This window comes from Ursus arctos, unplaced genomic scaffold (genome assembly GCF_023065955.2).
Source record: "Ursus arctos isolate Adak ecotype North America unplaced genomic scaffold, UrsArc2.0 scaffold_19, whole genome shotgun sequence".
Taxonomy (NCBI): domain Eukaryota; kingdom Metazoa; phylum Chordata; class Mammalia; order Carnivora; family Ursidae; genus Ursus; species Ursus arctos.
Genome location: NW_026622863.1, coordinates 41,055,340 through 41,123,598, shown reverse-complemented (window position 1 = coordinate 41,123,598; position 68,259 = coordinate 41,055,340). Strand labels below are relative to the sequence as shown.

At 48.1% G+C, this 68,259-nt stretch overlaps 4 protein-coding genes across 11 annotated transcripts; all 4 read right to left on the bottom strand.

Moving 5' to 3' along the window:
* Positions 1-7,589: 7,589 nt before the first annotated feature.
* On the bottom strand, positions 7,590-15,831 carry LOC113244843 (cytochrome c oxidase subunit 6B1). Of its 4 annotated transcripts, none has more exons than XR_008960142.1 (5): positions 15,724-15,831; positions 14,085-14,200; positions 12,608-12,708; positions 8,541-9,153; positions 7,590-8,393 (listed from the first exon to the last, which is right to left on the bottom strand). XR_008960142.1 is itself a non-coding variant. In XM_026484528.4 (4 exons), exons 2-4 carry the CDS (start codon positions 14,188-14,190, stop codon positions 9,100-9,102), a joined length of 261 nt encoding a protein of 86 aa, XP_026340313.1. In that variant the 5' UTR covers positions 14,191-14,200; positions 15,724-15,831; the 3' UTR covers positions 7,590-9,099. The 4 variants fall into 4 exon arrangements, 2 of the variants coding, with proteins under 2 accessions (XP_026340313.1, XP_057170353.1); XR_008960143.1 differs by having other exon boundaries at positions 14,085-14,198; positions 15,647-15,742; XM_026484528.4 differs by having other exon boundaries at positions 7,590-9,153.
* Positions 15,832-18,062: 2,231 nt separating this feature from the next.
* On the bottom strand, positions 18,063-20,464 carry ETV2 (ETS variant transcription factor 2). 3 transcript variants are annotated; one of them, XM_026484540.3, is made up of 6 exons: positions 20,395-20,464; positions 20,186-20,299; positions 19,861-19,920; positions 19,137-19,616; positions 18,512-18,624; positions 18,063-18,269 (listed from the first exon to the last, which is right to left on the bottom strand). In XM_026484540.3, the coding sequence occupies exons 1-6, from the start codon at positions 20,462-20,464 to the stop codon at positions 18,069-18,071; spliced, it is 1,038 nt and encodes a 345-aa protein (XP_026340325.1). In that variant the 3' UTR covers positions 18,063-18,068. The 3 variants fall into 3 exon arrangements, with proteins under 3 accessions (XP_026340325.1, XP_044234855.1, XP_044234856.1); XM_044378920.2 differs by having other exon boundaries at positions 19,861-19,931; positions 20,212-20,299; XM_044378921.2 differs by lacking the exons at positions 19,137-19,616; positions 19,861-19,920 and having other exon boundaries at positions 20,222-20,299.
* Positions 20,465-24,502: 4,038 nt separating this feature from the next.
* RBM42 (RNA binding motif protein 42) lies at positions 24,503-32,244 on the bottom strand. Of its 3 annotated transcripts, none has more exons than XM_026484439.4 (10): positions 32,018-32,242; positions 31,648-31,792; positions 30,265-30,349; positions 30,082-30,156; positions 28,449-28,514; positions 28,195-28,370; positions 27,450-27,782; positions 27,004-27,121; positions 24,841-25,035; positions 24,503-24,748 (listed from the first exon to the last, which is right to left on the bottom strand). In XM_026484439.4, the coding sequence occupies exons 1-10, from the start codon at positions 32,143-32,145 to the stop codon at positions 24,636-24,638; spliced, it is 1,434 nt and encodes a 477-aa protein (XP_026340224.1). In that variant the 5' UTR covers positions 32,146-32,242; the 3' UTR covers positions 24,503-24,635. The 3 variants fall into 3 exon arrangements, with proteins under 3 accessions (XP_026340224.1, XP_026340222.1, XP_026340223.1); XM_026484437.4 differs by having other exon boundaries at positions 28,195-28,349; positions 32,018-32,241; XM_026484438.4 differs by lacking the exon at positions 28,449-28,514 and having other exon boundaries at positions 28,195-28,349; positions 32,018-32,244.
* A 4,248-nt stretch (positions 32,245-36,492) lies between these two features.
* Positions 36,493-46,529, bottom strand: HAUS5 (HAUS augmin like complex subunit 5). The gene is made up of 19 exons (XM_026484371.3): positions 46,380-46,529; positions 45,582-45,644; positions 45,457-45,489; positions 45,301-45,325; positions 44,580-44,685; positions 44,343-44,502; positions 43,164-43,239; positions 42,992-43,074; positions 42,407-42,464; positions 42,142-42,266; positions 41,879-41,942; positions 41,637-41,767; positions 41,250-41,412; positions 40,955-41,035; positions 40,708-40,853; positions 40,338-40,449; positions 40,133-40,265; positions 37,887-38,019; positions 36,493-37,723 (listed from the first exon to the last, which is right to left on the bottom strand). Exons 1-19 carry the CDS (start codon positions 46,475-46,477, stop codon positions 37,606-37,608), a joined length of 1,908 nt encoding a protein of 635 aa, XP_026340156.2. The 5' UTR covers positions 46,478-46,529; the 3' UTR covers positions 36,493-37,605.
* Between the last annotated feature and the right edge of the window lie 21,730 nt (positions 46,530-68,259).

Here is a 68,259-nt window from a genome sequence, read left to right as displayed (position 1 = left end):
AAAAATTATTATTTCTAAGTAATTATTAGTCAATTGTATGCCTTACTTGGAAACGGTTTAATAAATTTTTAAAAAATTAACATGCCATTCCTTACCTTGCTTTTTTAGCCCACAGTGTCTCGGACATCTTTCCATGCTGATAAAAATAAGTTTACCTTTTTTTGTTTGTTTAACATACTTTAATAAACTATTTTTAAAAAAAGATTTATTTATTTATTCTTGTGGGGGAGCGGAGAGGGAGAGAATCTCAAGCAGAAGTGGGGCTTGATCTCACGACCCTGAGATCAGGACCTGAGAGGAAACCAAGAGTGGAACGGTTAACCGGTTAACCGACTGCGCCACCCAGGCACCCCACATGCGTATTTGATGATTTACATAGCCGTGATTGTGTTCATTCTTTTCTTGCTTGGCACAGATTTTAGGATCCACCCATGCTAATCTGGACACACTGAGTCTGCAGCTTCTCATGGTTGCTCGGAGTACCCTTGGTATGCCCCCTTCACAGTTTACTGTCTCCTCCCCAGTGAGGACACTCAGTCTCCTTCCGACCCCTTCCCTCACCACTACTACTGTAAATAGTGCTGTTGGGAGAGTATCCCGCATGCACGACCCTCAGGCACTTATAGGTCTCTTTCCAGGCAGAATTGCTGGGTCATGAATATGCCAGGTTGCATTCCACAATGCTTGTTCCATGACCAAGAGTTCATGAGGGTTCCTGTACGCTTCCATTACCCCTCGCACTGGGCATTATCCAGCTTCTAGACTAGTCAGAGTAATTCTGTGTAAAGTGATGCCTACCATTACTTCAATTCTCACTTACTACTAATGATTTTGAGCATCTTTTCAAATGTGTGTGAGCCTTTTGGGTTCCACTCTCATGCACGCTTTCATATTTTTAATATAATACGCATATATTCATCAATATATAGAATAGCTCGATTTTCAGGTAAATTCTATATAAAGTGTATCTTATATATCCTCGTGCAATTTACTTTTTTCACCTCAACACTATGCTTTTGAAATTTATTCATCACCTATATGGCTCTAGCTCATCTGTTTTTTGCAAGAATACTTCATAGGTTAAGTTTCCTTTCCAAATTCTTTTTTGGCAAAGACCCTGGGGAACAATGGCAGCACAGAGTACGCAGACCTAGCGACAGTCTGAAGCCCCAAGTTTGGGCATTAAGGTAATGAGCAAATTTAAATCTCAGGTGCTCCTTGGCTCAGCTGAGGAGTGGAGGGCCTGAAAAGCATGGGTGGGCATGGGAGAGCTTCCAAGAAAGGGCGACTTTATTTATTTATTTATTTATTTATTTATTTATTTATTTATTTATTTATTTTTAAAGATTTAATTTATTTATTTGACAGAGAGAGACAGCCAGCGAAAGAGGGAACACAGGCAGGGGGAGTGGGAGGGGAAGAAGCAGGCTCCCAGAGGAGGAGCCTGATGTGGGGCTTGATCCCAGAACTCCAGGATCACGCCCTGAGCCGAAGGCAGACGCTTAACGACTGAGCCACCCAGGCGCCCCAGAAAGGGCGACTTTAGAGCTGGGTGGGGCCAGCGTGAAGTGTGGGATGAGGAGGAGAGAGGACAGACAGAAGGCATGGGGACACTAGGACGCATTGTGAGGTGGTGAAGCAAGGAGGAAGGCGCTAAAGTGGAGTAGTCAAAAGGGCTTCCTCGTTTTTTCTCAAATTCATTGAGCACCAAATACGTGATGGGGCCGAAACTAGGCCTCAAAGCCACAGTGCACATGATGAGTTTCTCAGGCCCAGCCCTGCGTGGGGCCATGCTGGAAAAACAGCGGTGATCAGGACAGCTCAGTTCCTGCCCTCACAGGCTCACAGGAGAACGGGAAGACAGACATTCAGTAGAGAAAGACAGCCCAGCATGGTCAGGGAGATGCCGAAGGGACCTGGGCACTGAGAGAGGAAGCCGCAGGCCAGAGTTCAGGGCCACAGCGGGGAAAACAAAGGGACATGTGTGAGCCCCAAGGAGGCATCTGACCCAGCCTGGGGTGTAGAGGAAGGCTTCCTGAAGGAAGGGGTGTTGGATAAAGGAGACTGAGGCCAGCTGGTAAAAGGCAGGAAAGAACATTCTTGACAGAAGGAGCACGGTATATACATACAATGGAATATAATTCAGCCTTAGAAAAGGAGATCCTGTGATATATGACAACATGGAGAAAACTTGAAGACTTGATGCTAAGTGAAAATAAGCCAGTCTCAGAAGGATAAATAGGTCACAATTCCACATTTATGGGGTATCTACAATAGTCAAACCCATTAGAGCCGAGAGCAGAATGGTGGCTGCCTGTGCTGGGGGGAAGAGGAAATGGGGAGTACAAAGTTTCAGTTATGCAGGACGCAGAAGTTCTAGAGATCTGCCGTACATGTGTCTGTAGTGAACAATACTGTACGATGGGCTAAAAGTCTGTTAAGAGAGTAGATCTCCTGTTAGGTGCTCCTATCACAATAATAAAAAAAGATATTTAGAAGGAATACTTTCTCATTATGTCCACACTCTAGAAAGGACACCAATGTGCTGATAGCAGCTAGTATTTAGAGAGCATTTCCAACACACCAGGCACTGTTCTGAGTACCCCGCATGTCTCCTAGTCTACGCACCTAACATGCAGCATCTCATTCAATCTGTACAACTGTCCTATGAAGGCGTCATTAACTTCATTTTATAGCTGAGAAAACTGAGACACGGAGAGGTCAAGTGACTTGCTCAGAGTCTCACAGCTGGAGGTAGAGTCTGAACTTGAACCCAGGCAGTCTGGCTGCAGTGCCTGGCCCTTTAACCACTACACCGTACTGCTTCTCTGTGTGTATATTGCCTTTGCTGGATTATTTTCCTTTTTTTGGTTTTTAATCAGAAGAATATATTCATGTATTAATTGTACAATTTGGAAAGCTTCAGAATACCAAATTGACAAGGCACAATCTTTAAGTACTATTACTAATGGAGAAAAGCAAGGCTCGGAAGATCAGGAACAGCAGGCTACGATGGTGGAGAGCCAGGTCTCCTTGCAAATGTATAAACTATCTTCAGAAGACGTAAGAAACCAGTAATGGCAGTCCCTTCTCATGGCTGGAAGAGCTGAGGAAGAAATATATTTTTCCTGCATAGTTTTTGCACCTTTGAAAAGGCTGAAAGTGATGTATCCAATGGTGAAATAGTTCTTCTATCCTCTTTTCCCCAACGAACATTGATTTGGAAAACAACCCATGACAAGAGCACCTCTGTGGGAATCTGGGAGTCCAGCAGAGAAGTTTCCTCACACCACTGGCGCAAAACCCCCAAGACTGAATGCATTGAAGAGAAATTCTACACAACTAGGAGTCAGGAAGCAGCTGGAAGAATGGCAGCTAGGGTCTCAGAAAGCACCAAAGGCACTTGGATCCTAATTGCATTGCGGACATCGGGGAGAGTGCCCATTGCCTTGCCTGTGGATCCCCTCAACTGATCCATGGGCATCCCAGTGCCCTGCACGCCTCACCCACACACCCAGGCCCATTTTGTGGCTAGCTCCCTTTGGATACCTCTGAGGGCTGTGAGAGTGAGTTTTTGAAGGTGGCTAGTAAGCATGCGCAGAAAGTCAGCTGACTCAGTGGGCCTGGAAGAAGGCACGCAAACTCGAGCAAGCAGCACAACCCAAGGGAAAGCAAATGGGAGGCAGTCAGCACTTGGTCTGGCTTTGCAGGATCAAGAGGAGGCATATCATCTTAAAAAACATCTCCCCCCACAAGGGAACAAGAAGTGTGGAGCAGGTGTATCCACAGAAAAGGTCTGAGAAAGCCTCAGAACCCCTAACAAAGCTGATGGAAGGTATTTCTCACCTGAAGGCAGTCAGTAAGCCTGGGTAAGGTGACTGCTTCTACAAATGAGAACACAATGCGGACTTCAAGGAATGTGAAAAATCAAGGGAACAGAATACTACCGAAGGCACACAATAATTTCCAGTAACTGACCCCAAAGAAAGGATATCTGTGATTTGCTTGATAAAGAATTCAAGGGCCCCTGGGTGGCTCAGTTGGTTAAGCATCTGCCTTTAGAAGCTCAGGTCATGATCTCAGGGTCCTGGGACTGAGCCGCACGTTGGGCTCCCTGCTCAGCGGGGAGTCTGCTTCTCCCTCTCCCTCTGCTCCTCCCTGCCTCGCTCATTCTCTCTCTCTCTCTCAAACAAAACAGTTGCTTAAAGGAAGCTCAGTGAGCTACAAGAAAACACAGAAGGACAATTCAATAAATCAGGGAAAAATATACACAAACAAAACCAGAAATTTAACAGAGAGGTCATTAAAAAGTACCAAAAAAAATTTTTGGAGCTGAAGAATACAAAGAATGAAATGAAAAAATGCAACACAGATCATCAACAGACTGGATCAAGTGGAATAAAGAATGAAAAAGAGTGGGGCGCCTGGGTGGCACAGCGGTTAAGCGTCTGCCTTTGGCTCAGGGCGTGATCCCAGCGTTTCGGGATCAAGCCCCACATCAGGCTCCTCTGCTAGGAGCCTGCTTCTTCCTCTCCCACTCCCCCTGCTTGTGTTCCCTCTCTCGCTGGCTCTCTCTATCTCTGTCAAATAAATAAATAAAATCTTAAAAAAAAAAAAAGAATGAAAAAGAGTGAAAAAAGCCTGAGTGAATGATGGGATACCATAAAGATAAACTACGCATTAGTAGAGTCCCTGAGAAGGGAGAGAGGGAGAAAGGGGGATAAGCTATATTTACATTAGACAAAATAGCCTTTAGGTAAAAAACTAATGAGATGAAGAAGGTCATTATATAACGATAAAGGGGCCAATTCACCAATAAAATATAAAATTTGTAAATATACATGCACCCAATATTGCAGCACCTAAATATATTAAGCATGTACTAACAGATCTGAAAGGAGAAATGGACAATACAATAATAGTAGGGGACTTCAGTACCCCACCTTCAACAATGGATAGACTGTCCCGATAGAAAATCAATAAGGAAGCACTGGACATGAACTATATACTTTAGACCAAACGGAACTAGAAGACATATACAGAACATACCATCCAATAGCAGCAGAATACATATTCTTCTCAGGTGCACAAAGAACATTCTCCAGGATAGATTCTTTGTTAGACCACAAAACAAGTCTCAGAAAATTTAAGACTGAAATCATAACAAGCATCTTTTCTGATCACAATGGTATAAAAGTAGAAATTGATTACCAAAAAAAACCCTGGAAAATTACCAAAAAAACCCTGGAAAATCACAAATATGTGGATATTAAACAACATGTTCCTGAACAACCAATGGGTCAAAGAAGAAATCACAAGAAAAATTAAAAAAATAACTTTAGACAAAAGAAAATGGAAACACAACATACCAAAACTTATGGGAGGCAGCAGAAACATCTAAGAGGGAATTTTATAGAGATAAATGCCTACATTAAGAAAAAAGAGGGGCGCCTGGGTGGCTCAGTCGTTAAGTGTCAGCCTTCGGCTCAGGGCGTGATCCCGGTGTTATGGGATCGAGCCCCACATCAGGCTCCTCCGCTGGAAGCCTGCTTCTTCCTCTCCCACTCCCCCTGACTGTGTTCCCTCTCTCACTGGCTGTCTCTATCAAATAAATAAATAAAATCTTTTTAAAAAAAGAAAAAAGAAAAATCTTGGGGCATCTGCGTGGCTCAGTTGGTTAAGCATCTGCCTTTGGCTCAGGTCATGATCCCAGGATCCTGGGATTAAGTTCCGCATTGGGCTCCTTGCTCAGTGGGGAGCCTGCTTCTTCCTCTGCCTGCCTGCTACTCCCCCTGCTTGTGTGCTTGTTCTTGCTCTCTCAAATAAATTTAAAAAATCTTAAAAAAACCCCAGAACTACAGAGGATGGCAGAAGCAGCTGACACCATGAGAAAGCAATCAGGCAGATCCGGAATAGGGGACACTCTACAAGACAACTGGCCTGGCCTCTTAAAAAATCCCATCTTATAAAAACAGGTAGGGTGGAGTAGGACTACTGTAGAATTAAAAAAAAAACTAGCAACCTAAAAAACCGATGCGGGGGCGCCTGGGTGGCTCAGTTGTTAAACATCTGCCTTCGGCTCAGGGCGTGATCCCAGGGTCCTGGGATCAAGCCCCCCATTTGGCTCCCTGCTCCCCTGGGAGCCTGCTTCTTCCTCTCCCATTCCCCCTGCTTGTGTTCCCTCTCTTACTGGCTGTCTCTCTGTCAAATAAATAAATAAAATCTTTAAAAAATAAATAAATAAAAATTAAAATAAAATAAAAAACCAAAGCAAAACTTGAACCTTGATTGGATCCTGGTACAAAACGTGGCCAACAGTACAGAAGACTTTTTGGGTACAATTTGGGAAATCTGAATATCAGAGATTAGGAAATTAATGTTAGTTTTTCTTAGAAGTGGTAGTGGTATGAAGGGACATGTTCTTTTTCAGAGATACGGACTTCAGTATGTAGAAGTGTAATGTCAAGATATTTGGAGACTACAGTTGACTCTCGAACAAGACATGTTTGAATTCCACAGGTCCACTTACCCACAGATGTTTTCCAGTACACACATGTGCAGTATACTGTAAACGTATTTTCTCTTATGATTTTCTTAATAACATTTTTTCTCTAGCTTATTATAAGAATAGTATATAATACATATAACATAGAAAATAATCAAGTGTTCATCAACTGTTTGTGTTCTCAGTAAGGCTTCCACTCAGCAGTAAGCTACTAGCAGTTAAGTTTGTGGGGAGCCAAGTTACATGCAGATTTTTAAAAATATGTGGATGGCTGGTGCCCCTAACCCTTGCCTTGCTCGAGGGCCAACTGTACTTTTAAATGGTTTAGTAAAAAAAACCCGTGTACACGCAAAGTAAATATGACACAATATTAACAATTGTTAAACCGAGGGATGCCTGGGTGGCTCAGTCGTTAAGCGTCTGCCTTCGGCTCAGGGCGGGATCCCAGGGTCCTGGGTTCGAGCCCCGCATTGGGCTCCCTGCTCTGCTGGGAGCCTGCTTCTTTCTCTCCCACTCCCCCTGCTTGTATTCCCTCTCTCATTGGCTGTCTCTCTCTCTCTCTCTCTGTCAAATAAATAAATAGAATCTTAAAACAAAAACAAAAAACAATTGTTAAACTGAGGTAGTGGGTGTTAACAGCAATTATACTTTTTCTGTGTGCTTGCAATTTTCCGTAATAAAATGTTGAAAGAGGGAATGTGTTATTTTTAAAAATCCCTGCCCTCATAGAAATTACCTTCTGGTGTGTGTTGGGGCAATGATCAAGGACAAATTAAGTAAAATACAGGGAATATTAGTGGTTAAGTGTGAAGGGCTGCAAATGTGTGTATGGGAGCTGAGATGCTAGGTCGAGTGATCAGGGAAGGTCTCAGTTGTACTTGAGGGAGACCTACAGAGACAGCCACGTGGGTGTCTGGTGGAAAGGCATTCCAAGCAGGGTGAACAGCAAATGCAAAGCCCTCAAGGTTGGAGCCGGCCTGGTGTATGTTGACGCTTCATTTGCTCACATAGTTCCTGTCGCCCTGAAAGGCCAGCATGGCAGGAACTGTGGGAGCAAACAAGAAGTGGTAGATCAGACAGGAAACAGAGTCCTATCAAATCTTTACCAAATCAAATACATAGAAAGTACGTATTTGTAAATACTTGTAGATATCCAGGCAGTCTCTGCGGGGGAATGCATGGGGAAGTGCTGATGATGGCAGCCTCTGGGCAGAACTGGGCATCTGGGATCAGAATAAGTCCCACATCTTTTCACTGGACTCCGTGGTGTATTTGAAATTTTCACCACATTGAAGTTCTTTCTTCTATCCAACACATGACATAAGCTTCTACAGTTCCTCAAAGCCCCTGGGCATGCATGAGGTCCTCTGCTTAGAGCCCCTCGTCCTCGTAGGCAGATGTTTCACAAGATCCCTCCCTAAGGCCATGTTCATTCAGTACAAGAACCATCTCTCTGCTCACCCCAATGTGCTTTGGATAAGTCTGTCTCTCAACCGTTTGAGTGGTCTTGAGGAAACACCAATCCAGCCGTAACCTGGTGCTCTAGCTAGCTATGCTGGGCAGTCTGGTGGATGGTATTCTGGACCACCATAGTGTGGCGATTTCTCTTCGGGCAGCAAGGATGAATGTTCTTAATTTGGCCTGCTTAAATGACTTCCAATCATCACCACGAGAAGAGGAGGCCCAGAACAGAGGGAGAAATTACACACTGTGCAGAAAACTGCTTATTAGGGGCGCCTGGGTGGTTCACTTGGTTAAGCGTCTGCCTTCGGCTCAGGTCATGATCCCAGGGTCCTGGGATGGAGCCCCATGTTGGGCTCTCTGAGGAGCCTGCTTCTCCTTCTCCTCCTGCCTGCTGCTCCATCTACTTGTGCTCTGTCAAATAAATCTTTAAAAAAAAAAAAAAAGATACTTAAAAAAACTCCTGCTCATTAGACGATATTAAAAATTTATCATTAATTTCTTAAGACGTAATAATGGTAGTATAATTATGTGTAAAATAAACCTGCAACTCTAAGAGAATACATATACTTACTTATTTCTGGATAACATATGATCCCCAGATTGGCTTTAAAATCACCTAGACGGGGAGGGGAATAATTAGAGATGAAAGTGATTGGTCATTTGTTGGTAACTGTTCAAGCTAGGCGATGGGTACACAGGAGTTTTTATTAGGCTATTTTCACGTGGTTCAAAAATTATGTAAGAAAAGTTTTTTTCAAACTGTATGGATAATAAAGGGGAATATACAGATAAATTTTAGCACACCCAGGGGCTTGAGGCTATTTTGTATAATCACTCACTCTATTGTCTGGTATAGAGAAGGTGGTCAGTTTAATAACATAAAACAAAACAGAAAAAAACAATCACCCTGAAGGCCCTCTTACTGGTCAAGGTATTAATTCCCACCACAGCTTCTTGCCCGACTGTCTGGCTCTTTTACACAGACGCAGTCTTAACACTTTTCCAATGAATATTTATTATTAGTTAAGCCATGATTCAGAATCCCAGGGTAGGGATCCCCATGCACCCAGGTTCCCCTTCACCACCCTGGGAGAAGGATGGAGGACAGAGGAGAGGTGGGCGGAGCCAGTTCAGATCTTCCCAGGAAATGTGCCTTCTGCCCGGCGGTCGTCCCAGGCTGATACCTGTGGAAAGACAGCCAGCGTTACTCCCTTCCTCCGTGGGGAAGCCAGATGGGTGAACGCTTGTCTTCCTCATTCTGCCCACCTGTTCGGTCAGTCAACAAGGAAGCCCCGTACTGCCACTGTTCCAGGAGTGGGAGAATCAGCAGTGACCCAGAAAGACAAAAATCACCGTCCAAAATGAACTGAGCTACTGAGGGGGTAGGGGATTGGCGGGGGTGGGTGGATGAGAAACATCCCACATTTGCTGCGGGGCTGTCCTTGGGGAGATGCAGGACTGTACAGAGATTCAAGAGTGTGGCTGTCCCTGTTTCAGGAACCCCAGAGTCAACACTCAATGATGTTTGGCAGAATAGAGGAAAGAAGACATACTAGGCAGCAGTGAGGGGGGAATAAAAAAAAAAGAGGCTGATCTATGCTCTGGCACGAATGGATCTCCAAGATACATACTCAAGTGCAACAAGATGCAAAACTGCATGGAGAGTATGACGATCCTACCGTTGACCACAGAGGTATGCACGCATATGAGCAACGACAGAAAGGCCCACATCCAACCGTTAACACTCCCCAAAGTAAAAACTAACATTCTGCAACTTGCGGTAGACCTTCCTACAGGCAGCCAGAAGCATATCCATTTAGACACAGAGACTCACATTTATATGCCATACATTAGAGGCAGTGGACAAAAGCATGGATACAGAAGAATGACTCTGAACCCCTGCCCCATCACTTCCTAGCTGTGTGACCTCAGGCAAATTCCTCAACCCTTCAGGGCCTGAGTTTTTAATGATGTAAAATGAGGATAGTGACAACAGTCTCCATCTCATACCGTTTTTTAGCATGTTTGCCCTCACAGAATATAAAGTGCTTACAAAGCAGCTGGCCCACGGTTAAGTGCCTATTTATACACACACACACATACACACCCCCTGTATCACGAATTCTACTTTGAAAAACATACATACAAACTGGGCGATACCATGTAGATTGTCCTACAACTTACCTTTTCCACAACTCTTAGAGCTCTTTCTTTTTTTTTTTTTTTTTTTAAAGATTTTATTTATTTATTCGACAGAGAGACAGCCAGCGAGAAAGGGAACACAAGTAGGGGGAGTAGGAGAGGAAGAAGCAGGCTCCCAGCAGAGGAGCCTGATGTGGGGCTCGATCCCAGAACGCCAGGATCACGCCCTGAGCCGAAGGCAGACGCTTAACAACTGCGCTACCCAGGCGCCCCTCTTAGAGCTCTTTCTGTATTCTGTCACATAAATCAAGATAAACGTACCATCGTTTATCTAACTCGGGCTGTTTCTGAATGCTCCTCATTACAAACAGCTCTGCGGTGGACATCCTTGTAGACGAGCATCTTTGTAGGATGTCTACATGTAAAACTGCCACATCTGGAGAGGTTTTTCCCCATTTTGTAAGCTTCTGCCAAAATGACCTCATTTATAGAACCACGAACATTTAGCACTGTCAACCTGTATAATTCTCGCACCAGACCGCAAGGTAAAAATGAGCATCTCTCTGTTGTTTTAAGCGGTGTTGTCCTGACTGAGTGGGGATAGACACTTTTTCATGTCTGGATTCCCCTGGATTCCCTTGCACTGGACTTGTACTGTCTATAGTCCACCGTTTTCTATGTGTGAATTTCTCATTCACTGGGTTTACCTCTCTGTCTCTCTTTTAAAGAATCAGGCTGGTCTGATCCAAATTTCTCTTTGCCCAATGATCCTACTTCATGGAATGGAAACTCAGGAAACCATTAAATAGAGGGGAAAACATTTCTTGCCACGGAATCGTACACTGAAGTGCCATTTTATAAAGTGAAAAAAGAGGCGCCTGCGTGGCTAAGTTGGTTAAGCATCCAACTCTTTTTTTTTTTTTTAAGATTTTATTTATTAGGGGCGCCTGGGTGGCACAGTGGTTAAGCGTCTGCCTTTGGCTCAGGGCGTGATCCCGGCGTTATGGGATCGAGCCCCACATCAGGCTCCTCTGCTATGAGCCTGCTTCTTCCTATCCCACTCCCCCTGCTTGTGTTCCCTCTCTCGCTGGCTGTCTCTCGCTCTGTCAAATAAATAAATAAAATCTTTTAAAAAAAAATTAAAAAAAAAAAAAAGATTTTATTTATTTATTTGACAGAGAGAAAAACAGCCAGCGAGAGAGGGAACACAGTCAGGGGGAGTGGGAGAGGAAGAAGCAGGCCCCAGTGGAGGAGCCTGATGTGGGGCTCGATCCCAGAACACCGGGATCACGCCCTGAGCCGAAGGCAGACGCTTAACGACTGAGCCACCCAGGCACCCCAAGCGTCCAACTCTTGGTTTTGGCTCAGGTCATGATCCCAGGGTCCTGGGGTCAAGCCCCACATCAGGCTCCCATTCTGGGAGCTCAGCAGGGAGTCTGCTTCTCCCTCAGCCCCTCCCCCTGCTCATGATCCCTCTCAAATAAGTAAATAAGTAAGTAAATAAATAAAATCTTAAAAAAAAAAAAAAAACCCAAAAACAAAAAACAGAAACAACCATTTATTCTTACTTCACCAAGTTTTTGAAATAAAGAAACCAGGGTAGCCGTATAAAGGGGGCTTTGCAGAATACATTTATAAGCCCTAACAAAGGGGACACTGCCAGCACCTGAGGGTAGGAACCACACAATCTGATGCTCTCAAGGCGAGGGCAGGCCCAGGTCCCGAGAATGGGGTGTAGGGCACCACCGGGCCTAGAAGCATGCTTCCTGGCACCCTGTCCAGCATGCACCCGATGCAGGCTCTGAGGGTGGAGGTGGGATGCTACATACTTGTAACATCAGGTTACTCAATCCCCCAGGGACAAGGGGAAATCCTGGAAGGGCACGGGGCACTCGAGGACACTTGACAATGTGGCCGGAGAGGGGGAAGGAAAACCAGGCAAGCTGAAGCAGACTGCATTAAGGCAATTTGTTCTCAAGAAATAAGCCCCAAAGGCATACATCAAGGATGCTTCAAATATACTGAAAAAATGAGAACATCACCTCCATCAAAAGGGAATCAGTTAAATAAAAGCATATGTAAGTTGCTAAAACAAGTAAGGCAGACCTATATGCATTATTATAAGAAAGGCTCCAAGACACACTGTAAATCAAATGTGCATAATAAAAAGGCACAGAACTGCACAAGATGGTGAGCCCCACAGGGACGGGGAGCCAGCACTGTGTATGTATTTGTGGAGTCCATGGGCGAGATGGATGTAGCAAGGACGAGGAGAGGGCCCTGGTCGCTCTGGCCAAGAGCCCTGACTGTTTGAGAGTACTGGCGAAAAGAGGGAAGGGAGACAATTCCAGAAAGAAGACAAGGCTCAGTCCCATGGACGGCGCAATGCCCTGTCCTCCCTCTGCTTCTCCCAGATGAGCCGCCACTGAGCTACCATACTTCTCTCTGCTAAGACCCCACCCCAGCGTTCCAAGGGCCCCAGGAGGTGGCACGTACCCAGGATATGGGGCAGAGGGACTTGTACACACGCCGGTACCATTCACACACGGAGACATCACCCCCTTTAGCAGTCATTGCCTTCTCACAACGGTGGAAGTCTGTGGAGAGAGCAGTTCAGGGTCAGCCCAGGCAAGGACTGGAACACATTATTCATCAAAACTGTCAGAAATCATCTTTACTTCACAACAGTTATATATACATACACCCACAAAACAAGTGTCACAAGGAATGTCTATTCCTACAGAAGTACTGATAAGGGCTAGATAGGGCTCGCTAAGTTGATTTTACTAGACAAGTACTGTTTGACTTGAAAATTCTGGGGTCTGGAATGAGGGGGCAACGTGAGGGGCACATGTGGGGATTATGGAAGTCCAAAACCAGGGCAAGGGAAGGGGAAGATGATCTTGGGGCTAAGATGCTGGCATCCTACAGAGGAAGACAGGAGGGAGATAATTTGGTTTTTTAAAGTAGGCAATTACTTAAAAGAAAAAAAAGAAAATTACTCCAGGTATTCCACACCTGGGCACATTCCCTACATAGCAGCATTCACACGGATGTCAAATTACATTTAAGAGGGGCGCCTGGGTGGCTCAGTCGTTAATTGTCTGCCTTCGGCTCAGGGCGTGATCCCAGCGTTCTGGGATCGAGCCCCGCCATCAGGCTCCTCCCCTGGGAGCCTGCTTCTCCCTCTCCCACTTCCCCTGCCTGTGTTCCCTCTCACTGTCTCTCTCTCTCTGTGTCAAATAAATAAATAAAATCTTTTTTAAAAAATTACATTTAAGAGAACGTTTATAGCACCGTCATTCGTAAAAGCCTGAAACTGGACAGCACGCAAGTGTCTGGAAATAAATTATGGAAAACTGTACGCAATCAAAATGAGCAAACTACATGCCACGGCAAGGAAGAATCTTCAAAACTGCTGGATGAAGAAGCCCAAACAAAAGAGAATATCTCCAATATTTGTCAAGTTCATCAAGAGGCAAACCTAAGAGCAGTGATAAAACCAAAATGTGACTGCCTTAAGTTGGCAGTGCAGCAGCTCTAGTTGAGGGAGTAGGATGCTGTGTGTAAGACAGGGCGTGCAGTAGGCAAGCAAGCTCAGACTGCTGACAGGATCTCATTTTCTCTCCAGGTTATAGTTACACGGGGGATTCACTTAACTATTATTCATTTAACTGTACATTATGTTTTATGTATTTCCTATATGTATGTTAATATCCGTCTCATACACACACAAATAAATCTTTAAAAAAAAAAATCATTGTAGGAACCAAAGTTTGTGACCCTGGCCCAGATCTTGGATTTAAACAGAGCTGTGATGAGGGGCATGGGCCCTGCAAGGTAGGATGTCCAGGCAAAAAAGAGGCCTGGGATGTATAGATCCCTGAGGAGCAGGCAACAGGTAAGCAAGCACCTTGAAGTGTGGGACCAGGAAAAGGTTCTGCATCCCTTCCCATCCCCGTGCCCTGCTTACCCAGGTAGTTCTGCCAGCAGTTCCTAGTCTGGTTCTGGTTGGGGAAGCGGCTGTCAAAAGGGGCGGTCTGGTAGTTCTTGATTTTGGTCTTGATTTCTTCTGCCATGGTGCTGACTCTTGGAGACAAAGAGAGTGGATGTTGGCAAAAGTTCTAGGGGGTGTAGGCAGGGGGATGTCGCCCACCCAGGCACGGGAGAATGGAATAGGTGAACAAGCCACCACTTTCTCCCTCTCAACATATACACACAGAGGTGAAGGGTGGGGCAAATCCATACATCTAAGTGTGGCAGTTACAGCAGGGCTTGGTGGAGGGCGGTAACTACTTAGCAAAATCAGGCCTTATTCATCCCAAAATAACACTAACTAACATTCACGGAGTGCTTAGTTTAGGCCAAGCACTGTTCTACACTTTACTTCTGCAGCCACCCTAAAAGGTAGGAACTATTACTATCACTGTTTCACAGACAAGGCACAGGGTGTCTAAGTGACTTCCCAAGGTCATACAAGTGCAGGAGCTGCACCCAATCATTGACAGAACCTACCCTCCAGAGGTTCTTCATCTCTTTGGTGCCATGAACTCAAGGGTCTAATGACCCTCTCTCAGAGTATTTTTAAATGCATTAAAAAACTGCAGAGCATCACAAAGAACACCAGTTGTATGTAGCTGAAGTAATCGTAAGTGGAAATGTATTCTGTGACATCTGCAACCATAATTTGATATAAGATGACCTGTGATTTTGATTGTGGACAAAGTCATGTATGATGCAAATATTACTAAAGCTGTTGCCTCCATTCCTAACTGAAGGAAATGCTACATTTCAATTACAGATTAGGAAAAATACAGATGTAATTTTTCCCCCATTCAAGTCCTAGCACACCTTGCATTCTACCGATTTTGCAGACCCAGAGTTAAAAACCCGTTATAAAGTCTTTTAAGAGGTGACACGCAGTTTTTGCCAGGTAATGTGAAACTGCCTCTATCCCAGAGAATTCGAAGAGTAATGGGGTTACAAAGAAGTGAGCAGGCCAGTGTTAAAGTCAAGGGACCCAAGGTAGTGGTGCGGAGTCTCGGGGAAAAGGGTAGAGGGGCGTGGGGAGGAGGACGTAGAATACCAGCGCTGGGACCTGTTCAGAGCAGTTGTTTTGGGGGCCGGGCGGGGGGGCTGGGAGGAAGGGAGGTTCAGGGATGACTCTGAGGCCTCTCCAACGTCCAAGCGGGAGGGAGGACCTGAAACCAGGGAGCCAGGCTGCGGCCCGGGAAAGCCAGGGGGGCCACGCCTGCGGCCTGAGATTGAGGACACTACAGTCCAAACTACGGGATCCAAACCCTGGACACTGGCTAAGTAGCTTAATATCGCTGAGTTTCAGTTGCTCCACTGTCAAAAAGGGATCATTACAGGCCCTACCTCATAGCGCTGGAGGGAAGACGAAATGAATTAATAAAGTCACTTGAAACGTTACCTGGCATTAAAGAAGAGCTACATACTCGTTAGCTAGAGGACTACTAACAGAACAGAACCCCAGGGACCAGGGAAGCCGGACGCCGCTGCCCAGAAACTCACTTCGTTCTCGGAGAAACTAGGTCCGGTTCCTCAGATCCCCAGGATAGGTCCCAGCTTCCCAAGCCCTCGACACTCACCTAAACACACCACAGCAGCAACTCGCAGCTCAATGTGACCCTCAGCAAAGACGCCAGAATCGGACCGGAAGCGGAATTAAGACCGGCCGGAAGTGGGGGAGGTGGAGTAAATGGGAGTCTTCCGCATGGCTAGAGCGCCCTCGGGGAGGCCGTCAGCGAAAACCACTAAGGCCTCGCCCATCCGGGAGAACTCCTAACTCCTATTGGGCTGAATACCTGTTCATCATCTCTTGGTACTCTTGGTCCAATCGTGAGCTTGCGTGGCACTTCGAAGGTCCGAGCTGGGGCTTGACACTTCTGGTTACAGGTTCTCATCACCTTACTGTTTTTACCGACGGAAAGGAGTTTTGGTTCCTTGGGGCTAGCTGTGGAGTCGGCCTGAGAGAAATATCCCAGCAGAAGTATCCTTATTCATGCAAGAATTTCTTATTGAACGCTTACCCTGTGCCAGGTACTTCTGTAAGCCTTGGGGAAGCATCACTGAACAAAACACAAGAATCCTTACTCTCTTTGTGATTATTACTGGATCAGTTGTTAGGGGTTTGAAATCAAACCAGTCTTTCTCCCAGGGTCATTATCACATTATGAGGAATACCCAGACTCCACCTCCTGTTCATTACCTTCTTCTTCTTCTTCTTCTTGCTCATTACTTTCTTTCCCCAAGCCTCAGAAGGCACAAATTAACACAGATTTGAGTTCCTGAAGACTCAAACCAAAGTCTTGCATCACAGAGAGGAGGGGTTAAGAATAAAAGCTTGGGTCTGGGAGAAATCTGTCCATCTTGGAAAGTGACACATCTGTGCTTCTAGTCAGAGAGGTATCCCTGACTCTTTCATACCCCACAGCTGATCTATCAAGAAATCCTCTTGGCTCTGCCTTAGCAATATATTCAGAATTTTCTCCCACATCTGGTTCTAGCCATGGGCACCTCCAGCCTCGGCTATTGCAGTAGCCCACTCCCTGGCCTCCTGGCTTCCCTACTGCCCTCCACAATCATCCACTCAGCCAGAGGGACCCTGTTAACACCTCAGTCAGATCATTTCCCTTTGGCCCAGAACCCTCCCCTTGGGTCTTGTCCGACTCTCTCAGTCAAAAGCCAAAGTCCTTACAAATGACCTACACAGTTTGGTCCCTCTTATACCCCCATTTCTGTCCTTCTTCTCTTTACTCCCACTGTTCTAGCCACACTGGTCTCCTCCTGCTTAAACATGTGGGCTGACATCCCTTTAAGGGCCTTTGCACTTGCTGTCCCCTGGGTCTGCAGTGCTCTTCCTGAAGCTGTTTCCTTCCCTCACCTCCTTCAGGTTACCTTCTTGGTTAGTCCTCCCCAGACAAGATATTTAAAATGGGCATCTTGGGGCACCTGGGTGGCTTAGTCGTTAAGTGTCTTTCTTCGGCTCAGGTCCTGGGATCGAGACCTGCATCTGGCTCCCCGCTCAGCAGGAAGCCTGCTTCTTCTTCTTCTTTTTTTTTTATTATTATAATATTTTAAAATTATGTTAGTCACCATACAGTACATCCCTGGTTTTTTATGTAAAGTTCCATGATTCATTAGTTGCCTATAACACCCAGTGCACCATGCAATACGTGCCCTCCTTACTACCCATCACCAGCCTATCCCATTCCCCCACCCCCCTCCCCTCTGAAGCCCTCAGTTTGTTTCTCAGAGTCCATAAGGATGCCTGCTTCTCCCTCTCCCACTTCCCCTGCTGTGTTCCCTCTCTCGCTGTGTCTTTCTCTGTCCAATAAATAAATAAAATCTTTAAAATAAAATAAAATAAAATAAAATAAAATAAAATAAAATAGGCATCTTGTCAGTCCATGGAAGGACCATTCGTTAGGGGCTCAGTGGTTCCCAGAATGGGGTAGGCTCTCCTTGGGGTCTAGATAGGAGTTCTATCACCCTCAGCTTGGAGTGGGAAGACAGTAGGTGATTTGGGGGATCAAACCCTAGCCCCAATTCCTTAATGGTCCCAGGCACTGAAAGGACACACATAAACTGTTTTTTTTTTTTTTTTTTTTTTTGACTCTTGAGTCCTCTCTTCAGGAGGGATACAGTAGGTAAACTCGAAAGTTAATGATTGGGTCTGATTCCTTTACAAGTCCCAGCACAGGCAGGCACAATGTAGGCCCTATAGGTAGTGAGATGATTCCTTTGAAAGTTACATCACACAGTGAGCACACAAGTAGGTCCCCTAAGACTCTGGGTGTAACTTGGGATCACGCGGGCGGGGAGGGGGGTGGAAGGTGAGTGTGGTGGTGCACACTTAGGGTCCCTAGCGGGTTTAGTCAGTATCCGTGGGAAGGATGCAGGCGGCACTCACGACTAGTTTGATGGGATATTTTTATTGGGTCGCTCCTCCCGGTCCACCCCCCGCGCAGTCCGGATAGGCCAGGCCAGGCACGCGGCCCCCGAAACGGTACGTGTACTTGCGCCCACCGCTCTTGCGCACGATGTCGCGGCGGTAGTAGTATCGTAGGCCTCGGCTCAGTTTCTCGTAGTTCATGCCGGGTTTCCTCTTGCGCTCACCCCACAGCCGCGCCACCTAGGACAGAGGCCGGGCTTAGTCTGAAAGCAGGAGGGAGCGGGGCTTGGCAACGGACGGGCGGGGCGGGGGGCGCGGTTTCAGGTACTTTCTGGACGCGAGTTAGTCCGGGTAACTTCTGGCGGGGTGGAGAGAAGTACGAGCTGGGGGCGGGGCCAAGTAAGGGGCAAACAGAGTGGCCCGGCCAAACTGAACGGGAGGAGGCCCGGGCGGGATGTGGCGCGTCTGGGAGGCTCCCCCACCTCTCTGGGGTCACACAGCTGGAACTCGCGGCTGTTGCCAGTCCAGCGGATGCAGTTGCTACGCTCCCCGTCTCGGAGCAGCTCCAGGAGGAACTGCCACAGCTGAATGGGACCTGTGGAGTGCAGGCAGATGAACACACTCGGCTTCCTAGACCCAGACCATGTCCCTTCGACGACCCAGCTGTCCGGGCTCCCTCGCTTCGAAGGTGCAAGGGTCCGGGTGTTCCCAACTCGGGACCCAGAAGTCCAGATCCCTCCACCTTGGGGCCCAAAGAGTCCAGATCCCTCCATATAAGGAACCCAAGAATCGTCCACAGGGACCCAGGCAGCCGGGGCCCCCGTCTCGGAAACTTAGAGCTCTGAGTTTGGATACCACACCTTGGTGACCCAGGCATCCGGACCCTCACCTTTTTCCTCTCAGTTAATCCAGGAGCCTAGGTTCTGGTCTCTTGCTCCCTATTAGACTACCACCGTTTTAGTTCTCTCCTCCCCTACGACCCACCGTCACCGCCTCTCTCTGGCTCTCAGGTGACTAAGCCTCGCACCTTCGCTGCCAGTTTCCCGGGTCCCGCCCCTACGCGCCTAGGCCCCGCCTCACTAGATTCTGGTCCTGCTGACCTCTCACCTCGGTGGTTATTTTTGGGGTAACAAGCCAAGGTTACGCCGTCCGACGGCTGGCTCGGTTCGGAGGACGTGGTGAGATCTGAAGTCTGGTACCCCTTTGAAGAGGTGGTGCAGTCCGTATGCAGCCCCGAGACCCAGGAGGTGGTACAGTCTGAGCCCGCAGGCCCACCCCACGAAATGGTAGAGTCCGCGCTCTGCTCCCCTCCGAGGCCCTGGCCCCAGTAGGCGGGGCCGTCGAGGCCCATAGAACAGTCCCAGTTAGTGGAGCTGGCGGCGGCCTGGGAGCAAGACCACGGGTTGGTCTCTCCCCCCGAGATGATACAGTTCTGGCCCGCTGCCCCCGCAGCACCAACGAAGGGGGCGGGACCCAGGCCGGGAGGGGCGGGGCCTAGGGCCTGGGAGACGCCGCTCCAAGGGTCCGAGCCGGTGCACTCCAAGTCTGTCCAGTCTCCCGACCACGGAAGAGCCTGAGGGGCGGGCTCTGTGAGGAGTAACAGACCCCAAGTGAGGGGAGCCCAGGTGTCCGGGTCCCCGGCCCCCTCAGGGGTTCTTGGAATCTAAGCTCTCAGCCCTGACGCCCTGCGCTCCCGGATCTAGGCCGTGCCATCTGGAGGACCCAGGCGTTCCCGTGCTAGCCCCGTTCCCCTCAAAGATCAAGTTTAAACCTCTAGCTACGGTGGAGGACCCCAGTCCCCTCATTACCCCGCCTCTGCGCACACACTCACCCGGCCCCCATGGAGCTTCTGGGTGCGGTAACGCGGAGTCCCAGTCCGGCTGTGGGAGCCCTGCGAGGGGTAAGAACAAGCAGAGTTTCGGGAAGGGTGTGAGCAATGACTAGAGACGCCCCCTCGACCACCCACCCAGCAGTCTTTATTTGTCCGGGCCTGAGTTATTACCCCCAGCCCCTACTCACTCACACCTAGAACTCAGGACCCTTGCCTCGTCCTCTTTCAACCTCAGCACTTCCAGCCCGAAGCCCTCTCCCCATTCAGCCTTAGGCGTCCAGGCACGCCCCCTTTCTCCCTCAGACCCCGGAGCCCAGCCTCTCACCTTCCTCAGCTCCCAGGAGTGCCAGCCCACAGCCACCTTTCCAGCGTGGCTCCCCTGTCCGCGTGTCCCCTGGGAGCGCCAGTTCGGGGAAATAGAAGCCGAGTTCAGCTCCTTCTGCAGGCAGTGAGGCGGTTAGGGCCCGGTCGGGGTCAGCGGCGGCCCCCACCTGTGCACCCTCCCCAGACGTGGACTCAGTCCCCGCAGCCTACCCAGCCCTGACAGCCTGTTCCCTGGAGGCACTTCCTGTGGAGACGCTTCATCCCAGTTCCAGAAGTCCATGGATGCGCCTTGTCAATGTTCTGGGCAGGGAGAAAAAAGGGGGCAAGGGGTGAGCTGGTGACACTTAGGGACCCTGGAGTCTGGGCCCCAGCCCTTGCTTCTCTCAGACCCAGGAGTCCAGGCCTTTTGCTCCCTCCTTCCCCAGGACCCTGGAATCTTGGCCTCCAGTGTCCCTTTTCTCAGACTAGGAGTAAGGGACTTCAGCCCTCTCCTCCCTCAACCCAGAAGTCCAGGCCCCCAGACATCCAGTTCATGGCTCACCTCTGGCGGGTTTCTCTGTCCCCGGCCAGGGGTCTCAGCCCCATTTCATACTATGTACCCCCTCCCCTGGGGGCCTGGGCAGGGGGAATTTTCCAAGACGTCAGAGCCGGGGGTCGCAGCAGGGTCGAGTTGCAGGGCCCGGGGCGGGGCCAAGCGCCCCCCGCCCCCGCCCCCCCCCCCCCCCAGGGATGGCCGTCTGCCTCCTGATAGCTACAGCTGTCCTGCTGCAGGGGTGGCTTGGACTTGGACAGGAGCTTGGGGAACGGTCGTCTCTGAGAGACCCAGGGTGCGGAGGCATGTTTACGGGGTGATGGGGGTGGAGCAGCGGGTTTGGTGGACAGGTTTTCCATCTTGGGTACTTGATCCTGCGACATGGGGGGTAGGGGGGAGGGTCTGGGGTCAGCTGGGCCGCGCCTGGCTTATCTGCAACAGGAAGGGGGATTTCCGGCCAGACCCCAGGTCCGCCAACGTCACAATCTGTAGGGGGACTGCGGGGCGGGGTGGGGGAGGCCGACCCAGGATCCCCAACCAGGCCGAGTTCTCCCCTTCGAAGGCTTTGAGGACGTTCTGGGGCTGCTCTTGAGTAGTGTCAATCATGATAACATCAACAATGTGACCAATAACCACAGTAATTCTAATAGCTAACATTTATTGAGGGCTCATTGCATGCCACCAACTGGGCCTTGGGCCTTCATTTAATCCTTTTATGAGGTAAGTACTAGTCTTCATTTTATGAAAGGGGAAATTGAAGCCGACTTCCCTTCACTTCTCTTCATCTCCAGAATCCTATGCTATAATAGTTTGAGACAAATGGAGGAAATTTGAGTATGAACCGAATATGAGATATAGAATTATTCATTTCCTTAGATGTGATTATGGTATTATGGTATAAAAGGTCTCTATAAGGAAATGAACACAGATATTTAGGGGTGAAGTATTACTTGCTTCAAATGATTCAGAAAAGAAACAAACGAACCACCTGTATACATGTAACATATATATATACATGCAATAGTTGGGACATAATTATAAATATAAAAAATAAATTTGCTGTTTATCTGAAACTTCAAATTTAACTAGGTGTCCTATATTTTTTTAAAGATTTATTTATTTATTTGACAGAGAGAGAGAGAATGCAAGCAGGGGGAGGGGCAGAGGAAGAGGGAGAGTGAGAGAAGCAGAATCCCCGCTGAGTGCAGAGCCCAACTGGGGGCTCGATCTCACAACCCTGAGACCATGACCTGAGCTGAAATCAAGAGTCGGATACTTAACTGACTGAACCACCCAGGCGCCCCTGTCCTGTATTTTTATTTCCTAAATCTGGTGACCCTAAACCCAGGTAGCTTGGCTTCAGAGCCCGTGGTTGTACCCATCCTGCTGTATGTATTAATAAGTATTTACCATTAAAAAGAACATCTTTGATATGGGCATTTTCCAGTATTCACCCTGCTTGACCATTAACCACTTGCCATTTTGGGGGTGGGAGGACGGGAGCGTGGGTATTGCTCTTCTGTTCATGTTACATTAGGAAATTGGGCCTTCGGAGGGTGAGCCACTTAACGGGTCACAGAATGGGCAGGTGGGGGGTGCTGGGATTGGCCTCAGCATTGGGGGAAGAAAGAGCCCCCAGGTATCTAACCCAGGGGCCTGCAGGGAGGGTATCCTAACCTGCTGATCTCCACTAGGCCCCAGGCCTCCTCTCCCTGAAGCTGGCCTTTCTCCTGCGTGTGTCCGACTGTCCATGGCTCTCCGCCCTAGTTAGTGTCCCTGGCTCTGGGTCTCTGTTGCACCAGGCCTGACTCCAGTGAGGCCTTGTCACCATCTCTCCTGCTAAGTTTCAGTCCCTCCCCATCTCTCTCCCTACCTCCTTATCTCTCTGTCTCCATCTTTCTCTCTGGGTTTTCTCATGTCCCTTCCCATTGTACTGCCTTCACCTGCAGGTCTCACCTCTCCATCTTTGTCTCCCTCCCCATCTCTCCATCTCCGCTTGCTACATCCTTTCATCTCATCCATCTGCCTCTCAACCCCACCGTCGGGCTTTCTCTCCCTTTCCTCAGGAGGACTTAAACGCACTCATTTAAAAGCTTCCTTTCGGAGACAAACCATAAGAGACTCTTAATCATAGGAAACAAACTGAAGGGTTGCTGGAGGGGAGGAAGCAGGGAGGACAGGGTAACTGGGTGATGGACATTAAGGAGGGCACGTGATGTAATGAGAACTGGGTATTTTATAAGACTGATGAATCACTGACCTCCACCTCTGATACCAGTAATAGATTACATGTTAATTAATTGAATTTAAATAGTGAAAAATAAAAGCTTCCTTTCTGCAATCATTCCTTCTTCCTATCTCCTCCCTTGTTCCTTGTTCCGTGACTGAAGTGAGCAGAAGGGGGTCAGGAGCAGGAAGGGCTAGTGATGTGGGGGTAGGGATTGAGGGTCCTGGGGCTGGCTTGTCTAGCCCAGGTGGCAGGGGGCTGAAGGGCACTTCCTGTGAGGGAGGGAGGCCCTCACCCTTCTAACCAGACTGGAAAATGTGACGTCAGAGAGGGAGCAGTAAGGGAGGAAGGCCAGAACAGAGGAAATTTGACACCTCCCCTGGGGGGGGGGGGGCGACCAGCTTCCCAGAGAGGTCTTGGCATTGTTTCCTTCCTCCTCCCATGCCCCCTCTCAACCCAGGGTTCTGCTGGCTCTGCCCCTGGGAGACCCTCATCCCCTCCCCACGCTTGAACCACGCAGTCTCCCTCCTTCACTTGGTCCCTGCCCCTGCCTCCTTCAGACCTCCAGTCCACAGCATGGCCATGTCAGGGCTCTTTCTAAACTGCAAATCTGATGCCAATCCATTTGAACTTGGTTCCAGCTTCTCAGGGCCTGCTGCTGCCTTCAGGGCGAAGTCTAAGCTCTTAGTCTAGTGTTCAAGATCCTCCTTGGACACTTCCTCAGACAGGCAGTGTCAAGCTTGGGTCTGGGAAGAGAGAGGCAGAAGAGACCCACAGATGCAGAGAGAGAATAGAGACTCAGAGATAGATGCTCAGAGACAAGAAACAGAGGGGCACTCACAGAGACACTCACAGGGAAACAGACACAGAGAAGCTGTGTACTCGAGGGGGTCCACACAGACATAAGGCAAGAGGAGTCGGCTGGGATTTGGCAGAGTGAAGAAGCCGGAAAACAGTCTCAGAGATGCAGAGGGTGAGAACTGCAGAGACTGGGAGAGAATGACAGCAAGAGCATGAGACAGACTCAGATGTGGCCAGTTCCTTCAGGAAGCCCTCCCCAACTCCCAGGTCAGCACCCTGGGCTCCGCCATCCCAACCCTAACCACTCCATGTGGCAACGGGCCAATCTGCCGCCACTGGACCCTGAGCTCTGAGGGAACAGAGTCCAGGACTATTTCAGTCACTGTCCCCAGAACTGGCTAGGCCTTTGGTGAGTTTGCTCAATGGACGAAAGCCTGGAAGGCTGTGACCTCCAGAAGGGCAGGGCCCAGAAGAACCCCTACCTTGTACTGAGAACACAGGCTGGAGTCAGAAGACAACCGGGCTGAGTCTCGGCTTGCTCGCTATAAGCCGCTGCTTTCTCCTCTGTGGAATGGGCTGCACTCAGCATACACTTGCAAGAGGCTTAAGGAAGATGTGATGGGTGCACAGTAGGGACGGAAAAATGCCCATCTGCATGTTTGTCTAGGTAAACTTTTAAAGCTCCCCACGATTCACTATTCCCAGATCCGGGGATGCCAAGCCCTACTCCCCAAAGAGTGCTTCCAAGCTCAGCCAGGGACGGAAATAACGTAAATTTATTGAAACTGGTTTGGGGGAGGGTGGGTGGGTGGATAGTGGGGGATCTTCCAAAGAGAACTGGGAGAAGAGCCAGCGCCCGGCCAGGAGGGAGCGGGTGCCCAGCCACAGACCCTATCTCAGGCCCAGTTTCTTCTTCTCCTTCTGCTTCTTGCGCACCACATCCAGGTTCCGGTCCTTCCACATACTCTTGCGCAGCTTGATGGGGCGTGAGCCCACATACTTCCCTGTGGGAATGGAGGGTTCAAGGTCAGGCTTGGGGTCAGGCTCAGGCCAGATGCTGGTCATACCCACAGTCCCTGAGAGAGGCCTCACCCACCATTCATCTCACGCATGGCGCGCACGTAGTCGCTGGGGTCCTTAAAGCTGACGAAGCCATAGCCCTTGGTCTTGCCTGTGCGCTTGTCTCGGATCACCTTAGCCTTAAGGAAGGATGGGAAGCGGCTGAAGGCGCGTGCCAAGATGTCATCATTCACTTCATTGCCCAAATCCCCACAGAAGATCCGGAAGTCATCTGGGGTTGGGAAAGAAGAGGTCAGAAGATGCAGATGCCTGGCCCTATGTCTGCCTTATTTAAACAGCCCCCCCTTCTCTGGAGGCATCCCCCAAACCCTCTTCCTTCTGTATCCCCAGCAGTCTTGGCCTGGGGCCCTCTCCATAATAACAGCCAACATCTGTATGGTATGTACCCTGCATTAGACTCTCTGCTAAGTACTCGAGAAGTTTTAACACATCTGGAACTCCCAACGGCCCTTTTACACCAAGGCACAGAGAAGTCATGTTACCTACCCAAAGTTACTCAACCAGGTAGTGGCAGAGCTAGGACAGGAACTTAGGCACCTGGCTCCAGGGACCCCACTTTTAACTACCTGCACTGCCTTTCCCCACCCTAGGACCATCTCATCTGTTCCCATGATGAAGGCTCCAACTCTGTCCTCACCCTGGCCTCTCCTCTGAGCCCCCAGCATCCCTTGGTCTCCTGGACATCTCCCCATGGATATCCCCTAGGCCCTGACACCCATTTGCTTCCTCTGCAAAGCCCGCTCTAATTCTCTAAAACACGAACACACTGTTTGATCCTTCTCCAAGGCTGACCTCCACTGCCATTCCCGAGCATATCCCCTGGGCTGGGCCTGAGCCAGACCGAACATACTCAAGCCCAAAGCATCCCTTCCCTGACAAGGCACATACTATTATTATTATTCCCTTGTTGGAGTGAGGAAAGAAGAATAGAAAGGTTAAGTGACTTGCCCAAGGTCACAGAACTGGGGTCTACAGCCTGCACTGACCACATCTAGGCTGACACTGCCATGCCCTGGCCTGGGGCAGGTAGATGAGTCCCAAAAGAAGAGGCAGAAGTCAAGGACTCAGAATCGCTTCCTCAGCTAGCACTGTGGCTGCCCCACAGCTTCTCTGGTGATTAAGGATACTCTCTGGGAACAAGTTAGGCCGCCCTAAGAGGAAATAGTCTGATAAACTCAGAGAGAGGGGTCTTCTACAAAACAACTGGGCTGGACACTTCAAAAAACTGTTATACGCAAGACAAAATGGTAGGAGGGAGACCATTCTCATGAGAAGATAATCTAGAGACTGAAAACTGCATGCATCCTGATTCACGGGAAAAGATGGCTGTAACAGATGGTTTAGGGACAACTGGGGACATTTAAACATAAAGGGAATATGAGATACTATAGAATGACCATTCATTTTTTTAGGAACGTTAATGATATTATGATATAAAAGAGACTGTCACTTTTCTTAGGTGATGAATGCGGAGGTATTTAGGAGTGAAGTGATAACTTCATTTATAACTCGCTCCAAATGACTGAGCAAAATCCAGAAAGACATACATACACATAGAAGGATAAAGTGAATATAGCAAAATGTCAATTGCTGAATCTAGGGGGTGGATATACATGACTGTTCACTGTGCAATTCAGTGTTAAAAATTTTTTTTAAAGATATTTATCTATTTGACAGAGAGAGAGAGAGAGAGAGAGGGAACACAAGCAGGGGGAGCCGCAGGCAGAGGGAGAGGGAGAAGCAGGCTCCTAACTGAGCAGAGAGCCCGATGTGGGGCTTGATCCCAGGACTGTGGGATCATGACCTGAGCCAAAAGCAGACACTTAACTGACTGAGCCACCCAGGCACTCCCAGTGTTTAAAATTTTTCATAAGAAGTTGGCAGGAAAAAAAAATGCTCTTTTACCTTTAGCAAGCCAGGCCTCTCATGAATAAAACAGAGTTCAGAAAGTCCTAGGTACCAATTGCCTCTACCAAATTCTGTTCAGTGGCTAGGTGAGGCCTGCCCCTCAGAGCCACGGTCTAGGCCTCCCTGAGGTAAGCACGCAGCAGGGCCTGCCCTACAGAGAGGCGGCAGTTGTGGAGTGACCTGGTTTACCTTCCCTGTGTCTGCCCCAAGGAGGAGACCTCGGTGTGTCCTTGAATGAGCAATGCCTGGCCCTGCCCTTGGGCCCCCTTACCTGCATCCCACTCCAGCAGGCTGGGGTCCTCCCAGCTGCTCCCAGCTGCTGTGCGAATGCAGCGTTTCAATTTCTCTGGCTTTCCTTTCTTCTTGTCCTCACCCAAGGGCTCTGGGACCTGTACAGGAAAGGGGATGGGGTGCAAAGGGCTTGGTGTTGGGAGTCTTCTGGACCCATGCATCCCCTTCAGGCTCCCCCACCTGCCTTTGCCCCTCACTCTCCTGCTTCCATAATTAAAGAACTGGATGTACTTCTGAATGTGAGGTACTTGTGTCTGCCTCCTCCTTCCCCATGTCCTCCCAGCCCCTCCAATTTTCTGGGTCCCCCTACCTCCATCAGTAGAGGACTACATGTGGTTTCTGGGTGTGGAAGGCCATGGGATCCTGTCTGTACTCCCCGCCCTTTCTACCTGCCTCCCATCCCCAACTGCTATGCTCCCTGCTTACCTCAAGAGCCATGAGGCCAGGGGGTGGCTCAGGCCGTGGGGGCCGGGGTCGTGGACGCAGGGACAGGAGCTCAGGAATGCGTAGTGGGGGAAGTAGGCCTCGTACAACTTCCAGCGGGAGGGGCAGGGGCTCAGGCTCAGGCAAAGGCATGGCCAGGGCCAATGGCAGGCTGGGCCCGATGACCGCAGGGCCGGTGGGGGCACCTCCTGCCCCAACAGCCACTGCTGCGCTAGCCTCCTCCAGCCCGGCTGCCGCGGCCACCACTGCCTCTTCCTTCTCTTTCAGGCCCAAGCCCAGGCCCAGCCCCAGCTCTCGAGGTGTCGCTGGCTCCTCCTGTGGGCAAGGCGAGACAATGAAGAGCGCCCTTTCAGAGGCTCAGATCTTACTCCCATCCTGTACAACAAAGGAAGGGCCTGAGCCGGAGAGCAGACAAGAGACACCTAGACAGAGAAAGGAGGCTCTAGTCAGAGACAGACACAGGGACAAAGACACCAGGGCAGAAAAACAGACGGGGAAAATCAAAAGAAAAATAGAGATATAGGGACAGAAACAACCCACAGCATGTGTTTCTCTACTTTCCTCACAAAAAGAAAGAAAAACAGATTTAGCCACGAAAAGCAATAGTGAGAGACTGAGACAGAGTCAGAGAGTGAGAAGGCAGACTTAAGACATGGCCCATCAAGCCAGGATTGAGCATCTCCCCAACCTTCACACCTCTGACCATGAGCTCCCTGTCCACACTTACCAGGGGAGGTCTCAGAGCAGCCATGGAGCTCAGAGGGGGCCCTGGGGCCCGAGCCATTGGTGGGAGCATCATAGGTGGTCCGGGGGGGCCAGGCAGAGGGGGGCCCACAAGAGCCTGGTGAGGGGGCCGCAGGGCCATAGGGCGGGGACCACCTGCTGCAGAAGAAAGAGCAGAATCTGTCAGGGTGTTAGTGGGGGAGTTGGAGGGCTGGGGGGGAAGTTATGTGGCAGGGATGATGACCCTGGCCCCCTCACCTGCTCTCTGTAGCACGTGGGGGACGAAGGCCGGACGCAGGATAGGGGCCCTCTGGGGGGCCACAGCTGTGGGAGAGAGAGATGGGGGTGTGTGTCATGGGGGACCGGGGCACTTGAGGTGAGGTGTGTGTGTGTAGGTACTCTCAGCATCCAAGAAATCCTGGAGAAGAGTCTGGGGAACCTTCTGGGAGATGCAGGAGTCTTTCCATTTGTTCATTCACAAAAATTTACCACTGGGCATCTCCTCTGGGCCTGTCCCTGTTCTGGACAATACTAGGGACACACCGAAAGACCAAAGGCTCTCAGGGAGCTCCTGGTCCAAAGCAGAAGGGAATAGACCCATCACCAGAGAGTGACATCCCAGAGTGATCAGGGCCAGGATGGGGTAAAGCCCAGGCAGGGTGAGTGGAACTAGGAGGAGGAAGCCTGGGGAGTGGTGGGAGCCCAGAGGAGCCCTTTGACCTAGCCAGCGTGGCTAGAGGCTTCCTGGAGAAAGGGACCTGTGAGCTGAAACCTAAAGGATAATAAAGACCCAACTGCCTTTGGTCAGGCAAAGGGTGACTGTAAAGACTACTGGCAAGGAGAACATTTACAAATACAATTTTTTCCCTTTTCAGTTTAGTATAATTGTAATAGCAGAAGTTGAAATTTGGAAAGCATCATAAGAGACTGGTCAAAAAGTCAGTAGGCGTCCAAGCATAGCCTTGTTGGCTGGACCATAGATGTCCTCCTGAGGGCAGCAGGGAGCCACAGCAGGGTTGGAAGCTGGGCAGGGTGACTAGGTCAGATGAGCATTTTGATCGAAACCATACTGGAGAATAAGAAATGTTGAGATTTCTCAGATATCAGATAAAAAAAGTATAACAGGAATTAAGTAACACAATCAATAAGTTTGATCTAATGGAGATCGTACCAGAACTTTATGGAACATGTATTCTTTTCATACATATAAGGAAGTAGTGTCACAAAAACTGACTGTGTATATAAAGGTCACCTTGACAACAAAAGTAAGAATGACCTGTGGAGAGGACAGATTCTAGTTAACTTGATTCTAATTTAGTTAATAGGCTTTAGAAGGTTATATTTGGGTGACAGTGAGCAGGGGAGAGAAGGGAGATCAACAAGAACGTTGTGGGCATTCTAGCAATGCTTCGGGCTCCTAGGGAGCATATGGGGATCTCTCTGTAAGGGGCTAGGTGATGTCGGGTCTTGACTGCCAGGTGAAGAGCTTGGCGCTTATTTATCCCATCAACAGATAGCACATAATGCTTACAATGTGACAGGCACCGAGACTTTTGTCCCTCATGGAGCTTGTATTTTAGAGGAAACAAAAGGTGATAACCATAATGAGTAAATCGTATAGCTTGTTACAAGGTATTAAGTGCTATGGAGAAACACAGCAAAGAGTAGGGATTAGGAGAAATGGCAAGGGGGTTGCTTTGCAATGATCAAGTGAAGCCTTACGAAGGCCAAACTGACAAGTATAGGATCAGGTTTGTGCTTTAGAAAGATGGTAATGTCAGAGCAGGGATGAAATGAAGAGGGTGAGTTAGCATAATGATGTCGGCAAGATGCTGCAGTAGTCAAAACAAGAGTGCTTGGTTAAATGTGGGGTTCTTGGCCCCAGACCTACCTGCTCGACGCAGGAACATAGCTTCTCGAGCCTCTGGACTGTCCAGGTGACTCCGATCACCAGGGCCAAAGCCAACTGTTGGAATGGAAAGAAACAAGGATGGTGGGAGGAGTGTCCCAGGCATCCCTTTTTATTACCGTACCTGATCCCTTGGCTCCCTCTCCTCCACCACTCCTTACTTACCTGGACCCACAAAAGGAGGGCCACCCACCATGGGAGGAACCACTGTGGCTGCAGCAGCTGCCCGGGCCTCCAGAGTCTGTTGGACCTGTTGGGGAGGAAATTGGGGTGAGGGGCCTGATTCAGTGCCCCCAAGCTGCCCTGGCTGGCTTACCCTTAGAGGCCAAGGGTTTCATTCTTTGCATTCCTGTGTGGTGCTGACGATCTGTCAACCTTAAGTCTAAGTTAAAATGTCACTTTTCGCTAAGGCTTTTGGGATCACACTTGTGAAAGCTGTCCTTAGCCCCTCCCAGTAGCAACTTTTCTTCTTATCCTGTTTCATCTTCCTCAATGCATTTGGCACTATTTGAAATTATGTCCAGCCTCTCCTGCTCATCTCCCATGCCACCACCCTGGTCCAAGCCATCATTGTCTCTTACCTAGATGATTATGGTAGCCTCTTCTTCAGTCTCCTTAACTCTGCCCTAGCCCTCTATAGTCTGTTCTCCAAACACAGCCATAGTTAGTTAATATCTAAGTTAGACCATAATACCCATCTGCTCAAAATCCTTCAACAGCATGCCATCTCAGAATAAAAACCAAGGTCTTTATGGTGGCCCACAAGGCACTACCAGGTCCGGTGTCTATCACCTCTCTGTCCTCATCCCCTCTCACTCTCCCCCTTGCTCACTCTGCTCTAGCCACGCTGTTCTCTCTGCTGTTCCTTGTACATGTCAGGTATGCACCTCTGTTATGGCCCTTGCAATGGCAGTTCTCTCTGCTGGGAATGCTCTTCCCCTACGTATCCCCATGGTTCCCTCTATCATGTCCTTTATATCTTTGACTCTCACTTCCTCAGAAAGGCTTTCCCTGACCACGCTGATAAACCTCTGCCTTTCTTACTCTACTTTGACCTGTCTTTCCCCAGTAAAATATAAACCCCAAAAAGGTAGCAATTGTTTTTCTGTCTTGTTTTCTGCTACATGCTTAATGCCTGGAATAGTGCCTGATGCAGAGAAGGCACCCAATAATCACTGACAGAATGAACAAGTTTCAGTTACTTGTTTTCTTTTTAGTAATCTCTATCCACTAGTCATATATAGCTTGCTACTGAGCAGGTGAACATGACTAATGAGACTGAGGAACTATTTAACTTAAACGTAAATTTTAAATAGATACAGAATATTTTTGTCATCACAGAAAGTTCTACTGGACAACATGCTCTAGAATATAAGCTCCCAAAGGGCAGAGATATTGTTTACTTAGTTGTTACTGTGTTCTCAGTGCCTGGCACATAAAACATTTGTCATGCTAATCAATAAATCGACATGTCAATAGCTCTCTGTATACAAACACTGTGTTCAAGGCACTGTGCTCTCTGATTTGTATGCCTTAGCTCAGCCGTACCTGCTGGTAAGTGTTGGTTGCGATAATTGGGCGGATCACTGGAGCTGCTGGGACCTGCATCGCTTCCACCGTGGGGACCGTGGGCACCGTAGGCACAGCAGTTGGGATGCCGGTTACCGGAGCCCCCAGAACTTCCTGCTCAAACCTGAGGAGGCAAAACCGACACCACAGCTCAGGACTTCGCATTAATTCTAAAACGTTGGGTATACCGCGATAGCGCCTTCACCCCTGCCAACCTCTTCTTACTCCCGCCCCCACAATCCCAAAAGTCCCATTTGCCCATGACAGAGCCATGTAGGGCTAATTTCGGCCTGGAGACTCCAGCGCTCGGTGGCTCTGACTCTGGGACGGCTTTTACCGCGGGCCTTACAGGGCCATCTCCGCCTCCATCTCCTTCAAGCGTTCCTCCCCGCTCTTGCCCGGCATGCCGCCGCCAGGGCCCGGGACCACAGGTCCTCCTGCACCCGGGAGTCCCGGGGCTGGCCCCGCCCCGGCCATCGCTGCTGCCGTCGCTGTCGCCACTACTACCGCCTCGGCCCAGCGGCCTCCGCCTGTTCCGCTGTCTACTCTCTGGTCTTGTCGGGGTTGGCGCCCGTGAATGACGTCTCAGCGAAAGCGACGGGCGCTGGTTCATGACATCATACGGAGCTAGGCCAATGAGAATCTGGCCACACCTGGAGGGCCCACCCCCAAGGAGGAATATAGACCAATCAGAGTGTCGAAAAAAGGAACCAATGAAGAGCCTGGGTCTAAGTAAGTGCAGTTAAGTGAGGCGGCCACGCCTTCATTGGAGGAACAAGGGCTAATGAGAGCGCTGTAAAGTCGTTGGCCCCGTCCCTAAAGAGGAGACTGGACCTTTGAGAGCTCAGAAAAGTTCGGAGGCTCCGCCTGTGCCACTGAGGCTCCTTCCGGAAGTTTTAAAACACGGCGTCCACATCAGCCCAGGGTCGGGGGAAGCTAGAGATTGCTGGGTTCCGTGGCCTTCTAGTTGGGGGTAGAAACACACTACCGGACTGTGTCTTCCAGAAAGACAAGGGACATGATGTGGGAAGCTCAGGGGGCGCTTGACCCAGGCTTTCTGGGGAAGGTGACGTCTGAAGACTTGCTAGATGAAAATGGGGATGTTCTGGGTGGGAGGAATAGTTTGTGTAAAGGCCGAGAGAGTAGTAAAATGCGTCAGCTCAGAAAGTCACGTGTGTGTAGGTTTGGTCTCTGTGTCCTTTCTTGGGACACAACTCATCCTTTTTTTTTTTTTTTTTTTGTAGTCCTCAGTATGTTTTATTATGAATATTTAAAATATACACGCTAGGGGCGCCTGGGTGGCTCAGTCGGTTAAGCGTCTGCTTTCGGCTGAGGGTCCTGGGATCCAGCCCCGCATCGGGCTCCATGCTCAGCTGGGAGCCTGCTTCTCCCTCTCCCTCTGCCTGCTGCTCCCCCTACTTGTGCTCGCTTGCACTCTGTCAAATAAATAAAATCTTATAAAAAAAAATACACAACATCAGAGAAGAATATAACAAACGTCCAGTTACCTCTCAGCAATTACTAATTTTGTACCCTTTTTGTTTCACCTATACTTATTATTTTGCTGGACCATATTAAAACAAATTCCAGACGTTAATAAATTAACCCATAAATGCTGCATGATGTATCTCTAACAAATAAGGACTAAAATTTAAGAGAAAAGAGCATTTTCATACCCGAGAAAATTAATTTCTGGTTCGTTCCCGGGTTCAGCACCACAAAAACAAAAAAACGAAAAGAATATTAATTTAATATTATCTAACATCCAGACTGTTAAATTTTCCCTGTCTCAAAATGTCTTTGTATAAAATCAGGCTATAAATAAGGCATGCACGTTGCATTTGGTTGCTGGGTGGGTCTTTTTTTTTTTTTTTTTTTTAATCCTGTCAGAACTTTTACTGGCTGTCTTGGTTTCTTGAAGTTCCAGGTCTAAGTCAGCAGTAATGAATGCTTTGTTAAAATACTGGCTTTGGGGATGCCTGGGTGGCTAAGTTGGTTAAGTGTCTGCCTTGGGCTCTGGTCATGATCCTGAGGTTCTGGAATTAGTCCCACCTCTGCTCACTGCTCAGCAGGGAGCCTGCTTCTCCCTCTCCCTCTGCCCTATCCACTGCTTGTGCTCACTTGCTCTCTCTCAAATAAATAAATAAATAAATAAATAAATAAATAAATAAAACATTTTAAAAACCACTGGTTTTTATTTGCTTCTGTGCTACAGATGTGATAAGAAAATAGGTTGCTTTTTTAACAAAACATTATTATTAACTAGAGTCCATACTTTATTCAGATTTTCTTGGTGTCTAATCTCTTATGTTTGAGCATTCCATCCAGAACACATTGCATTTAGTTGTCTTGCTTCTTTAAGCTCTTCTTGCCAGTGACACTTTCTCACATTTACCTTGCTTTTCATGAGTTTGATAGTTTTCAGGAGTACTGGTCAGGTATCTTGTAGAATGTTCTTCATTTGGGATCTGATGTTTTGTGGGGGGTTTTGGGGGAGGGGGTTGGGGGGAGACCTCAGAGGTAAAGTGCAATTCTCATTATGTCATATCAAGGGTACATACTATCAACGTGACTTACCACTGTTGGTGTTAACTTTGATCTCCTGGCTAAGGTAGCCTTTGTCAGGTTTCTCCACTACAAAGTTACTTTTCTTTTTACTTCCTTTCCACGCGCTTTGGAAGGAAGTCACTATGCGCAGCCCACACTTAAGAGGTCTGGAGAGTTAAATTCCACCTCCTCGAGAATGGAGTATTTACATAAATTATATGTAATTCTTCTGCACAGAGGATATGTCTGTTCTTTTATTACATCATTTTTATCAGTATGGATTCATGGATATTTTATACTTTGGGTTATAATTCAATACTACTTTTGTTAGGCACCCTAGGCACCCTGAAAGTACTATTTTAACCTAACCTGGAATAATTCTTATCTAAATCAATGTGCTACCAACCTGATGTAATTAGGTTCATTTGTTTGTTTTCAATTTTTAAGAGTTTTTTTCTCTTTTTTAATGATGAAAAATTAGATGTTTCCACAGTGCAAAGTATGAAAGAGTGTATATTCATGGATGTTTGGCATCCATCGCTATCCCTTTTACCTTATTCTCTTCTCAACTGTCTCAAAGTTGCAGACATTATCCTTAATACTTCAACATGCATCCTCTAAGAATAGTCTCCCACCTAAACTCAATGCCATTATCCCAGCAAGACCTTTTTTTAAAAAAGATTTTATTTATTTGACACAGAGAGAGAGACAGCCAGTGAGAGAGGGAACACAAGCAGGGGGAGTGGGAGAGGAAGATGCAGGCTCCCAGTGGACGAGTCCGATGCAGGGCTCGATCCCAGAATGCTGGGATCATGCCCTGAGCGGAAGGCAGACGCTTAACGACTGAGCCGCCCAGGCGCCCTCCCCCCAGCAAGACTTTTAACAAAGACACAGTAATATTCTCTAACATACAAGTTTTCCACTCCCAATTTGCAAATTTCGTTGTCCCCAAAATGTACTTTTACTTAAAAAAAAATTCCATGGTTCAATCAAGACCCACCTTGCATTTGGTTGTCACATCTCTTTTAATCTAAAGTAGTCCCCACTTGAGCCCCATTGACTTTCTGAAGAATACAGTCTAGTTGTTTTGTACAAGGTCTCCCAACTTGTATTTCACCCAGTATGTTTTTGGGGTAGAATCCAAAAGTGGGATTGTTTAGGCAAACAGTAAATGCATATGTAGTTTTGCTGGAGATTATCCTATAGGTGTCCCACTTTGCATGTCCACTGATGGATTGAGTGTTGTTTTCCCACAGCCTTGTCGGCAGTGAGCTTCCAAGATTTTGGGTTTCCTTTTTTGCAGTCTGATAGGTGGAAAATGTATCAAAGTAGGGTTTTAATTTGCTTTTCTCTTATTATTTGAATTGGAGCATATTTTCTGAGAATTGTCCATTTACTTTGCCAACTTTTCTATGGACTTGGAATTTTTCTTTTCTACTTTGACATAGACACGTGTGTGCACGAACACACCCCCCTTTATGGTATAAATTGCAAATCCCCCCCCCAATTTATCATTTCTTTTTATTTTGCTTTTTTGCCATGCAAAAGTTCTTAAAAAATTATTTATTTATTTATTTATTTATTTATTTATTTATTTATTTATTTATTCATTTATTTCTTTAGAGTGTGTGCGAGCAGGGGAAGGGGCAGAGGGAGAGGGAGAAAGAGAATCCCCAACAGACTGCGCAGAGCAGGAGCCTGACTCGGGGATCGATCCTATGACCCTGAGATCATGACCTGAGTGGAAACCAAGAGTCAGCCGCTCAACTGACTGAGCCACCCAGGCACCCTGCAAAAGTTTGTTTTTATGTTTTCATCAATCATTCCCCTATTGCATCTGGATTTTGAATCATATTTAGGAAAGTTTGCCCAACTTCTGGTTTATAGAGCACTTCACCTTCATGGAGCTCACATTCTGTTTGAAGGACAACAAAGGATAAATAAAGTAGAATACAAACTATGTTAGAAGATGTACTATGGAGAATAATTAAGCAGGGGGGGCAAGAACCTCCATGTTCAGTCTTGGCTAGGAGCCAAGATGAAGGGAGGAGGGGAACACTACGGTGGCACATAGGAAAGGAAATATGGTAAAGACACAAAGACGTCAAATCTCCCTCATTTGTAAACTTATTGCAACCCCAGTAAAACTCCCATCTGTGTTTGTATTTTTTCTGGAACCAGGCAGGTTGAGTATAAAGTTCATTTCATTTGGGAGAAAAAATTAGCAAGAAGAGACAGGGAAACCTTGAAAAATTAGAGCAAGACAGCAACTAGCCATTTCAGATACTAAAACAAGACAAAACCTTTATTATTAGAACACTGCGGGGATGGCATATGAGAGTCAGAAAGACAACAGACTTGGAGAGAATCCAGATACAGCCTGATTAATCATGGACATTTAGCGTATGAAGAGGAGGCATCTCAAATCACCTGAAGTTTTACTTTATATAGGTGGGTAAAGTTTTACTTTGTAAGTTGAAGAGTAATTCATGGTGAAATGCACAGACCTAAAGAGTATAGCTAGATGAGTTCTGACACCTACCCCTACTACCTTCAACATGTAATCTATTTCCAACTCTAGAAAGTTTCCCTGTCTCCTCCCTTGGCTGATCTCCGCTACCCACCTCTCCTTCAGAGGCAACCACTGCTCTGAGAATTTCAAGAAGTGCTACTGTGATATATGTAAAATAAGACAAAATTGGATCCATTTGGATAAATTCCAAATGACTTCAGAGGTTTAAATGTAAAAAAGAAAACTACATAAAAATTAGAAGACAAATCACATCCCCCACCCCAAACGCCCCCACCTCCTCAACCCTCACACCAGCATTTTGAGCTCAGGGCCACTGCTCTCGGTCTTGCCTCCTTCCCACCCCAGCCTCCCACAAGCCCTCCTCAGATGCCCACGTGCATCCCTCTCATTACCTTTACAGAGTGTGTGCAGCCTTCTATCTAAAGTCGCATCTCCTACAGCCTGCTTTATTTTTTCTCCAGAGCCGTTATCTTCCAACATACTACATATTTTGCTCACTTGTCAGGGGTCTGCTTCCCCATCCTAGAACAACTTCCTGAAAGCTGGGACTTTTGTCCATTTTGTTCCGTGCCAGATCCTCAGTGTTTAGAGAAAGTGCTCAATGACTTTTTGCTGAGGGTGAGAGTGATGAGGGGAGTTTTAGAGGGACCTAGGGTGGGGTCCAGAGTACCCCATTCTCTTGTCTTTGATGGGATGAAAGGACAGGTCCAAGGCAGTTGAGAGGAACAGAAACGCCTATGAGGGGGACAGCAAGTGTGGGTAGAGACAATGGGTTGACACATTCAGGCGATGCTCTCTTCCAAAGGTCTCATGGAGGGGTGAATATGAAGCTCTTGACTTCTGTTTGAGGCCCCTGTTCATCCGCACAGCTGCTGCAGGGCGCCTTGGGCCTGGACCCAGCGTAGCCGCCACTGGGGCAGGGACAGGCCCTGGCAGAACTCCTCGGACAGGGCAGCTTGGCCTGGCTGCTCCCACCTTGGGGAAGGGGATAGCATCACAGGAAGGCCTGGGCCTCTAGACACTCGACCTCCCCCCCAACACCATGGCCTCCTTGTCATGAGCCCCCCCCCCCACCCCGCCGAGTTCTGCCCGTTCCCCCAGCTCAGCACCTTACCCCACCATCATATGCCCCTCTCACCAGTCCTCCACAACCCCCTGTAGCTTGGGGATTCGCTCCAGCGCTTGTTTCAGCAGGTTCTCCAGCTGCTTCAGAGCCTGCCCCAGATTGTCTTTCTGCTCCTTTTCTTGGGATGCCCAGATCTGCAGCAGCTCTGCAGGTGAGAAACCCGGGAGGCAGTGTTGAGTCCTCTGGCTCCCTGGTGCCTCACAGTCAATGGGTTCCCAAGTCTCCAGTCACCTAGTCATGACCTCAGCATCTCTCCCAAACCTCTCCCTCCTCCCAGGTCCTCATCTCAGGGGCAAGCCCACCATCCTCCAGGCCTCATCTTGGATACCGTCCTCCCTCCTCGACAGACCATCAATCTCCTTGGCCCATCCCTCACCTTCTTCCCTCCTTCCCTATTTACCCCCCAACCTCCTTCCTAGGCTCCAAGCCTCAGCCTCCCACTTTGGTTCATCCTCTATACAGCAGACAGAGTGATCTTCCTAAAGCATAAACCTGATCCTTTCCCTCTCCTGTGTGGAACTCTCCAAGGCTCGCCAGTACCCCCGAGACAGAGTCTGAGCTCCCCAGCCTAGTACTTGAAGGTTTGCACTAGGTGGCCTCTGCTTAGTACCAAAACCTCGCCTGTTCCTCTGGGTCCACTCGAGACACCACCTTTCTTCCTGGAATCCCTTCCCAGTGTTCCCCACCCCAAGGCTTCCTCCTCAGACTGCTACAGCCCTTCACTCCAGCAGTGTTTCCCCCTGGAGACGTGACTGGGTCCAGTCCCTCTCCATAGGTCCAAAAGAGGTCCATCTCAGAGCAAGTACAGATCAGCAGTGCAGTCAGGGCCCCTGGGCCTGAATCCTGGCTCCACTCCATCCTTGCCTCTGACCTCAGGCGTGACACTTGCCCTTTCTTCAGCCACTCCTGTGGTCAGGTGTAAAAGTGGGGCAGGGGGCAGACTGGGGCATGCTGGAGTGGGACCTACAAGGCTTGTTGACAGGTTGAAGGTGGGGGGGTGGTTAGGGTGCTGGGAGGAATTAAGGATGACTCCTGGGTGGCTAGCCTCAGTAAGGAGAGTAGGATCATTTACTGAGGGAAGGAAACAAGGCAGAAGAAAAACAAAACTGCTTTTCAGCACAGAGAGAACTATGTTCTGTTACAGACATGCCAAAGCCCAAGACGTCCATGAGGCAGGATGATGCTGTGCCGTGTCTTGGGCTGTTCCCACACATAGCTCCTGCTCACTGGAGAGGGGTAGGCAGGAGCCCCAAACTCAGAGGTCTGAAAACGGTCTCTTCCTGCTTTGCTGATGGCACCCAAGTCATTTCTCATTAATACACCTCTTCTACCTATTTATCCTTTGATTCTGTGCTCTCTGCTTCTACCACTGGGATCCCTGGGAATGGGCATCTCTGGCCTCTCTCCCCATTGAGCTCTCAGGGCCAGTAGCTGGCAGGTACCTAGCAAGTGCTTCCTGAGGGAATCTAGCAGTGAACAACTTTTCTGAGTTCCAGTTTCTTCATTTGTAACTTGGGTCTTAATAATCCTTACCCTCAGGACGCCTGGGTGGCACAGTCGGTTAAGCATCTGACTCTTGATTTTAGCTCAGGGTGTGATCTCAGGGTTGTTAAGATTGAGCCCCACATCAGCCTCTGTACTGGGCATGGAGCCTGCTTAAGATTCTTTCTCTCCCCTCTCTTTTTGCCCCTACCCCCTCCTCCCTGTCTCAAAAAACCTCCCCAAAACAAAACACCCTACCCTCATCATAAGGACTGAAAGAGACTGCACATGTGCAGACGAAATGATCACAACCACACCAGAGGCACATACTGCTTACTGAGTGCTGTGTATTGTTCAGTGCCCTGTTTGGATAACCGGACTGAGTCTTCCCAGCAACTTTGTAAGGTACTATCATTATGCTTACTCCACTGAGGAGGAAACTGAGGCACTGGGAGATCGCACAGCAGGGAAGAGGTAGGGCTGAGAGGAGTTTAACTCCACAGCCTAGCTTTTAACTATTCGCATATCCTATCGAATGGCGATACGTGAGTACTTGGCAATTTGATGGGCAGGATCACCTAGTTAGGAGTACAGACACGTGTCAGACTGCCTGGATTTAAATTCATCTGCTGTGCAGATGAAACCAGTGAACATGCTTAAAGCACTCAGTGCACAGCAGGCACTGTGTCAGTAATGGGTGTCTGGGATTTCTTCTGGAGGCTGGCGGCCCTGGGAATGGGCAGGGATGCTGGTTGTGAAGGCAGGGCAGGCCTTACCCTGGGTGGATGGTCCTGGTGGCAGGCTGGTCTTCATGTGAAGCAGATCCCAGCACCGGAGACTCCGCTGGTCCTGGAGGAACAGAAGGTCCTGGCGAAGAGAGGCGGCCTTTGGGAGGAGCAGTTCCGGAGCCTGGAGGGAGGGGGAAGAACAGTCACTCAGGCAGGAGGGTGGGAAGACAGGTCCTAGGGGACAGGCACTCACCTTCCCTGCAGGCAGCCCCAGCGTGTGGCTCAGCACTATGAGGCCGGAGCCCCTCGGGGACGCAGGATGCAGCTGGTGGATGGATGGCAGGACTGTGGGCAGGGGCTGCAATCTGGGGGGAAAGTCCAGGTTGGGAGGGGTACTCGGAGGGAAGCTTGAATTCCAGAGGTTCTGGGGACTGAGAGGTGCTTCAGGAGGCCCAGGAACTTGGAGGTGGGTCTGGGGACTAGGATTCCAGGGTGGGACTGAGACTTGAGGATGAGGTCTGGCAGCTTGGGAACACTGGAGGCCTGCCATTATATTTTTGGCGTGGAATCAGGGAGCGATAGTGACCCATGGGAGGGGACTTGGGGGGTGGCCCCAGTCTTACCCTCCAGGGCTGTGCCGAAGCAGGGTGCCCAACAGAAGGTAGGGTAGATGCCGGGCTTCCTCCTCCAGACAGTGAAGCAGCTCCTGGCTCTGTGGTGCCACCGCCTCAGATGTGGGGACCACTTTTCGCTGAACCAGAGCCAGCACCTGTGGGGAAGGAAAGGGATGGGAGAAGCAGCCTGGAGTCACTGGGCCCCATCTCTACGAGCCCCAGCCCTACCCAGACCTTTCCCCAACTCCCACCTCACCTCTGCAGGGCTCCGGCACAGACGCGTCTTGCTGGCTGAGTTGCCCTTGATGAGCAGGCGGACCTGTTCCTGTGTCTCCTCCTGGGCAACCACGAGGCCACCAAGATGGGCTGCTTTCACTTTCCACCTCCCAGCCTCTGGCCCTGCCATCCCCTTTGCACAGGTCCTGCTTCCTCTTGGGACAATCACCCTGGGCCTCTCCCCACCACCAGAGGCCCAGTTTTGGATCCTAAGGCTCCCAGCCTCTCTGGCCCTCCATCGGGCACTGCCACTTCCCCCAAGGCCGGCCTCTCACCACCAGCTGGCGCCAGTGCAGGATCCGCTGCTGTTTGGCCTGAAGCTCCTGCAGCAGAAGCTGCCGCCGCCCAGCCACCTCCTCCAGCTCCTGGCTCTGGGCATGCAGGGCCTTGAGCTCTGCCCACAGGCCACGGCCCCGGAGCCCTAGCATCAGGGCCTGCCTGAGACACAGCAGAGAAGAGCCAGGGAGAGGAAGACGACTAAGACTCCTAGCGGAGGAGGGAGATCAGATCTGTAAGGATGCACAAGGAGCCACAAACACAGGGAGACAAACCAGGAGAGCAGGGAGGCAGAGCTGGGAGCCACAGGGGCAGAAAAAGTCTAGTATTCTGAGACCTCTGGGAAAGAGATGGCCTAGAGGCCTCTGCTGAGGGAGCCCCCTCACCTCTCACTGGATCCCAGGGCACATCTCTCCACCTCCTCCATCAGGCCTTGGAGGCGCCGGGTCAGGATTTGACGCTCCTTCAGAAGGGGGCCCCGCTGGGCAACCAGCACACCCACGGCCTGCCAGCCCTCCTGGGGCAGGGGTACAAAGTCAGGGTGGGCATGATCCCTGGGGGTGAGGGGACCAAGGGGGCCTTGGGATGGGAAGGGGATGGAGCCCTGGGAAGGATGCCCGGGGGTCACCTGCATGAGATGCACCATGGACGGCAGGGCCTGGCTGGAGTCTGACTGGTCTGGTGCCTGGGACCTGGGAGTGGGGTAAAACCGCTGACGGAGGAACCCTCCCCCTTGCCTGGGCTCTTGGGGGTGGCCAATGTCAGCCCACCTGCCAGACTGGTCACTGGGTTTCAGTTCCACCCCCATCAGCAGGTGCCTGGTCCTGAGTCTGTTCCCGCTTTACCCATCCACCCACCCTGCCCCGCCCTTAGGAGCACTCCTCTCCACACCTGGCGATCTCCATATCTCGGAGCCCATCCGAACCGCACAGGGACCGAATCTCTGCCTCCCGCTCTGCAGCCAGGTGCTCCAAGGAGGCCAGGATGTGGCCGGGAGGGTGGTTTGTCAGCAGTGTCTGGTGGGGGGAAGGGTGAAGTAGGGCCAGATGGGGGCAGGGCTATGAGCCGGGATCCATGGTGATGAGGTAGGATCAAGAGTTAGGTCCTGGCACCCTGAGGTTTGTTCATGGGGCAGAAAGTATGGCCCCCCCCTCACCTCCACTGAGGTAAGCCACTGCTGGTAGGAAGCTCCAAAGTGGTCATCTCGAGGGGTTCTGTGGGGTTGTGGAAGGAGACAGAGAATATTACAAGACACATCAACTCTCCCTCTACTGATCACCACTACCTTATAAGGTGGGGGGCTATCACTATCCCCATTTTAAGGATGAGGAAACCAAGTCCATCTATGCCTGCTAGACTTGAGTTCCCTGCTTATACCAACTAGCTGGCCTTAGAGCCTTTCACATGTGCTATTTATCTAGAATACTGTCTTAACCTTTCACCCTGGCTAAACCTCCTCACCAGAGAACCTGTCCTCCCTGACTCCTCAGGTGAGGAAGGAGTCTCCTCTTGGTCCCTGGAGTCTCTCAGGCTTCCCCACCCCCAACAGCCCTAACCATCCAGGTTGCCACTGTCTGTGATGGATTTGTTTCTTCCTTGTCCCAGCCTGGGAGCCCTGTCAGGGCAAGGCCTGGGGCTGACACAGTCCAGAGGCTGAGTGTCTGAGGAATTAACAGACAAGTAACTTCCCCCCAAAAGCCCAGGTTCTTGGCAGGCTCTATGGAGCCTGGATGACACTCACGGGACGTTGCCTCCCTTGGCCTGAGGAATTAGGAGTTTCTGTAAGAACTGGGTCCGGAGGGTGCAGGCTGTTCGGACATCACCCTGGGAAGAAGAGGATAGGGCATGAGGGGAACCCAGGGGTCCACCTGACCTGACTCCCCACTCCTTTCCCCAAGGCCCAGGACTCTTACCAAGACCATAGGCTCCAGGCCCAGGCCCAGGGCTGATGATGTCAAGGGTCCAAAGGTTATATCTACTTTGGCCTTCCTGGAGAGAGAAGTAGAGTTGGGATAGGAGTCCCTGGGAAAAGGGAGCTAGAAGAGATGACTGTGTCTCCTCCTGCTACAAGGCTAGTCACTGAGCATGGATCTCAGGGGCCACCTCTAAAATCAGGCCACTGACATTTCCTGGCTATATTAGTTTCCTCACTGGCCTCTGCTCTTGCCTTCTGCAGTCTGTTTTCCATCTAGTAGTCAATGATTCTGTTAAAACCTCAGACAGATCATGTCACCTTGCTGCCCAAAACCCTCGAAAACAATGTGATGTTTTCCCATCACACTCAGAACAGTAACAATGGGTATTAGAAACTCTTTTAAGCACTCTGCATGATTTAACTCACTTAGTTATCATACCTACCCCATAAAGTAGGTTTAATATTATCCGCATTTCACAGAGCTTATAAACCGAGGCACAAAGAAGCTAAGTAGTTTGTCCAAGGTCACAGAGCTGTAAGTGGCCAGGCTAAGGCATGAAGCCAGTCTCTGAGTAAAATTCCGACGTCTCCATGGCACTCTCTCCACCTCTCTGACCTCACCTCCTTGTGCCCTCCCTTTTGCCTGTGTAACTGAAGCTGAACTGGCTTCCTGGCTGTTCTTCCTATATGCCAAACTCTGCACCTCTGCTCTTGCTGTCCCTCTCCATGGAGATTCCTCCCCCAACTCAGATGTTACTTCCTCAGCAAGGCCTTCTCTGACCATCTTTCCTGGAGTAGCATCTCCCTCGCCCTTACTATCACACCACCTTTTTATCATAGCGCTTTTCTCTCCCTGCAATTATAGAGTCTGCTTCCTAGTTTATCATCTGGCTTCTCTGCATCAGAGTATAAGCTCCATGAGGGCAGAGACTTGCCCCTTATTTACTGTTCTTTCCCCAGAACATTCCCTAGATATACATTGGCACCATTTTAAGCACCAGAAATATAAGTGGCTGAGATGAGAAAACTTTCTGACCTCACGGACTTTAAATCCTAAGGAGTGGAGCTCAGAATTCTGGAACCCAAGAAGCAGTCAGGGTAGAGAACGGATGTCTCTAAGGAAAATGTCTGCCTGCCCCGCCTGGTGAAGGCTGGTCCCTGGGCACCTGAGGCCCACCTCTCTATGTCCTGCAGACGCCTCAGCTGATTCTGCAGCCGCTGCACGGGATCTTGCAGCCCACGCTGCTGTCTTCGCATGGCCCCAGCTTGGGCCCGGAGGAGGAGAGCACGACGCTGGGTGTCTTGCATGCTCTGCAGGGCTTGCTCCAGGGCCATGTCTGTAGGAGAAACACGTGGCTATCAGCATTTCCCCCACCTCCACTCTGTTGCTTATCTTTCCAGCCCCATAGGTCACCCTGAGCCTCGGTCTCTTGCTCCATCAGCTCCAGGCTCTGGTCTAACTCCTGGATCTCTGCCCGCAGGCGAGCAACAGTGGCTTCCAGCTCCAGCTTCCGACGGGCCTGGTGGGATCGGGTGCAGAGTCAGATGCATGGCCTGGCTGGGGCTTGGCCTGGCCTGACTGCTCTTTGTGGGGCATTGTTCTCCTTGTCTGCACAGGTAGGCGGCAGAGGGCTTATTGTAAGCAGTTTCTGTGTCTGATCTCTAGGTCTAGAAGAACACCAGGGTACCATCTGGCCTCCTCCTTCCTCCTGGGATTGCGTCCCCTATCCTCCTACCCTGTTTCCTGTCTCTGCACTGATGATACCACATCCCTGCCCCAGTTCTCACCTCCCCACTGAGCCCAACATTTAGGGGTCCCGAGGTCTTCTGGAAGCCTCCCCTAGACGTCACTGGGGCCCCTTGCACACAATAGGTCCTACACTGGCCTCCGTATATCTCCCAAACCAGTCCCTTCTCCCATCTCCCCTCATCAGCTTGGATGCCTCATATCCATGTTCACTAAACATTCAGCTCATGCCTCTCTCCCTTGGACTGTAAGCCCCATGAGTGTGGGGATCAGGGCTGTCTTGTGATCCAGTGTCCCTAGCATCCCATAACACAAGGCTGGGCCTAGAGCAGAAATCTACAAGTCCTCTTTTTGGATGAAAGAAAATCTTATAACACATGCTTCTCACCTCTGGACTGTCCTGGTGGCCATACCTGAGGAAATGAAGCCAGAGTTAGGGGATGACAAGGACTTCCAGGGGAGACAGGAGGTGTGAGGCTGTGGGTGAAAAACAGCTGGATGGGACTAGGGGAAATAGGAAGGAACAGCTTTTAGAACCAGTTACCAGAGTAGGTTTCCCCGGATCTTCTGGACACTCCTACAGCGGAGAGGCAGAAGGAAGAGGTGTTACTGTGGGGCTTGCCTGTGTCCCCTCCCCTGTCACAGCCTCCCTCATGAGGCCAGTCTCACCTCTGGCTGTGCACGTGCCGCAAGACATAGGCCCAGATGTCGGCCCCCTGGCCCAGACACAGTCTGTGGGGAGAGCAGGTAAAGGTATGCCTCGGGCACCACACAGGGTGGATCATCCTTATTCCCAGGGTGGTTGTGGTGGGTAAAGTCTTTACAAGGGAATTCTCACTTCTGGGGGGAAAGAGGGTTCATACTTTTGGGATGAGATATTCCCTCCTGGGGAGTTCTCAGTCTGAGTCGTGGACTTTTCACTGGGTGTGGGATTATTCTCATTTCCTGGTGGGGCGATTACTTTCTCCTGGGAGAGGGCTATCTCTAGTCACTTCCAGAGGAGGTGGTGGGGAGTATACTGCCAGGAAGTGCTCTCATTACCAGATGTGGGTCATCACTCCTATAGATTCAGTCTCCAATGGGATGGTCTTTGGCGACTCTTCACTGGTTGGGGTGGGGGTGGGTGGTAGCGTGTTGCATGGACAGTCTCACTCCAAAGATCTTACTTGCACACAGGAAGGGGGCTTCATTAACTCTGGGAGGATCCTCACTGGTGCCTCTGCTCTCACTCTGGGTGGTCTCACGGGGTAGGCGGTGGGAGTGTGTGGGAGGGTCATGGCCAGGGGTTCTTCACTCAACCCAGGATCCTCTTCCTGAATATACTCCTGGGTGTGGGGGGGGGGGCGTCCTTAAGGGTTATTCTCACTGAGGGAGAGGAAGGCGGGTCTTCAGTAAGGGGTGGGGCTCTCATCCCCAGAGACTATCTCCAGGGTTGGGAGTGCTCACTCTCAGAGCGTCCCTCCTCACCTGCGCAGCGTCGACTCCGGGGCTCGGGCTGCGACGGGCGCCCCCATCTCTTCCGTCGCCCAGCAACCCAGTTCCCGCGCTTCCTGCATTACCTCCATGACAGCGCCGCGGTAGCGCCTTCCCGCTCCCTCTTCAAGTATGGCGCCCGCCTCTGATGTCACGAGCGCGCCGGCAGTGACGCCGTCGGTTGCCCGGCGGACTGGGGCTGAGCGGCTCCCTCAGCGCGGCGCAGCCGTCCAGTTCCTCCAGCTCCTTCGGCTTGGGTCGCTTGGAGCGAAGATGATAGGGGTGTGGAGAAACGGTGGGGCCCGTTCGCTTTCCGCGCCCTCCCACTCACCACCAAGTGTCCCCTAAAAGGCAAAAGGTCCCAAATGCCTCCCTTGATTTTCTTGACAAAGTGGGACTTTCATCCTAGGAGGCCAGGTACGGAGATGCCAGACTTACTGCTCTTTGATTTCAGAAACAGGGTGTTTCAGGTCTGAGTGAGGGATAGGGGGCCGATAGCATGACCCTGATATCTCCCCGGCATGCATTCTTCCAGGTTTCGTTCGTCTTTACGATTCCATAACATTCGCGAGCCGACCCTGCCCCGGGAACACCGCGGTGGATGAGACAGCCCCAGTCTCCATGCTACGGAGCTCAGGTTCAGTGGGGGACTTAGACGCGCATCACCGTCACCAGGTAGGGATGGTAGAAAATAAGCAGCAGGAGTGGGTCAGTTTGGGACACGGGGAATGTGAGAGGTCTGCGGGCTGCCCCAGAAAGCACTGGGTACTGGGCCTGGAGTTCTGGAGAGCCCACTCAGCCTCAGACAGGGCCCTGAGAAATAGCAACATTCTCATGGATCTTTCACTGAACATGCTTGTCTAGGTCACCACTCTGTGGTGACTCACCTAACTCTCTAAGTAGTTACTCAATAAACAAATGAGGGGAGAGGAGGTGGGATGAGAATAAAGCTGGGGACTGAGGCAAGGGGGTGGAGCAGGATGAGGTATGGGGGTCAAGGGCAATGGTGGACCATATAGGGCTGTGGAGCACAGAGGAGACAACTTAGTGGGTGGGTCAGGAGATTGATTGGCTGTAGAGGGCGGGGCATCCAGGGTGAGAGCCAGAGGTCTGGGCTGGGGATTAGATGGAGCCGACCTTGAAATGCCGGTGTGAGAGAAGGGACAACTTTGGGGGAGATGCTGATAATCCAAGGGTTGGGTGAGTCTCTGGCACAGGGACAAAGGGACCATGGGATCACCATTAAGATAGCAAATTTGGGGGAGAAGCTGAGTCCAGCTTCAAGTGTTTATAAGGGCTGAGAAGCAGCAGAGGGTGCCAGGGGCTGATGTAATCCAGGTGGGCTTCCTGGAAGAACGAGCAGCTGCTACTGTGAGTGCCTAATTCTCAAAAGGTGCTATTTCGCTCAAACATTGTCACCCTTCTGCCTTTTGTGGGGTGTTTTGCTATTAAAAAACAAAATCAATTAGACAGCATGTCTGCCATTGGTCTATGAGCCTTTCAAGGGGCTTTAAAAAGGACTGGCTGTTAAGAGAATGAAAAGACAAATCACAGACTGGCAGAAATATTTGCAAAACACATACCTGATGATTGACTTGTATCTAAAATAGACAAAGAACTCTTAAAACCCAACCATAAGAAAACAAAAAGTCTTCTTAAAAATGGACAAAAGTTATGAACAGATATCTCACTGAAGAAGAGGTACAGATGGCAAATAAACATGAAAATTTGCTAACCATCATATCATTAGGGAATTGCAAATTAAAACAAAAATGGGATACCTCTACACACCTATTAGAATGTCTGAAATAAAAAAAAATGACACCAAATCCTCTTGAGGATGTGGAACAACGGTAACTCTCCTTCACTGCTGGTGGGAAAGCAAAATGATACAGCCACTTTGGAAGACAATCTGAAAAGGCAATGGACTCTATGATCACAAATATATGGCATTCTAGAAAAGGCCAAGCTATAGAGACCACTAAAAAGATCAGTGGTGGCCAGGGGATCATGGGGGGGGGGGGGTGGAAGGGATGGAAAGGTGAAACTATTTTGTGTGATACTGTAATGGTGGATACATCACATTATGAATTCATAAAAAGCCATAGAACTATACAACACAGAGTGAGCCTTAATGTAAAGTATGGATTCTAGTTAGTAATAATGTTTCACTATTGGTCATCAATTGTGACAAAGGTACCACACTCCTGCAAGACGGTAATAATAGGGGAAAATGTGGGTGGAGGGACAGGAAGTATATGGGAATTTTCTTTACTTTTTGTGTAACTTTCTGTAAGCATAAAGCTACTCACGAAAAATAAAGTCTATTAAAAAATAATTGGTTGAAAGTTGAAATATTGAATGAAACATCTATAACCATAACCTAATGATAACAGATGTACCTTGACTGAAGCTATAACATAAAAGGATTCTCTATGGAAGAAAGGCTAAAGGTTTTGGAAAAAAAGCTAAAGCCAAATAAGAGACAGCTATTACCAGTTTCACCTCCAACTCTAAAATAATTAAAAAAAAAAAAAAGCCACCCAGAGGTTATTAGACACATGCATTCCAGGTGCCTCTGCTTGAGAGCAGAACTGCTCCTGTTAACCATCTCCCCAGCAGCCACTGACAGATCTCACCACTGTCCTCCAGTCTGTGTGCTGGAGCTTTGTCATGTATCAGCCTGACCAGGCTGAACGAACTGTATCTTAGAATTACCTTCTCCGAATGCTTTCAATTAGGACGAGCCAATAGAGATTCTTGGGCAGGATTTGGAGGGCAGCAGTGAAGCAGCTGCCATTTCGTAGGTCACACAGGTTGTGGCTAGCTGGCTGCTGGCTCATCAGGCTTGCATAGGGCAGCAGCCAGGCCAGCAATTGTTTCACCTTTTCCTGGATCTTCCTCTCAACTTCTCCAGCTCCTGGGCCAGTTGTGTGTTTAGGTCCATGATGAAGGATGCCAGCTTCTGTGGACGCTCATATCACCAAAGGCAGAGGCCAGCTTGTACCAGCTTGTCTTAGCTTCTCCCCCACTTTACACCTGTCTTCCCTTCCTAACTGCCTGCCCCATGCACTTCGAGTGCCAGCATCAGACACTAAGACCACAATATTAGGGACTGCTTCATAACTCCAACCGATAAGGTTAAACTCCAGTTTATGTATTCTATCTATCTATCTATCTATCTATCTATCTATCTATCTATCTATCTCCCCCAGTGGTTCAGCCTCTCAGATGGAACCCCTATGCACTCTAAGCAGAGACTCTTGGTGTCTGTGGAGTTATTGTTACCTCAAGCTGCTGTTTATGGAGGAAGTTGCGTGGCTTTCCTCTTCCTCTCCTACATAAGAAGAGGATGTTTTCTTCTCCATTCCCCAAAGGCTGATGCAAAAAGGTGAGATTGGCATCTTACAGAAAGAAGAAATAGAAGTCATATTTGTACCCCCACCATGTTCAGTCTGTTAAATATACAAATGACAAAATGATTATCATCCCCAAACTGAGATGGTTAACCTGTGTTCTTCGCCTGATCCCTCTTGGACAAAATTCAAGTTCTCACATTAATGCCTGTAATCCGCTGCTTACAAGGTGTTCAAGGACCAGCATCCTCCAGGAGCTTATTGGAAGCGCAAAATCCCTTGCCCCTCCACTCCTGGATTTACTGAATCAAAACATGCATTTTGACCAAATTGGTCAGTGATTTGTATGCATATTAAAGCTTAAGAAGTGCCATCTACAGGATAATACTTTGAGGGGGATAAAACCTTTATTAGTATTAATATCCAGAGATGGATTCTTATCATTGGCTTCTTAGATACACAGTTTTAAAATTTGTGATGACTATGTGGCACATTTTAGACCATCCTGTCTCTAATTTCCTCATAACAATTGGCCTTTTTATGACCATGTCAACTGAAACATCAACTGGGCCAGCTGAGAGACCCAGAAGGTGAGTCTTAGAAGGTGAAGAGCTGGAAAGTTTTGGCAGAAGTTATTAAGGATACCTCAACACCCAAAGCAACAACTCTGTACCAAGTGTGTCCACACATACTGAGGAAAAGTAGGCAATACACACAGGAGTGATTTACAGCAACATGAGTTTGGTGGTTTCTTTCAGGGATGGAGGGAGGGAAGGAGGAACAGAGAAGAAGGAGGAAGGGTTTAATTTGTACCTACCACATTTTATTTAGAAAAAGAAGAAATCTGGTGCATGTTTACATCTATGAAATGGGGGCATGTGGGGGTCTGTTAGACTTGTTTCTGCACAGTCTGTACATTTGAAACCTTTATCTAAATTAAGAAATTAAAAGTTAAAAAAAAGTGGGGGGAACATTCTGGGTCTTCTATGGGTGGTGGATCAGAGGAGACAGGCCAGGGCAGGGAACTGGGGCAGGTTATGACAGAGTTGAGGCTTAGCAGGGGGCTGGTGGGAGAGGTGATCATCAGGCTGAGTGGGGGACTCTTACCCCTAGGTTAAGCCCTTTCCAGAGAGGAAAGCAGTGTTCTCATTGGGACATTACCTGTCAAGGCTCCCTTCCTCCCACCTCTGAGATTTTCTTCCTGCTGTGCCCCTTCTTCATTATCTTCAACGGCTACCTCCTCCTCTTATCTCAGAACTGCCCTCCTATGCAAGCCTTCTCTAACCATCCCCTCCCCGCCCCCTGCCGAGAGCAGGCCCCTAGGTTGATTGGATTAACTTCTCTGGATTCTCACAGGTAAGCCTCTTTCTGATGACAAATGCCCCAAAACCCAAGGTAGTGTTTTTTCTCCCAAACAAGAAATATCTTGGCTCACGTGATTTAGAAAGTGTCCTGGTTTCTTCTGGTTCAGGTGAGGTATGATCCAGCAGCTCAAACACTGGAAGGCAGTTATTATGAGCAAAGGCTCTGCAGTCTGACTCACTGGGTTTGGATCCTCATTCCATCACTCAGGCTAAATGATCTAGGGCAAGTCTCTCAATCTCTGCAGCCTCAGTTTCCTCATTTATGAATTAGGGACAATAATAACATCTGTCTTTAGTGTTGTTGTAGGGTTTAAATGGGACAACATGCATAAGCTCCTTGAACAGTGCCTGCACACAGTTGATTGCTCAGTGACTGTGATGATGGTGATGATGGTGATGTCACTGGGGACCCAGTTTCTGGCTCCCCTTTCTAGCGCTTGCTTCTTGTAGTCCCCCTCCCCCTTCCCCTCCCCCCCCCCCCTCCTCCTCCTTCTTCTTCCTTCATCCTAGCAGTTCCAGGCTCCTCTACCTGGTTGTAGAATGACTTACTCTGCACCATTTGAAGGGGAGAAAGATGTGGTTTTAGGGGGTAACGTGGAAGAGGTGGGCTGCTTCTCTTTACCAAAAGCTCCAGAAACCATTTATCCAAGTCTCATTTGCTCAGGAAGGGTCACATGCCCACTCTGAACCAGACTGTAGCCTGAACATGCCTCCCAAACCTTAGAATGACCACTACACTGTACCTCTCCAGACTTGTTTCTCTCCCACTTCCCCAGATCACACAAGGGGGCTCTGTGATTCCAGCTCCTGAGGCCAAAATTCCCTCTTTCTCTTACACCTATATCACGCTTCAGCAATTCCTGTTTACCTTTAAAGTTCATCAAGGCTTTTCCCTTTCTTCTTTCCCACTCCAGCCTAATGTACCATCCCCTCCCATCTGGAAAATCACAGAAGTCTCCCTGCTGTCACATGTTCACCATAGTCTGCTCCCTTCCAGAGTCCCAGGGAGCCTATTAACACCTGAGTCAGCACATGTCGCTTATCTGTTCAATGTCTGTGCATGTCACTCAGAGTAAAGCATGCTCGCTTTGATCTTGCCTTTGTTACCTCCCTGATTTCATCTCTAAACATTCCCTACCTTACTTTGCTTCAGCTATACTGGCCTCCTTACTATATCGCAAAAATATCAGATGGGGGGGCTCCTGGGTAGCTCAGTCGTTGGGCGTCTGCCTTCGGCTTGGGGCGTGATCCCGGAGTCCTGGGATCGAGCCCCACATCGGGCTCCTCCACTGGAAGCCTGCTTCTTCCTCTCCCACTCCCTCTGCTTGTGTTACCTCTCTCGGTGGCTGTCTCTCTCTCTCTGTCAAATAAATAAATAAAATCTTAAAAAAAATATCAGATGGGCTCCTCCCTCCAGGCCTTTGTACTAGCAGTTTCATCTCCCTGAGATCTCACCCCAGATACATGTCTGGTTTCCTCTCTAAAGTCCTGCAAGCCTTTGCTAAAAAGTTAGATCCTAATTGGGGCATTACCTTCCTCTCTATTTAAAACTATAGCCCCTCATCCATCCTCATTACTTCTGATCACCTTTTTCATGCCTTTTTTCCCCACAGTACTCATTTTAATACTTTTCCTACTTAAGTTTATCATCTTTCACACACCACCAGAATGGTACTGCAGGAGATACCCAATAAAACTTGGCTGAAGGAAAGAATAAATGAAAGAACAACACACAGTCCCCTCTGGTGGTGAGCCTATCTTCTCCACTGAACTGCAGATGTCCTGAGGACAGAGATGGGATCTATGTGGGTCACTGTTGTGTCTCCAGCATCACGCAGTGCAGAGCCAGGCATGGAGGGGGTTGGAGTCCTAAAGAGGCATATGTCTGCAAAAGATTCCTGAGCAATCTGTCGGATGGAAGGTAAAGAATGAGTGTTGGATTTCCTCTTCAAGAGAGCTGGAAAGCACCTGCAAGAGTTCTTGCAGGGAGGAGGAGAGAACCCCACCTGCTTTGGAGAGTGGGAGATGTGTGACATTACTCACTGCCATGTAAGTCTCCTTTTTGTTCTTTGAATCTCCAAGCTCATTCCAGCTTTAAGTCTTTGTGACTGCCATTCCCACTCTGGGAACACTGTTCTCACAGTTCTTGGAGCTGCTCTCAGACTTGGGCTTCCATGTCTCAGCTCAAAGAACATCTTAGAAAGGCTCCTTCCTTCCTTCCTTCCTTCCTTCCTTCCTTCCTTCCTTCCTTCCTTCCTTCCTTCCTCCCTTCCTCCCTTCCTCCCTTCCTTCCTTCCTTCAAGAGAGCATGCGAGGAGGAGCAGAGGGAGAGGGAGAAGCAGGCTCCCCACTGAGCAGGGAGCCCAATGTGGGGCTCTATCCCAGGAAGCTGGGATCATGACCTGAGCTGAAGGCAGACACACTCAACAGGCTGAGCCACCCAGACACTCCTTAGAAAGGCTTTCTGTGGCAAAGCCAGCTAGGTGTCTATAGGCTACTCAGTCTGAGACTACATTTTCCAGAAGCCCCTGCAACCAGTTGAGGCCATGAGACTAGTCCATCCAATGGACTGAGAATAAGAGATGTATATCGCTTAGGACCAAAGCTTTACTTAAAAAATTCCCCCCTGGCTTACTGAAGTATAATTGACAAAAAATGTAAGCTATTTAAAGTGTATAACATGGTTATTTGATATATGTATACATTGTGAAATTATTACCACAATCAAGTTAATTAATACATCCATTACCTCACATAGTTACCCGTTTTCCTCTTTTTTTGGTGAAAGTATGTAAGATATGCTCTCTTAGAAAATTTTAAGTATATGATACAGTATTATTTACCATAGTCACCATGTTATATATTAGATCCTAATATCTTACTCATCTTATAACTGAGTGTTTGTATCCTTTTAAAAGCCTGTTCCCATTTCCCCCAGCCCCAGGCAACCATCATTCTACTTTCTGTTTCTGTGAATTTGGCTTTTTTAGATTTCATATATAAGTGATACCACACAGTATTTGTCTCTGACTTATCTCCCTAGCATAATGGCCTCAAGGTATTGTTGCAAATGGCAGGATTTCATATTTCTCATGGTTTAATAATATTTCTTTATATATATACCAAATCCTCTCTATCCCTTCATCCATTGGTGCACACTTGGGTTGTTTCCATATCTTGGGTATTGTGAATAATGCTGCAGTAATTATGAGAATACAGATGTCTCTGAGACAGTGATGTTTTTTTCCTTTGGATATATTCACAGAGGCAGGATTGCCAGATCATGTGGTAGTTCTGCTTTTAATTTTTTGAGGAACCCCCATATTATATTTCATAGTGGCTGTACCAATTTACATTCCCATCCAAGAGTGTATAAAGATTCACTTTTGTGCTGAGGATTTTAGGAAGCAAGTGGAGGTTCTGTAGTCTCTCATCTTCTGGAGTCCTTCAGGGGACTCCAAGCATTTTAGGAGATGGTGGAATCACCAAGTAGGAGGAGCCTGGATCCCTCACTAAGTATGTGGGCAACCAGAAATGCCCACTTTGGGAGGTTCTGTGAAAGTGAAAGAAACAATTTTGTGAGCTACAGGAATGGTGGGGTTTATTTGTTACAGCCACTAGCATGACTCTAAACAGTATACTTCTAGACCTTATTGTCTGCTAGCTCAGTGTACCTCAAACTGTTTGTGATTGTGGAGTAGAACTCATTTTTTGGTATCTCCAATCTGTCATGTACTGATTCTTTTGGTCTATATCCTGTCTAACAAGACAAGTCTATTGATTATATTCTTGGATGTCATGGCCATGTCAACCTTCTGTGAACTTCGAAGTGCTTATTAGCAATTTCTGCACTTCTCTTGTTGCGGACCATTAACAGTAGTGTACCAGTAGTGGTACTGCTTTAGCTTATTACCCTGTTTTATTTCTCTCCTTATCATTTACCACTCCCTGTAATTATCTTGTTTATTCGGAGGTCTATTTGTTTATGGTATTCTTCCCAGTAGAATGTAAGCTCCTTCGGAAAGGAGTCGTACTTATCTTGCTCTGTTGAGTTTCCAGCTCCTAGTACAGTGCCTCGTACATCGTATGTGCTCAGAAATTCTGTGTTGAATAATGAATAAATGACAACCTTTGGTGGTGAGGGGGGAGAAGAGGCAACCATACCTGTAGTGGAAGTTCTCTACAATTGTTACTTGACCTGAATTCCTATCAGTTCACTGACAACTGCTTGACTCTCTGGCTTTCTGGTAGACCATAAGTACCCAAGATTAGGTCTGGCCTATTAAAACCCTCCTAAGTTTCCCCTACTAGAGATTAGACCACACTGGACTGTCACTGCCTGGTGATACGTCTGTCTTCACCTGGTTTATAAGTCCTGACGGGGGTGTGATTGAATCTGAAGTGGGAACTGCTATATCCCCAGCATCATAGCACAGCCAAGACCCTTGTATGAATAGATTTATGGCATGAATGCATGATGTGAACAGGAGGGGAGACTTCCCTGAGGAAATAGGGCCTTACCCTGCCTCCACAGCCCCTATTTCCTGTCAGGGTCCCAGGGTCGATCTTGAACTCTGGTCCAGTGGACTGTCCAACTGGCCCCTTTCTTGCCCAATCAACTACCTCAAGATGCTGGCTCAGGCTGTCAACACTTAGCAGTCCAGACATTTAGAAAAGGTGTCCCATTTGGCCCAAATGGATACTTAGAGCCAAAGTAAGTAACACTGTTGTATATATTTGGTAGTTTGCTGAAAAGGAGGTTAACGAGCAAGTAAGTCCATCATGAGGAAAATCAAGATGGTGAGTATGATGAGGCTTCCCAAAACAATCCCCAAGACTGCAATGTAGTAGACTTGGTAGGAGGTCTCAGCTGCCAAGGCTCGGTTATTCCACCTGTTGCTGTGCCTTGTCTGATTAGAGGGGAGAGGCCAGGACAGGAATAGTTGGGCTTCAGTGGGTTATTGTAATGGGTGAGCTATGGGACTGTAAGGACCCAGGGTGGGGACTTGAACCCACAGGAGGGACAAAAGAAAAAATTTGAGTCAAGGTCAAGGCCAGGATGAAAAGGGAGTCAAGGAGGAGAGGACTGGCGTGACACAGATTCCCACCTGGAGAGAGAAGATCAAGGCTACAATGCCTATGGGAAAACACAGGAGGAAGGCGCAAATCGACAGGCACATGTAGTCTTTGGGGGGCTTGTCCCGCAAAATTTCGAACGCCTGTGGGCAGGGAGTGGGTCATGGCTCAGTATGGCTTTTGGACTGTGCTGTCCCCTCTGACTCCTTTTCATGATAACTTGGCTCCTATAAATTCTCTGTTGACCTCCTTTGAAACTCATACCAATTCCAGCTCCTACCATGTCCCCTCTAACCTGTCATTATTCCCTCGCATACCTCCTCTGCCCTAGATCTCCCAGCCCCTTCCACCCCCATGCTCTGTAATCCCTGCCTGTTGCCAGTTACCCTTTCCCTGTCTCCTGTAACCTCCTCTCTGTCTTCTAGATCTGCCTTGCAGGTCCCTACAGCATGTCTCACTTGGCCCCTAACACCACCCCCACAAAATCCCTTGCTGACTCTCATGACTCTCATTGGCCTCCCTGGAACCGCAACTGAACCACTATCACACTTTGTTCCTATAACACCCTCGTGGTCCCCGAAAGCAGCCTTTTTGCCCCTATAGAACGCCTACTAAGAAGACCTTACTCAACCCTTGAACACTCTCGCTTTCCATCTACAAAACCTTGTTTCCTCGTAAAGCTCTCACTCTATAAAACTGTGCATGTCTACGGTACCTCTCTCCTTATCTCATTTGTAATATCCCTCAATTTGTCCCCATGAAGCTGTCATAGTCCTGTTATGAGCCTTACTGTTCAGCCATAAACTTCTCCCTTCCCCTCCCCCCCCCCCCCCCGGCTTCTCTGTTGGCTCCTCTAAGACCTCCTTCAAACAACTGTAAATTCTAAGCCCTCTCCATGTCCCCTCGTAGCCTCTTCATTGTCCCCTTATAAAGGCCTGCCCTTTTTCCCTCTACCACCTTCTCCCTACCTCTGAACCCAGCGTCCTGACCCTCTGAACTCCTCCTTCCTGCACTCACAGCAGCCTCCCTGTTCTGCTAAATCCATGTTCTCTCTGAATATTTCTCTTCTTATAACACCCTCTCTGCCTCCTCCTGAGACCCTTCTTGCCCACTCATTCTGCCGCTACTCACGCTCTCTTCCGCCCACCCTGTGCCCCCCAAATTCCCTCCCTGCCCCTTCAAACACCCCCATTAGGGCATCTCGGTCTGGGTACAAGGAGCCTCTCCCTCATTCCAACCTGCCAGGGGTTACCGTGGAAACCACGCAGGCCCCGCCTCCTATCCTGTCTTTCTATTACTATTGGCTGATTGAGGTTGCATGTGATAGGGTGGGGGAATCCAATACTCATATGGCTGCTGATTGGTCTGAAGGAGTTCAAGCTCTTCCTACTCTCTCAGGTGATTGGTCAGTTCTGGGAGTTGTTTTTATTAGTGTAGTTTCGAAGATCACTTACATGTTTTGGATACAAGTCCTTTCTCAGATATGTGATTCCCAAGTGTTTTCTCTGGGTCTGTAGGTTGTCTTTTTAATTTTCTAAAAGTGTCATATGCAGAGCAAAGTTTTTAATTTGTATTAAACCCAAATTACGATTTTTTTCTTTTATGGACGTGCTTTTGTTGTCATGTCTAAGAATTTCTCTCTGCTTAATCCAGTGTCAGGAAGATTTTCTCCTATGTTTTCTTCTAAATGTGTGATAGATTTACATTTTACATGTAAAATGACATTTTACATGTAAATCTATGATCCATATTGAGTTCATTATTGTATAAGAGGTGAGGTTTTCTTTTTGCTTTTTTAAAAAAGATTTTATTTACTTGAGAGCGAGAGAGCAAGCGAGAGGGAGGGGGAGAGAGAATCTGAAGCCCACTCTGCACTGAGCAGAGAGCCTGAGGTGGGGCCAAATCCCACAACTGTGAGAACATGACCTGAGCCGAAACCAAGAGTCTGATGATTAACGGACTCAGCCACTCAAGCAACTGGAGGTGAGGTTTTAGACGAGACGGTGATGATGATTTTCATTTTTTTTCCAATTAATTAAAACCATTAAAAACCCCTAGGGGTGACTGGGTAGCTCAGTCAGTGGAGCATATGACTCTTGATCTCAGGGTTGTAAGTTCGAGCCCCATGTTGGATGTAGAGATTACTTAAAAATAATTTAAAAAGGGGCGCCTGGGTGGCTCAGTCGTTAAGCGTCTGCCTTTGGCTCAGGGCGTGATCACAGAGTCCTGGGATCGAGCCCTGCATCAGGCTCCTCTGCTGGGAGCCTGCTTCTTCCTCTCCCACTTCCCCTGCTTGTGTTCCCTCTCTCGCTGGCTGTCTCTCTGTCTAATAAATAAATAAAATCTTTAAAAAAATATTAAATACTTCAGGATAAATCTGACAGAAGGCATGCAAGATTTGTACATTGAAAACTACAAAACATTGCAAAGAGATTTTAAAGAAGGCTTAAGTAAATGGAGAGAGGTACCATGTTCACAGATTGGAAGACACAAAATATTGTTAAGATGTCAATTCTCAAATTGATTTATAGAGTCAATGTAGTCCCAATACAGGCTTTTTCTTTTAAAAGAAATTTACAGGCTTATCCATAAATTCAGATGGAAATAAAAAAGAACTAGAATAGTCAAAACAACTTTGAAAAGGAAGCGATGGGAGAACTCATACTCTTTCACTTCAAGGACTGTTATAAGGCAGAAATTAAGACGGTGTGGTATTAGCTTCAAGAAGGACAAATAGATCAGTGGAAAAGGGTAGCCTATTCTTAGTTCAGAGATAGATCTTAACGTATGTGGATATTTGAGGTTTCTAAAATGTACAAAGGCAATAAAGTGGAGAAGGCTAGTGTTTTCAACAAATGTCCTGAGAATAATCGGCTATCCATATGCAGAAGAATACACTTAGACACATACCTTGTACCCAGTAAAAATGACCTCAACATGGATCCTAGGTCTAAAGTAAACCCACAACCATAAAACTTCTAGAAGAGAACATAAGAGAAAACTTGAGTTAAGCAAAGATTTCTGAGATTCAACAACAAAAGCATGATCTATTTAAAAAAAAAAGGCAAAATTCGCCTCATCAAAGTTAAAACTTCTGTTCTTCAGAAGACACTGTTAAGGGGCTCCTGGGTGGTACAGTCATTAAGTGTCCAACTCTTGGTTTTGGCTCAGGTTGTGATCTCAGGGTCATGAGATTGAGCCCCATCTTGGGCTCCACACTCAGCACGGAGTCTGCTTGAGATTCTCTCTCCCTCTCCTTTTACCCCTCCCATTTGTGGTCTGTCTCTCAAATAAGTAAATAAATATTTTTAAAAAGACACTGTTAAGAGAATTAAAAGACAAGCTGTAAACTGGAAAATATGATAGAGGACTTGATTCCAAAATAGATCACGAACTCGCAAAACTCAATAATAAAACAAACCAATAAAAATGGGCAAAAGAATTGAATAAAAACTTTACCAAATAGGTATATAAATGGTAGATAAGTCCTTGAAAAGGTACTCACTGTCATTAGCCATTAGGGAAATGCATATTAAAATCACAATGAAACACCACTACATACCTACATTCTAATTATGGCTAAAATTAAAAAGTAATCATACCAGGTGTTGGCAAAGATTTGGGGCAGTTGGAACTCTCATACTTGGCTAATAGGAATGTAAAACGGTACAACCATTTTGGAAAAACACTTCGGCAGTTTCATCAAAGTTAAACATAACATCTACCATATGATTCAGCCATCCCACTCCTAGGTATTTATCTAAAAGGAATGAAAGCATACAAAAACTTGTATATGAACGTTCACAGCAGCCGTGTGTGTGTGTGTGTGTGTGTGTGTGTGTGTGTGTGTGTGTAACTTCCTGGAAGTGTCCTCAAAGACAGGTCCACTTTCCCTTCCTCTATCTCACTGCCTTGGATGCACATGTGATGGCTTTAGCAGCCATTTTGGGCTTTGTGGATGAGTGCCCCAGATTAAGGAACAGGAGCAGATGGATGGAAGGAGCCCTACCTTGACATTTTGAGAGGCGTTCAGGCCAGTCCTAACCACCGAACTGCAGACTTCTGTGTGAGAGGGAAATGCCCTCTACCTTGTTGGCCATGTATGTGTGGTTCCCACCTTGCCCCCTGCTCTGTTACTTGCTGCTGAACCTCACCCTAATTAATTGTTCCCCTCACTGTTCTTCTGGTGTATGAGTCTGGTCATTAGTGTTGACCTTAAAAGAAAAAAGCCACCTATTTTACCAGAAAATGAGTTTATTCAGGAAGAGAAGGGGAACTGCAATTCAGAACAAGCAAACTATGGCGAATCTTAGGCCTGTCCTGAGAACAGGGGCTTACTTTCATAAGAGAAAGGGGGAAGCTGGGAAGGGCTGTTTCCCTGAGTTCCCACTGGCTGGGCTGCTGGGCATCCTAGGAGCAAGTCTCCCTCCTGCTGGGATATGTAAAGCAAGCTTCTTCGTGTTGGGGAATGAATATTTACTTCTTATGGCAACTGGTAGTGGGTGACAGCCTTCTCTTTAGGGCTTCCCGACTCCATTTAAAATAAGGTTTCTTTTATTTATTTTTACATCAGCATCATTTTATTTTATTTTTTTAAATTTTATTTGTCAGAGAGAGAGTACACAAGCAGGGGGAGCAGTAGGCAGAGGGAGAAGCAGGCTCCCCGTGAGCAAGGAGGCTGATACGGGACTCTGGGATCAACCTGAGCCGAAGGCAGACACCTAACCAACTGAGCCACTCAGCGCCCCTTCACATCAACATCGTAAGTTGTGCGGTGGTTAACAATCAAAATCAGTCAAAAGCCCTTGCAGTTCTGAAGTCTCGGGTATTTGCTCTGAATTGTTGGGAAAGCGCCGCACTGCCTGCCCTTGCTGCCACAAGAGGTGCTCCGTGTCCTGCCCAGGCATATTGGGGCAGGTGCAAAGCTGGCTGTGCTGAGGAGGTGTTGGGCATTGTAATGGAGAGGGAAGAAATGAGCAAGAGGCTTTACCACCTTTGCTCTGGGGGAGGGGGCAGCTGTGCCTGTCACGTTGCAATAAAGCTTTTTAAGGACAAGCACTTTCGTGGTACTTCACTGGAGGCTCTGTGAACTCATCTCATCCTTGCAGCACTTCCTGCGGGTTCTGTCATTGCACAGGTGAGAAATCTGAGGTAAAGAAAGGTTAATTAGCTCCCGCACCAGGTCCTGGCTGGGGATTGAACTCAGGCAGCTGGCTCCAATGTTCATGTGCCTGCCCCTGTCTGCGTCCAGGAAGGTTGCCATCCTGGGAGGCCCCTGGAAGCTGGCCTAGAGCTGGGGTGCTGACCAGGCAGAGCAGCGTACATCCCTCCCTTTGCACTGTATTCTCTCACCAGTCCTCAATCTGGCAAATGCAGACAGTCCTCATTCCAGGGGCTAAGGAAATCCCTAAACTTTGTTGGATCCACATCCTGGGCTGGGGATGAAAAGGGTGCTTGAGGCCACCTTGGGAGGGCTGTCCCTTCCCTTGGGAGAGGCCCTGAGCCCCGGCCTCTTGTTTCATGCCCATAGAAGGACTGAGGGCCTCCCCACAGGGAGGTGAGTGGGAGGCCCTGGAGATCCTTGAGTCAGCTGGTTCCAGTCCATGACCACTGTGGAGAATGGTCAAGAGCAAGCTGAAAGTGGGGGGTGTGGTGGGCGGGGCAGAATGGGCTTGAAACAGAGGCTGGCTGGAGGGCTGCATCATTTGCACCTCGTGTGACCCACACGAAGTCTCCCCGGAGGCTAGTGTTGCCTCAGCGGGTGGGGTGGGCTGGACAAATATGGAGAGAGGGGAGGCAAGCCAGAATGCCAGTGGGTGGCAGGATGAGAGAGGTGACAGAAGAGCCGAGGTCATCTTCAGCCGGAGGCTGCCCCTGCATCACCAACATCTGTGCGGCTTGCAGCTCCCTGTCTGCTGCTGGCTCTCTGCCACTCTCTACAGAATTTTGCAGTTGGGATCCCTCCCAGGGTCTGCAAAATTTCTCTGGCTCTGTCTGGGGTTTTCATACCAGAGGTCCCTAGATCCATTGGAAGCCATGGTACTAGTTCTGTCCGATAGACTGAGCAAAAGTGATACATGTTACTCTGAGGCCAAAACTTTATTTAAAATTTTTTTCTTTTACTGTTTTACTGAGGTATAATTGACAAAACTGTAATATATTTAAAGTGTACAACATGGTAATTTGATACACATATACATTGTGAAATTATTACCATAGTCAAGTTCATGAACACATCCATCACTTCAGAGTTACCTTTCTGTGAGAACACTTAAGATATACACTCTGGGGGCGCCTGGGTGGCGCAGTCGCTAAGCGTCTGCCTTCGGCTCAGGGCGTGATCCCGGCATTCTGGGATCGAGCCCCACATCAGGCTCCTCTGCTAGGAGCCTGCTTCTTCCTCTCCCACTCCCCCTGCTTGTGTTCCCTCTCTCGCTGGCTGTTTCTGTCAAATAAATAAATAACATCTTAAAAAAAAAAAGATATACACTGTCATATTTTAAGTAGATAACACAGTATTGTTAACTATAGTCACCATGTTATATATTAGACTCTCAAGATATTATTCATCTTAAAAGTTTGTACTCTTTTCCCAGACTGCCCTCATATCTTCTTTATTCATTCATCCATTGTTGGACACTTGGGTTGTTTTCAATCTTGGCTATTGTGAATAATGCTGCAGTGATCATAGGTTGCAGATAACTCATTGATTTTATTTCCTTTGGATATGTACCCAGAAGTGGGATTGCTGGATCATATGGTATTTCTAGTTTTAATTTTCTGAGGAATCTTCATACTGTCTTCTATAGTAGCTGTCAAAATTTACATTCCCACCAGGAGTACAAAGGGTTCACTTTGGGTAGAGGATTTTAAGAAGGTAGTGGAGGTTCTCCAGTCTCTCATCTTCTGCCTCAGTTCAAAAACACTCTGAGTCCTTAGAAGATGGTGGAATCACCAAGTGGAAGGAGCCTGGATCCTTAACTTAGTATGTGGGCCACCAGAGATGCCCACACTGGGAGGGTCTGTGAGCATGAGATAAAGTTCTGTTGTGTGAGCTATGGAAATGGAGTTTGTTATAGCTACTAGCATGACCCTCAACAATATACCCTCTAGAACTCATTGTCTGCTAGCCTAGTGCATCTCAAATTGTTTGTGGTTGTGAAATAGGAGTACTTATTTTTTGATATCTCCAGTCTGTCATGGATAGATTTTTGGTCTATACCCTGTTGAACAAGACAAGTTTATTGATCATATACTTGGATGTCTTGGCAATGCCAAATTGCTGTAAGTTTCAAAGTACCTGCTAGCAATCTTTACACTTATTTTGTTGCAGATCATTAAGAGATGGTTATAATAGTAAGGTCAGTCAGAAAGGGGTCTTATCTTGCTGTGTTGAGATCCCAGTTCCTGGCTTCTAGTACACTGCCTGTTACATCTTAGGTGCTCAGAAAGTATTTGTTGACTTATGAATAAATCATAAGCATTACAGGTAGTGGTTGGAGGGGGGGAGGAGGCACCATACCTGGTATAAAAACTGTGTACACTCATAACCTGACCCGAATTCTAAGTGGTTCATCAACAGTTCCTTGACTCCCTGGTTTTCTGGTAGACCACAAGTACTCCAGAGCAGGTCTGCCCTTTTACATTCCCACTACTTCGTTTTCCCCTATTAGAGATTGGACTACTCTGGACTGTCACTGTCTGGTGATCTGTGTGTCTTCCACCCTAGTTTATAAATTCTGAGAAGGTGTGGCAGGATCTGAAGTTGTCACTATTAGGTCCCCAGAATCAGGCAGCACAGCCAAGGTCTTTGACAGCATAAATAGATTTAGGGCATGAATGCATGAATGTGGGCAGAGGTAGGTTACCCTGGGGAACCAGTGCCCCACCCTGTATCCCATGCCCCACATGCCTTGGCAGGGTCCCAGTGTTGGTCTTGGGCTCGGGTCCAGTAGGCTCTCTTGAGTGACCATTTCCTTCCCCCAACAACCACCTCAAGTTGCTGGCTCAGGCTGTCAATACTTGGTAGTCCAGACATTGAGGTGCTGTTGTCCCATTTGGCCCAAATGGATACTTAGAGCCAAGGTGACTGACACTGTTGTATATATTTGGTGGTTTGTTCAAGAGCTGAAGAGAAGGTTACTGAGCAAACACGATCATCATGATCATTATCCAGGTGTTGAGTATACTGAGGCATCCCAAAGCAATCGCTATGACTGAGAGTACGAACGCTGTCTCAGAGGTCTCAGCTGCCAAGTCTGGTTCATTCCTATGGTTGTGGCGTCTTGTCTGGGTTTGAGGGGAGAAGGGAAATGGGAACAGATGGGCTTAAAGGGTTACTGAATGGGAGACAGGACTGTGAGGACCCAGGGTGGGAGCCTGAACCAACAGGAGGGTAGATCATGGATATAATTGGTTCAGGTTCAGGACCAGGGTGAAGAGGGAGGAGAGCGCAGGATTGATTTGACAAGATTCCCACCTGGGAAGAGTAGTACATGGCTGCACTGCCTAAGGGACAACACAGCAAGTAGGCCAGGATCGACAGCACGAGGTGGTCTTTCGGGGGCTCATCAGACATAATTTCAAATGCCTGGGGACAGGGGATAGGTTATAGCTCAGAATGACTTCTGGACTGTCCCCTCTGACCACCTCCCGTTTCATGCTAACACATCTCTCCTTGGCTCCTATAAATCTTCGTTGACCCCCTTTAAAACTCATACTGATTCCAGCTCCTACCATGTCCCCTCTAACCTGTCATTATTCCCTCGCATACCTCCTCTGCCCTAGATCTCCCAGCCCCTTCCACCCCCATGCTCTGTAATCCCTGCCTGTTGCCAGTTACCCTTTCCCTGTCTCCTGTAATCTCCTCTCTGTCTTCTAGATCTGCCTTGCAGGTCCCTACAGCATGTCTCACTTGGCCCCTAACACCACCCCCACAAAATCCCTTGCTGACTCTCATGACTCTCATTGGCCTCCCTGGAACCGCAACTGAACCACTATCACACTTTGTTCCTATAACACCCTCGTGGTCCCCGAAAGCAGCCTTTTTGCCCCTATAGAACGCCTACTAAGAAGACCTTACTCAACCCTTGAACACTCTCGCTTTCCATCTACAAAACCTTGTTTCCTCGTAAAGCTCTCACTCTATAAAACTGTGCATGTCTACGGTACCTCTCTCCTTATCTCATTTGTAATATCCCTCAATTTGTCCCCATGAAGCTGTCATAGTCCTGTTATGAGCCTTACTGTTCAGCCATAAACTTCTCCCTTCCCCTTCCCCCCCCCCCCCCCGTGGCTTCTCTGTTGGCTCCTCTAAGACCTCCTTCAAACAACTGTAAATTCTAAGCCCTCTCCATGTCCCCTCGTAGCCTCTTCATTGTCCCCTTATAAAGGCCTGCCCTTTTCCCCTCTACCACCTTCTCCCTATCTCTGAACCCAGCGTCCTGACCCTCTGAACTCCTCCTTCCTGCACTCACAGCAGCCTCCCTGTTCTGCTAAATCCATGTTCTCTCTGAATATTTCTCTTCTTATAACACCCTCTCTGCCTCCTCCTGAGACCCTTCTTGCCCACTCATTCTGCCGCTACTCACGCTCTCTTCCGCCCACCCTATCCCCCCATAAATTCCCTCCCTGCCGCGTCAGACATCTCATTAGAGGATGGGGATCTGGCACTACCAAGGCTACCTGGAGCCTCGCCCTCACTCCAACAGGCAGGAATTCCGCCTCCTATTCTATCTTTCTATTACTATTGGCTGATTGAGATTGCATGTAATAGGGTGGGCAATTCAGTACTCACATGGCTGCTGATTGGTCTGAAGGAGTTCAAGCTCTTCCTACTCTTTCAGGTGATTGGTCAAGACAAACCGGGGCATGACTTATGCGAGGTGCGGAGCGGGGCGGGGGGGGGGGGGGTGGTTAGGGGGGAAAGCACCACTTGGGGCAAGAATGATGTAGGCCTAGGAGTCTTGGGTTGCTTCTAGCACCTTGAGAGTGGTCATTTAACCCCTTGGAGTCAGATTCTTTAGCAGTAGGGGGAAACTGCGAGAATTAACATCTTTTCATGTGCATATTTGCAACTGGTATATCCTCTTTGGTGAAGTGTCAGTTCAAATCTTCTTTTCATTAAAAAAATTGTTGTCATTACAGTAAAATAGGGGATCACTTACATATTTTGGATACAAGTCTTTGTCAGATGTGTGATATACAAATATATTCTCTGGCTCTGTAGCTTATCTTTTCATTTTTGAACAGTGTCATTTGGAGAGCAAAGGTTTTTAATTTGAATTGAGTCTTAATTTTATTTTTTTACTTTTTTGAACATGCTTTTGGTGTCATGTCTAAGAAGTCTGCTTAATCCAGGGTCAGGAAGATATTCTCTTAATGTTTGACAGATTTACATTTTACATTTAGATCTATGATCCATATTGAGTTAATATTTGTATAAGATGCGAGGTTTTAGTGGAGATTAATTATGTTTTGCACATGGTCTAATTAATCTAACACCTTTGGAAAAAAACCCTGTTCTTTCTTCTATAAATTGCACTTGGATTCTTTTTATAATAAATTGACCATACTCATGTGGGTCTCTTTCGACACTCCTTATTCTGTTTTATTGATCTAGTGTCTATCCATTTGCAAATACCACACTGTTTTATTAATGTAGCTTTACAGTGATTCTGAAAATCAGGTAACATGAGTTCTCCAACTTTGTTGGTCTTTTTCAGAATTGTTTGACTATATTTGTGTTGACCTACAAATGTTGTTGGTCTTTTAATAGGAATTGCATTAGTATTTCAGACCAGTTTGGGAGAGACATGGAGCCTCCATTTCTCCAACATGTGAAACCTCTCCATTTAGGCCTTTTCTTTCCTTCGTCAGCAGCTGTAGTTTAAACACACAGCTGATACACGTAATAATTTAGATTTACACCCAACTACTTGCTTTGTGAGAGCTGTTGCAAATGGTATTATGATTATCATTTTTCAATAGCTGTTATTTTATTTATTTATTTTTATTTATTTATTATTTTGTATAGAAGTATAATTAACATACAGTCTTATATTAGTTTCAGGAGCACAATGTAATGATTCAGCCATTCTATGTATTACTCAATGGTCATCAAGATAAGTGTACTCTTAATCCCCTTTATCTATTTATTTAAATAAATTTGATTTTTTTTAAAGATTTTATTTATTTATTTGACAGAGAGAGACAGCCAGCCAGCGAGACAGGGAACACAAGCAGGGGGAGTGGGAGAGGAAGAAGCAGGCTCACAGCAGAGGAGCCTGATGTGGGGCTCGATCCCAGATCGCTGGGATCACGCCCTGAGCCGAAGGCAGACGCTCAACGGCTGCGCCACCCAGGCGCCCCTAAATAAATTTGATTTCTGATTATTCATTGCTAGCATAAGGAAACACATTGGATTTTTGTGTGTTGATATTGCAACCTGTGATCTTGCTAAACTTGTTTTATCAACTCTAGGAGGGTTTTGTTTTTGTTTTTGTTTTCTGGGTTTTTTGTAGATTCCTTGGGATTTTCTACATAGACAATCACGTCATCTACAATTAAGGGTCATTTTATTTCTTCCTTCAAATCCCTATGACCTTTCTTTCTTTTCCTGGCTTATTGTACAGATTAGGACTTCCATTCTGATGTGAAATAGAACATGCTTGCCTTGCTGCCAATTTTAGAGAGAAAGCCTTCCCTTTTACCATTACATATGATGTTAGCTATACGTTTTCTGTAAATGCCCTTTATCAGGATGAAGAAGTTGCCTGTTCGTCCTGGTGTGCTGAATTTTTATTGTGAATTGATGTTGAATACTCCTAAGTGCCTTTTCTGCATCAGTTGAAGATGTAGTTTTCCTTCTTGAGATGGTTAATGTAATGGATTGCATTGATTGATTTTCTAATATTGAGCCAGCTTTGCATTCCTGGGAGAAACCCCAGTTGGTGATGGTGTATATTCTATTTATGCACTTTGTAGTAGTCCCTTATTTTCCCTTTAGTGTGCCAGGGGCCTGTAGAGGTATTCTCTCCTTCTTTTCTGATATTGGTCATTGTATCTTCTGTCTTATTT

Excerpts from the sequence above, each read along its gene's own strand:
- LOC113244843 (XM_026484528.4), bottom strand. The coding sequence starts at position 14,190 with ATGGCAGAAGAAATCAAGACCAAAATCAAGAACTACCAGACCGCCCCT. Across the intron at positions 12,709-14,084 it reads CTGCTGGCAGAACTACCTGG|ACTTCCACCGTTGTGAGAAG; the intron begins GTAAGCAGGGCA and ends CTCTCTCCACAG. Across the intron at positions 9,154-12,607 it reads CCCTCTGCCCCATATCCTGG|GTATCAGCCTGGGACGACCG; the intron begins GTACGTGCCACC and ends GTCTTTCCACAG.
- ETV2 (XM_026484540.3), bottom strand. The coding sequence starts at position 20,464 with ATGGACTTCTGGAACTGGGATGAAGCGTCTCCACAGGAAGTGCCTCCA. Across the intron at positions 20,300-20,394 it reads GAACAGGCTGTCAGGGCTGG|AAGGAGCTGAACTCGGCTTC; the intron begins GTAGGCTGCGGG and ends CACTGCCTGCAG. Across the intron at positions 18,270-18,511 it reads AGCTGTGTGACCCCAGAGAG|GTGGCGCGGCTGTGGGGTGA; the intron begins GTGGGGGAGCCT and ends CCTCTGTCCTAG.
- RBM42 (XM_026484439.4), bottom strand. The coding sequence starts at position 32,145 with ATGGCCGGGGCGGGGCCAGCCCCGGGACTCCCGGGTGCAGGAGGACCT. Across the intron at positions 28,515-30,081 it reads TATGTTCCTGCGTCGAGCAG|CTGTGGCCCCCCAGAGGGCC; the intron begins GTAGGTCTGGGG and ends TCTCTCCCACAG. Across the intron at positions 27,783-28,194 it reads CTGCTCTGAGACCTCCCCTG|GAGGAGCCAGCGACACCTCG; the intron begins GTAAGTGTGGAC and ends CCTTGCCCACAG.
- HAUS5 (XM_026484371.3), bottom strand. The coding sequence starts at position 46,477 with ATGGAGGTAATGCAGGAAGCGCGGGAACTGGGTTGCTGGGCGACGGAA. Across the intron at positions 41,768-41,878 it reads CCATGGTGCATCTCATGCAG|GAGGGCTGGCAGGCCGTGGG; the intron begins GTGACCCCCGGG and ends CCCCTGCCCCAG. Across the intron at positions 37,724-37,886 it reads CAGGGGGTTGTGGAGGACTG|GTGGGAGCAGCCAGGCCAAG; the intron begins GTGAGAGGGGCA and ends CCCTTCCCCAAG.